At 40.9% G+C, this 72,089-nt stretch overlaps 1 protein-coding gene and 3 pseudogenes across 1 annotated transcript; all 4 read left to right on the forward strand.

Annotated features, from left to right (window-relative positions):
* The first annotated feature begins 15,489 nt into the window (after positions 1-15,489).
* Positions 15,490-16,534, forward strand: LOC110259060 (annotated as a pseudogene).
* A 1,700-nt stretch (positions 16,535-18,234) lies between these two features.
* On the forward strand, positions 18,235-19,279 carry LOC110259058 (annotated as a pseudogene).
* A 253-nt stretch (positions 19,280-19,532) lies between these two features.
* LOC110259059 (transcription initiation factor TFIID subunit 11-like) lies at positions 19,533-21,572 on the forward strand. Its single transcript, XM_021082354.1, has 2 exons — positions 19,533-20,691; positions 20,954-21,572. Exon 2 carries the CDS (start codon positions 21,008-21,010, stop codon positions 21,374-21,376), a length of 369 nt encoding a protein of 122 aa, XP_020938013.1. The 5' UTR covers positions 19,533-20,691; positions 20,954-21,007; the 3' UTR covers positions 21,377-21,572.
* Positions 21,573-54,210: 32,638 nt separating this feature from the next.
* On the forward strand, positions 54,211-55,460 carry LOC110259056 (annotated as a pseudogene).
* The last annotated feature ends 16,629 nt before the right edge of the window (positions 55,461-72,089 follow it).

The raw sequence follows: 72,089 nt of genomic DNA on the forward strand, positions 1-72,089 counted from the left end.
GAGATGAACTTATTTACAGAAAATAATAGACTCACACACATAAAAAACAAACTTATAGTTACCAAATGGGAAGGAGGGGATAAATTAAAAGATTTGGGGATTAGCAGATACAAATTACCTTGTTTAAAATAGATAAACAAGGTACTACTGTATAGCACAGGGAATTATATTCATTGTCTTCTGATAACCTATAATGGAAAACAATCTGAAACATAATTGCTGCCATACACCAGAAACTAACAAAACATTGTAAATCAACTATAGTTCAATAAAAATAAAGTACATTTTAAGGAGGAAAAAAAGTTTAAAAAATTTATTATCTTGAGACTCTGTGGGCCGGTCTTCCTTATGGGATGAACTGCTGGTATTCAGTCCCCTCCAGAAGTCCTGGCTGTCCCTGCTCATTCTGTGCATGGCCCTCTAGGGCCTGGAGTTATAGACCCCTTAAGTGGGACCTGGCTTCTAAGAAGTGGGCTGTGCTGAGAGGGGGTTGGGAACCACAGCTCTCCAAAGGATCAGCCTCAGAAGTTGCCTGGCTTCATTTCTGCCACATCCTATTGGACAAAACCAGCTGCTCATGCAACCAAGATTCAAGTAGATGAAAATAAGGCCCCACATCTCGATGGAGTGACTTTTCAGAGTTTGTGGCCATTGTGAATCTACTACACTGAATCAAGCCTAATGTCTGCTTAATACAACCTGGTAAATGAGAGGCTGCTGTAGGGTTGCCATGTAACCTCATCACCTCTGAAGTCATCTAGCATGGGTTTGATTCCTGCCCTCATTGGCCAACAGCTGTGTGACCTTGGAAGCAATTTGGTCTTGCTGTACCTTTCCTTCCATGGGATACAACAAGATGGCACAGTAGTACCTGCCCCAGCAGTACTTGTCCACATCAAAGAAGACCCATGTGAAGCACATGACCCTTGATTGGTGTTGACTGTGACTGCACCCACTACTTGGATGGGGAGAAATGCATATACTGGGAATACATAACAAAGGAGCTGGACCTTAGTTGTCAGTGTATTTCCCTGTGGAGTTGAAAGATGGAGTTGTCAGACGTTTGTTGGTGACTCTGTGGAAGTGGGCAGGATGGCAAGAGGTGGTGCAGGCAGTCCTAGACCAGACTTTGCTGATGGGCAAGGTGAGAGGGAGTTGGATCTGTGAGAGATGGAGGAGGTCAAGCAGTCTGCAGGTCTCAAGGCGGACTAGGGTATGTGTGGATTTCAGATGTCAAGGGGGAGTTCTTAATTCTTATTTATTTATTTATTTATTGACATATGGAAGTTCGTGGGTTAGGGGTTGAAAGGGAGCCACAGCTGCAGGCCTATGCCACAGCCATAACAATGAGGGATCCAAGCTGCAACTGCAACTTACAGCACAGCTCACAGCAATGCCTGATCCTTAACTGACCATCCCAGTACACCAAGATCAGAGCTCCTTAAGAGGCAAGAATTCTTATCTTTTGGAGGAATACAGTTCAAACCATATCTATTTTGATACTTAAAATATCTCTACAAGTTATGCAGTTGCCATAATTTCTATCACATTAACAGGACTGCTAGATTGGGAAGTTTTCCCAGGATAACAAAGCTAGTGTCATGGAGTTGGGTTATAAACCCAAGCCTTTCTGACCTCCAAGCTCCTGCTCCTTCTAGAAGTTTCTCAGTAGGGGCCTCTTGGCATTTTTTGGAGCAGGATATTTCTTTGTGCATGGCTGACATATACACCACAGACTCAGCATCCACAGCCCTGTCCACTATGTGACATTGAACACTGGTTTCTGGCTTATCCACAAATTCCACCCAGGTCCCCTGGGAGGTGATTCCCAGACTGTGCTCTGCTCAGCACTTGCCTACTGGCAGGATTATTTCTGCTGCCATGGTGGGGGATGGGGGGAGCCTCAGACCCTCCTTGGATGCTGATATGTAAGGGACATTGACTTTGGGTGTCCATGTCATTTGAACCAGAGGTCGGCAATGATTCCCTGAGCATGAATTGGTGAGCTACTCACTGTCCCACTTGGTCACACCTATGGAGTTTGTTTGCAGTGTTGTAGTTTCCAGATGTTCTTCTCACTCAGCCAAGGGTGGGCAGGGGTGTAGCAGGCAGTCACTGAAGTGCACAGACACCCCCTACCCTGCCTCATGTCCTGAGAGGTGTTTTCAGTCTTCCTTGAGAATTCAGCCTTTGCCATTGGAGAGGGACAGACTCACATGCAGGCACTTGGGGTCAGCTTTCCCAGCAGTGGGATCCAGGCTGCCTGCTGAAATAAGCTCATTGCTAGGAGTAGCTGGATAATATTACCCAGCAAGGAGGAACTCACCCACCCAAGGCAGAGGCTCTGCAAGAGAGTAAGCATTTTTCAGCCTTTGGCAAGAAGAATCCCCCTGCAGAGAATTGATTTCAGCCTCACAGCCAGAGAGAGCTTGAAGTTTCTGAATGCTTCTACCATGACCCAGCACTTGTTGATGGCTCTACAGTACAATAGGGTTTTAATATGATAAAAATTAGAAGTTATTGTCAGAAGTGGATTTCACTTCTTGTTTGTCTGCCTGGGTGACTGGTGGGTTTCGCAGAAGGGACCTGGGAACGTGTCCAAATAGTGTCACTCTGGTTCTTAGCAGTGCTGCTATGTCTTTGAAAAGTGTTCATGATTGGTTTGCAGATGCCATCTATGCTGTGTAACTTTTTCCAGAAATTAACTTTCATGACAACTGATAGGATTTCAGAATCAGAGCATTTTTCATAATTGCTTTTCTTTATGGTTTGGGAGGACTGATGTCAGTGTTTTTACAGCTGTTAGGTACCCAGTCAGGCATAGGGGGCACAGACCCTTATGCCCTGGGCATTCCCATTGGTGAGATTGTGAGAGGGCATGTCCATCTGCATCTGAGGTGTCAGATGAGAGCAATCCATGTGAAAGTCAAGCCACAATGTGATTTGCTTGAGTACCTAGTACCTGTCACCAGAGAAATTTCTATGGGGAATTATTTTATGTGTGATTTAATGAGAAAACACTGTGCTAACTACAGAAGATGAGGTTTATCCTCCTTCTCCTAAGTCCAAGTGACTTTGTCAAGTCATCTCAGTGTCCCATGCTTCTGAACCTCCCCTGTGTCTGTGGGCTTACACATTGTAATCCTCAAATATATTTTATAAATTGAGGAGCTGCTCCATGGACTTAAGAATTATTCCCTCTTCCATGAGAATTGACCTTTGAGCTCTCAACTCTAAATGTGGAAAGAAAGGCACCATCAAATTATACCTCTTACTAGCAGAGAGTTTCCAGAAATCTATGTAAGTCATTGGTGACACACTCTCCATGATACCCACCAGAACACAAAACTATTCAGGTGTGTTTCCTCACTCTAGTGCCTGGCATGATGTCTGCAGTGTATGAACCTAATTAGGTGATGAGTAAAAGCTTAGTGGATTGCCATTCCCATAGGTAAGTATAAGACTGCTTCTCCAGACCATAAACCTGGGGGAAATTCAAGTACCCCAGTTCTCCCACTCTGTTTATCATTTCTCTCCACATTGTGAGAAACATAAATGGACACTGATAGGAAGCTCTCCATCCTTTAATACTTTCTGACACACTTTATGAAAATATTTAATTGCTACATGGAAAACCTAAGTACTTGCTCATTTACTCTAGAAAATTCGTGTTTTGTTAATTGATATTTTTCTTCTCCAAAATTATGTTCCACATACAATTTACAATATCCTAGTCAGTAAATATATAGTTTCTATAGATTGTTTTTTTTGTTTGTTTGTTTTGTTGTTGTTGTTGTTTGCTTTTTAGGGTTGGACCTGTGGCACATGGAAGTTCCCAGGGTAGGGGTCAAATTGGAGCTGTAGCTGCTGGCCTATGCCACAGCCACAGCAATACAGGACCAGAGTCTCATCTGTGACCCACACTACAGCTCATGGCCATGCTGGATCCCTGACCCACCGATAGAGGTCAGGGATCAAACCCACAACCTCATGGATACTAGTTGGATTCTTTCCACTGTGCTACAGCAGGAAATCCTGTGGGTTAAAAATAAATAACAAAATAAAATTAAAAAAAAAAACTTACTCTCATTCCTGCTATGTCCAAATACATTAAGAGCTAACTGCAGCAGCTAAGATTGATCTGGAGGTATGAGTTCATGCCCTGGGTTAAGGCAGCGAGTTAAACAATTGAACTTTGTTGCAGTTGTGGTGTATGTTATAGCTGTTTCTCAGATTCAGTCCCTGGCCTAGGAACTTACATATGCTGTGGGTGCAGCCATACAAATTAAAGAAAAGAAAATACTTCTTGCATAGGTGTTCACTACCAAAAGATCTATCAAGCAAAATAAATGTTCATTTTCAAAGATTTATTTATGTATGTATGTATTTATTTATTTATTTTTGCTTGTTATCATTGCACCAGTGGCATGTGGAGGTTCCCAGGCTAGGGGATCTAATCAGAGCTGTTGCTGCTGGTCTATTGCCACAGCAACACCAGATCCAAGTTTTTTCTGTGACCTACACCATAGCTCAGGGCAATGCCAGATCCTTAACCCACTGAGCGAGGCCAGGGATCAAACCTGCAACCTCACGGTTCCTAGTCAGATTCATTTATGCTGTGCCACAATGGCCAAGAGCTTTATTTTTTAATTATCCAAAATGAAAATTCTATGCATATGGGAACAAAGTGCAGCAGCTCTATTGCATTCCCTTATTCTGAGGTGGGCTTGCCTAATAGATCAGAAAGGAATATAGTGTGCATAAAGTAAGTAACTTTAATAACTTACTTAACTTTACTACCATTTACTTAAGTTTAAATAAGTGTTAGACATAATTAAGAAAAGCGTTTTAGAAGTAACCACAAAGAAATATGTTACCTTTTTATTTTTCTTTGGATCCACAATATAACATCTAGGAATATACCCTAAAGAAATCATTATTAAAGGAGAAAAATTACTACTCACGTATGTCAACATGACCATTAAGAGCTGGTGAAAATTTTGAAACATTGATTCTTCAACAATAGAGAAAGGGGTAATTAAAATGGTGTTTCTCTTTGATTAATGTACAGTTTTTAACAGGTGTTTTAAAAATTGTGCAATGTAAGAACATTCTTAAGTAGTATTCTTAAATGAAGAAAATTTTGTATGCAAATTTTGTAGTATTATTCTGACTAATTTAATTATACCTAATTTTATTATATTATATTTTAAATTTATCTCAATAAGGAAAAATATCCTGAAATTATTTTTACCTCTAAGTTGGTAGTATGGTACCTATAGTTTGTGATGCTTTGTGTACTGAAAAAGGGATTTAACTGTGAGATGGGTGAGGATGAAGGGTGATTTCCTGATATTTAAGATTCATTTAAACATGAGAGTCTATAACTCTAAATGTTCTGGGAAAAAAATCTCACCTACAAACTTGTCTGACATAATTTCTTGGCCAGGACCCCAGGCAGCTGCTAGTTCCCCAAGAAAGAGGTTATAAGATTACAAATGCCAACTACAACTCAGCTTCCATGTTTCTTTGTTGATTTATAAATGATATCACTGGATAAGTCTTAAAAGTGCTACCATGAAAGAAAAAAAGTTAAGGATCCAGCATTGCCATGAGCTGTGGTATAGGTCACAGAGGTGGCACGGATCTGGCATTGCTATGGTTCTGGTGTAGGCCAGCAGAAACTGCTAAGATTAGGCCCCTAGCCTGGAACTGAAAGGATGAAAATGCAGCCTAACCATCCAAGACCCCAAGAAGGTAGTAAAGAGTCCTAACTCCAGCTTCCTAAAAAGCCCTAGATGCCCCCGAATTCCAGACCTTGCTCCCTGCCAGTAAATAGGTAGAAGGTCACACTTCTTGCTGTTCCAGGGCCTGCTCTCTGTATGAAACTACGTGAAAGGACGTAAAATAGGCCCTTGAGTGCGAGATCCTGGCCTAAGTAAGATAACAGGAAATGAGTTGACTAATCACTTATCTGGATTCTGTAAAACTGCTGGCACTATAGAAGAATTGATCACACATTGAAAGCCCTAGTGACCTATCTCAACTGCAATCTGTCACTCTGCCCAGGAGCCCACGCAAATGCGGACCTCTGGAACTGTAGAAAAAATGATTGGTCCACGGAGCGCAGGCTCTCGATGTTTTAAAATGATTGGTTTGTGAAGTGCGGGCTTTGTTGTGAACCCCATAAAAGCTGTCCCGATTCCGCACTCGTGGCCGCAGTCCTCTACCCCTGCGTGGTGTATGACTGTGGGCCCCAGCACGCTTGGAATAAAAATCCTCTTGCTGTTTGCATCAAGACCGCTTCTCATGAGTGATTTGGGGTGTCACCTCTTCCGAGTCTAGACGAGGGGGATTTTCCTTCTACTGGCTTTTTCATTTGGTGGGTTGGCCGGGAAACTCCGCGACCACCCCTCACACCCCAGAACCGACTTGGAGGTAAAGGGATCCCCTTTGGAACATGTGTGCCGGCCGGCGTCTCTGTTCTGAGTGTCTGTTTTCTGTGATGCATGCTTTCAGTTTGCAGATGTCCTCTCAGACCATAAGGACTGGAGGACTGTGATCAGCAGACGTGCTAGGAGGATCACAGGCTGCCAACCTGGGGGACGCCCCGGGAGGTGGGGAGAGCCAGGGATGCCTGGTGGTCTCCTACTGTCGGTCAGAGGACCGAGTTCTGTTTTTGAAGCAAAAGCTTCCCCCTCCATGGCCGTCGGACTCTTTTGCCTGCTTGTGGAAGACGTGGACGGGTCGCATGTGTCTGGATCTGTTTGTTTCTGTTTCGTGTGCCTTTGTCTTGTGCGTCCTTGTCTATAGTTTTAATATGGGACAGACGGTGATGACCCCCCCCCTTAGTTTGACTCTCGACCATTGGACTGAAGTTAAATCCAGGGCTCATAATTTGTCAGTTCAGGTTAAGAAGGGACCTTGGCAGACTTTCTGTGCCTCTGAATGGCCAACATTCAATGTTGGATGGTCATCAGTGGAGATCTTTAATTCTGAGATTATCCTGGCTGTTAAAGCAATTATTTTTCAGACTGAACCCGGCTCTCATCCTGATCAGGAGCCCTATATCCTTACGTGGCAAGATTTGGCAGAAGATCCTCCACCATAGGTTAAGCCATGGCTAAATAAATCAAGAAAACCAGGTCCCCAAGTTCTGGCTCTTGGAGAGAAAAACAAACACTCGGCTGAAAAAGTCAAGCCCTCTCCTCATATCTACCCCAAGATTGAGGAGCCGCTGATTTGGCCGGAACCCCAAGCTGTTCCCCCACCCCCACCCCCTTATCCGGCACAGGGTGCTGCGAGGGGACCCTCTGCCCCTCCTGGAGCTCCAGCGGTGGAGGGACCTGCTGCTGGGACTCGGAGCCAGAGGGGCGCCACCCCGGAGCGGACAGACAAGATCATGACATTACCGCTGCGCACCTATGGCCCTTCCATGCTGGGGGGTCAATTGCAGCCCCTCCAGTATTGGCCCTTTTCTTCTGCAGATCTCTATAATTGGAAAACTAACCATCCCCCTTTCTCGGAGGATCCCCAATGCCTCGTGGGGTTGGTGGAGTCCCTTATGTTCTCTCACCAGCCTACTTGGGATGATTGTCAACAGCTGCTGCAGACACTCTTCACAACCGAGGAGCGAGAGAGAATTCTGTTAGAGGCTAGAAAAAAATGTTCCTGGGGCCAACGGGCGACCCACGCAGTTGCAAAATGAGATTGACATGGGATTTCCCTTGACTCGCCCCAGTTGGGACTACAACACGGCTGAAGGTAGGGAGAGCTTGAAAATCTATCACCAGGCTCTGGTGGCGGGTCTCTGGGGCACCTCAAGATGGCCCACTAATTTGGCTAAGGTAAGAGAGGTGATGCAGGGACTGAACGAACCTCCCTTGGTATTTCTTGAGAGGCTCATGGAAGCCTTCAGGCGGTTCACCCCTTTTGATCCTACCTCAGAGGCCCAAAAAGCCTCAGTGGCCCTGGACTTCATAGGGCAGTCAGCTCTGGATATCAGAAAGAAACTTAGGAGACTGGAAGGGTTACAGGAGGCTGTTACATGATCTAGTGAAAGAGGCAGATAAGGTGTATTACAGAAGGGAGACAGAAGAGGAGAAGGAACCGAGAAAAGAAAAGGAGAGAGAAGAAAGGGAGGAAAGACGTGATAGACGGCAAGAGAAGAATTTGACTAAGATCTTGGCCGCAGTGGTTGAAGGGAAGAGAAGCAGGGAGAGAGAGAGAGATTTTAGGAAAATTAGGGCAGGCCCTAGACAGTCAGGGAACCTGGGCAATAGGACCCCACTCGACAAGGACCAGTGTGTGTATTGTAAAGAAAAAGGACACTGGGCAAGGGACTGCCCCAAGATGGGAAACAAAGGACCGAAGGTCCTAGCTCTGGAAGAAGATAAAGATTAGGGGAGACGGGGTTCGGACCCCCTCCCCGAGCCCAGAGTAACTTTGAAGGTGAAGGGGCAACCAATTGAGTTCCTGGTTGATATCAGAGCGGAGCATTCAGTACTGCTACAGCCATTAGGAAAACTGAAAGATAAAAAATCCTGGGTGATGGGTGCCACAGGGCAATGGCAGTATCCATGGACTACCCGAAGAACCGTTGACTTGGGAGTGGGATGGGTAACCCACTCGTTTCTGGTCATCCCTGAGTGCCCAATACCCCTCCTAGGTAGAGACTTACTGACCAAGATGGGAGCTCAAATTTCCTTTTTTTTTTTTTTTTTTTTTTTTTTTTTTTTTGTCCTTTATTGTTGTTGTTGCTATTTCTTGGGCCGCTCCCGCGGCATATGGAGGTTCCCAGGCTAGGGGTTGAATCGGAGCTGTAGCCACCGGCCTACGCCAGAGCCACAGCAACGCGGGATCCGAGCCGCGTCTGCAACGTACACCACAGCTCGCGGCAACGCCAGATCGTTAACCCACTGAGCAAGGGCAGGGACCGAACCCGCGACCTCATGGTTCCTAGTCGGATTCGTTAACCACTGCTCCATGACGGGAACTCCTCAAATTTCTTTTGAACAAGGAAAACCAGAAGTTTCTGCGAATCGCAAACCCATCACTGTGTTGACCCTCCAATTAGATGATGAATATTGACTATATTCTCCCCTAGTAAAGCCTGATCAAGATATACAGTCCTGGTTGGAGCAGTTTCCCCAAGCTGGGGCAGGAACCACAGGAATGGGTTTGGCAAAGCAAGTTCCCCCACAGGTTATTCAGCTGAAGGCCAGTGCTACACCAGTATCAGTCAGACAGTACCCCTTGAGTAGAGAGGCTCGAGAAGGAATTTGGCCGCATGTTCAAAGATTTTTTTTTTTTTAAAGCTTTACTATTTTTTTTTCTTTTTTGTCCTTTTGCTATTTCTTTGGGCCGCTCCTGCGGCATATGGAGGTTCCCAGGCTAGGGGTCGAATCGGAGCTGTAGCCGCCAGCCTACGCCAGAGCCACAGCAACGCAGGATCCGAGCCGTGTCTGCAACCTACACCACAGCTCACGGCAACTCCAGATCGTTAACCCACTGAGCAAGGGCAGGGACCGAACCCGCAACCTCATGGTTCCTAGTCGGATTCGTTAACCACTGCGCCACGACGGGAACTCCTGCATGTTCAAAGATTAATCCAACAGGGCATCCTAGTTCCTGTCCGATCCCCTTGGAATACTCCCCTGCTACCGGTTAGGAAGCCTGGGACCAATGATTATCGACCAGTACAGGACTTGAGAGAGGTCAATAAAAGGGTGCAGGACATACACCCAACGGTCCCGAATTCTTATAACCTCTTGAGCGCTCTCCCGCCTGAACGGAACTGGTACACAGTATTGGACTTAAAAGATGCCTTCTTCTGCCTGAGATTACACCCCACTAGCCAACCACTTTTTGCCTTTGAGTGGAGGGATCCAGGTACGGGAAGAACCGGACAGCTCACCTGGACCCGACTGCCCCAAGGGTTCAAAAACTCCCCGACCATCTTTGACGAAGCCCTACATAGAGATCTGGCCAACTTCAGGATCCAACACCCCCAGGTGACCCTCCTCCAGTACGTGGATGACCTGCTTCTAGCGGGAGCCACCAAACAGGACTGCTTAGAAGGTACGAAGGCACTACTACTGGAATTGTCTTACCTAGGCTACCGAGCCTCAGCTAAAAAGGCCCAGATTTGCAGGAGAGAGGTAACATACTTGGGGTAAAGTCTGCGGGACGGGCAGCGATGGCTGACGGAGGCACGGAAGAGAACTGTAGTCCAGATACTGGTCCCAACTACAGCCAAACAAGTGAGAGAGTTTTTGGGGACAGCTGGATTTTGCTGACTGTGGATCCCGGGGTTTGCGACCTTAGCAGCCCCACTCTACCCGCTAACCAAAGAAAAAGGGGAGTTCTCCTGCGCTCCTAAGCACCAGAAGGCATTTGATGCTATCAAAAAGGCCCTGCTGAGCGCACCTGCTCTGGCCCTCCCTGATGTAACTAAACCCTTTACCCTTTATGTGGATGAGCGTAAGGGGGTAGCCCAGGGAGTTTTAACCCAATCCCTAGGACCATGGAGGAGACCTGTTGACTACCTGTCAAAGAAGTTAGATCCTGTAGCCAGTGGTTGGCCCGTATGCCTGAAGGCTATCGCAGCCATGGCCATACTGGTCAAGGACGCTGACAAATTGACTTTGGGACAGAATATAACTATAATAGCCCCCCATGCGTTGGAGAACATCGTCCGGCAGCCCCCAGACAGATGGATGACCAACGCCTGCATGACCCACTATCAAAGCCTGCTTCTCACAGAGAGGATCACGTTCACTCCACCAGCCGCTCTCAACCCTGCCACTCTTCTGCCTGAAGAGACTGATGAACCAGTGACTCATGATTGCCAACAACTATTGATTGAGGAGACTGGGGTCCACAAGGACCTTACAGACATACCGCTGACTGGAGAAGTGCTGACCTGGTTCACTGATGGGAGCAGCTATGTGGTGGAAGGTAAGAGGATGGCTGGGGGGGCGGTAGTGGGTGGGACCCGCACAATCTGGGCCAGAAGCCTGCCGGAAGGGATTTCAGCACAAAAGGCTGAGCTCGTGGCCCTCATGCAAGCTTTGCGGCTGGCCGAAGGGAAATCCATAAACATTTATACGGACAGCAGGTATGCCTTTGTGACTGCGCAGGTGCACGGGGCCATCTATAAACAAAGGGGGTTGCTTACCTCAACAGGGAGGGAAGTCAAGAACAAAGAAGAAATTCTAAGCTTGTTGGAGGCCTTACATTTGCCAAAAAGGCTAGCCATTATACATTGCCTTGGGCATCAGAAAGCCAAAGATCTCATCTCGAAAGGAAACCAGATGGCCAACCAGGTCACCAAGCAGGCAGCCCAGGGTGTTAACCTTCTGCCTATAATGGAAACGTCCAAAGCCCCAGAACCCGGATGGCAGTACAGCCTAGAAGACTGGCAGGAGATAAAGAAGATAGACCGGTTCTCTAGGATCCCAGAGGGGACCTGCTATACCTCAGACGGGAAGGATATCCTACCCCACAAAGAAGGGTTAGAGTATGTCCAACAGATGCATCATCTAACCCACCTAGGAGCTAAACATCTGCAACAGTTGGTCAGAACATCCCCTTATCATGTTCTGAGACTACCGGGAGTGGCTGACTCGGTGGTCAAACATTGTGTGCCTTGCCAGCTGGTTAATGCTAATCCTTCCAGAATGCCTCCGGGAAAGAGACTAAGGGGAAGCCACCCAGGCGCTCACTGGGAAGTGGACTTCACTGAGGTAAAGCCAGCTAAATACGGAAACAAATATCTATTGGCTTTTGTAGACACCTTTTCAGGATGGGTAGAGGCTTATCCTTCTAAGAAGGAGACTTCAACCTTGGTGGCTAAGAAAGTATTGGAGGAAATTTTTCCAAGATTTGGAATACCTAAAGTAATAGGGTCAGACAATGGTCCAGCTTTTGTTGCCCAGGTAAGTCAGGGACTGGCCAAGACATTGGGGATTGATTGGAAATTGCATTGTGCATACAGACCCCAAAGCTCAGGAGAGGTAGAGAGGATGAATAGAACCATTAAAGAGACCCTCACCAAATTGACCACAGAGACTGGCATTAATGATTGGATAGCTCTCCTGCCTTTTGTGCTCTTCAGGGTTAGGAACACCCCTGGACAGTTTGGGCTGACCCCCTATGAATTGCTCTATGGGGCCCCCCCCATTGGTAGAAATTGCCTCTGTACATATTGCTGATGTGCTACTTTCCCAGCCTTTGTTCTCTAGGCTCAAGGCGCTCAAGTGGGTGAGGCAGCGAGCGTGGAAGCAGCTCTGGGAGGCCTACTCAGGAGAAGGAGACTTGCAAGTTCCACATTGCTTCCAAGTTGGAGATTCAGTCTATGTTAGATGCCACCGCGCAGGAAACCTCGAGACTCGGTGGAAGGGCCCTTATCTCATACTTTTGACCACACCAATGGCTGTGAAAGTTGAAGGAATCTCCACCTGGATCCATGCATCCCATGTCAAGCTGGCGCCACCTCCCCACTCGGGGTGGAGAGCTGAAAAGACTGAGAATCCCCTTAAGCTTCGCCTCCATCGCCTGGTTCCTTAGTCTAACAATAACTTTCCAGGCCAGTAGTAAATGCCTTATAGATGGCTCAAACCCCCATAGACCCTCATCCCTTACCTGACTGATTATTGACCCTGATACGGGTGTCACTGTTAATAGCACCGGAGGTGTCGCTCCTAGAGGCACCTGGTGGCCTGAACTGCATTTCTGCCTCTGATTGATTAACCCCGCTGCTAAAAGCACACCTCCCAACCTAGTCCGTAGTTATGGGTTCTATTGCTGCCCAGGCACAGAGAAAGGGAAATACTGTCGGGGGTTCTGGGGAATCCTTCTGTAGGAGATGGAGCTGCGTCACCTCCAATGATGGAGACTGGAAATGGCCAATCTCTCTCCAGGACCGGGTAAAATTCTCCTTTGTCAATTCCGGCCTGGGCAAGTACAAAGTGATGGAACTATATAAAGATAAGAGCTGTTCCCCATCAGACTTAGACTATCTAAAGATAAGTTTCACTGAAAAAGGGAAACAGGAAAATATTCAAAAGTGGATAAATGGTATGAGCTGGGGAATAGTTTTTTATAAATATGGAGGGGGAGCAGGGTCCACTTTAACCATTTGCCTTAGGATAGAGACGGGGACGGAACCCCCAGTGGCAGTGGGATCCAACAAAGTACTGGCTGAACAGGGGCCTCCGGCCCTGGAGCCACCACACAACTTGCTGGTGCCCCAATTAACCTCGCTGCGGCCTGACATAACACAGCTGCCTGACAACGGTACCACTGGATTGATTCCTACCAACATGCCTAGAAACTCCCCGGGTGTTCCTGTTAAGACAGGACAGAGACTCTTCAGGCTCATCCAGGGAGCTTTCCAAGCCATCACCTCCACGGACCCCGATGCCACTTCTTCTTGTTGGCTTTGTCTATCCTCAGGGCCTCCTTATTATGAGGGAATGGCTAGAGAAGGGAAATTCGATGTGACTAAAAAGCATAGAAATCAATGTACATGGGGGTCCCGAAATAAGCTTACCCTCACTGAAGTTTCCGGGAAGGGGACATGCATAGGAAAAGCTCCCCATCCCACCAACACCTTTGCAATAGTACTATGGTTTATGAGCAGGCCTCAGAAAATCAGTATTTAGTACCTGGTTATAACAGGTGGTGGGCATGCAATACTGGGTTAACTCCCTGTGTTTCTACCACAGTCTTTAACCAATCCAAAGATTTCTGTGTCATGGTCCAGCTCATCCCCCAGGTATACTACCATCCTGAGGAAGTAGTCATCGATGAGTATGACTATCGGCCTACCCGCTCAAAAAGAGAGCCTGTGACCCTCACCCTAGCCATTATACTTGGATTAGGGATGGCCGGTGTGGGGACAGGGACAGCTGCCCTGATCACAGGACCACAGCAGCTAGAAAAAGGACTTGGTGAGCTACATGCGGCCATGACAGAAGATCTCCGAGCCTTAGAGGAATCTGTTAGCAACCTAGAAGAAACCCTGACTTCTTGGTCTGAAGTGGTTCTACAGAACCAGAGGGGATTAGATCTGCTGTTTCTAAAAGAAGGTGGGTTATGTGCAGCCTTAAAAGAAGAATGTTGATTCTATGTGGATCACTCGAGAGCCATCAGAGACTTCATGAGCAAGCTTAGAGAAAGGTTAGAGAGACATCAAAGGGAAAGAGAGGCTGACAAGGGATGGTTTGAAGGATGGTTCAACAGGTGTCCTTGGATGACCACCCTGCTTTCTGCTCTGAAGGGAACCCTAGTGGTCCTGCTCCTTTGCTTACAGTTGGGCCTTCCTTAATTAATAGGTTTGTTGCCCTTGTTAGAGAATGAGTGAGCGCAGTTCAGATCATGGTGTTTAGGGAACAGTACCAAGGCCTTCAAAGCCAAGGAGAAACTGACCTGTAGCCTTACCAGTTCGAAGATTAGAATTATTAACAAGAGAAGAAGTGGGGATTAAAGATTAAAACGCAGCCTAACACTCCAAGACAACAAGAAGGTAGTAAATAGCACTAACTCCAGCTTCCTAAAAAGCCCTAGATGCCCCCGAATTCCAGACCTGATTCCCTGCAAGTAAATAGGTAGAAGGTGACACTTCTTGCTGTTCCAGGGCCTGCTCTCTGTATGCAACTAGGTGAAACGACGAAAAATAGGCCCTTGAGTGCCTGCTCTTGGCCTAAGTAAGATAACAGAAAATGAGCTGACTAATCGCTTAAGAGGATTCTGAGGCAGCTTTGGCGCTCTGCCTTCTCGGGGGCCCCTCTGGATCTGCCATGCCCGGGCAGCCCCCCACCGGGCCGCCCCTCGACCACACCCCACCCCCGCCACCGGGGAAAGTTGGGGGAACGCTCTACCTAGAGCCACCGAGCTTGGCCTGGGGGCTCCGGCCCCGCCCCGCCTCCCCACGTCTCCCCACCCCTCCCCGCCCCCTCCCCGAGTGTGTGGGAGGAGCCCACCCCTTGTGGGCTGAGGCGGTCAGGTGACGCCCCCGGGTGGGTGGGGCCGGGGCCCCGGCGCCCTATATAAGGCGGCGGCAGCCCTCCCTGGAGGCAGCGGGAGCCCGCGTCGCACAGCACCGCGTCGCACAGCACCGCGCCTGAGGGCGCTTCTCCGTGGCTGACCCTGAAGAGGAGGAGGCCCAAGTGCCAGAGCTTTCTCCCCTAGAAGGTCGGGACTCTCCAGCAGTGTGTGGGTTGGTTGGGTTGGGTTGGAGGTGCAGCGTTTGGGCCGAGGGGGTTCCTCTTCTCCCCTGGCTGGAGAAGTCTACCCTCCGGGGGCCGCGTTCTTGGCCACTGCGAGGCGCACCGTGTGGGGAGGGACAGCGCGTCCTGTGGGGGGCGTGCACGGCGGCAGTGGGGGCGTGCGTGTGCGCGGGAAGCCAGCAGCCAGACTTGAGCATCTCCCTCTTCTGACCTTTGTGGCTGGTCAGACGCGCCCAGGCCAGGGATCCCCGGCCCCCGCCCGATCTTGCGGGCTGGCAGGCATGGACAAGGCCAGCGCGTCGAGCTGGGACCAAGGGGGCGACCCAGGTCTGGCGGCAGAGACGGCAGCCGGGCCCTCGGGCCCCCGGGCGGCCCGCGGCGGTGAGCGGCCCGCGGACCGCCCGCAGGAGCTGATGCGCGCCCCTGAAGAGGAGGCGGACACAGGCCGCGGGCCTCCTGCAGCCAAAAGGCTGAAAAGGGACACCGAGGGCCAGAGACCGAGGAACCCCCGAGTGGATGAAGAGGAGGCCCAGAAGATGCGAACCCTCGTGGCTTCCATGAGCCAGGAGCAGCTGGACCGTTACGAAGTGTATCGCAGGTCAGCCTTCCCCAGGGCAACCATGAAACGTCTGATCCAGAGCGTGGCTGGCTCGGCGGTGGGCCAGAACGTCGTCATTGCCATGTCCGGAGTGGCCAAGGTCTTCGTCGGGGAGGTCGTGGAAGAGGCCCTGGACGTGTGTGAGAAGTGGGGGGAGACACCCCCGCTCCAACCCAAGCATCTGAGGGAGGCTGTGCGCAGGTTACGCTCCCGGGGCCGAATGCCCAGCACCAAGCACAAGAAGATCTTGTTCTTCTAGGCCCGGGGCCCGGGGAGGGACGGTGGTCCAGAGGCCCTAAGGGCCTCGCCCGCTGTCTCGCCTCTGTCTCAGCCCAAGGTGGGTGTGGGTAGACCCAGGAGGGATTCCTCCTCCGCCCTCCCCAAGACGCACCCTGCTACCCTTCTGCCCACACAACCAGGCTTCTGGGTCTGGTTCCCCCAGGCCAGCCCGGAAATGCGCATGCAATGGGAAATGGCTCAAGGAAGCAGGGGAGCGCCCGAGCGCCCGAGCGCCGGCCCGGGCACGTCTACTCCGGAGTCTACTCTGCTCGACCCTGATGCCTAAGGCGCCTCAAAGGGAATGTGCCTATGGATAGAGCTGATTTCCCTGGCGATAAGGACGCAGTGACACAGGGGCTCTTGGCAGGTCGCCGGTCTTCCGGGTGCTGCCGAAAGATAAAACAGTATACACTTGGAAAACCTGCATGGGAGTTCCCGTCATGGCTCAGTGGCTAAGGACTCCGCCTTGGAAGCATGAGGTTGCGGGTTCGATCCCTTGCCCCGCTCGCTCAGCGGCTTAAGGACCCGGCGTTGCCGCGAGCTGTGTTGTAGGTCCCAGACTCGGCTGGGATCTGGCAGAGCTGGGGCTCTGGAGTAGGTCGGTGGCTACAGCTCCCATTCGACCCCGAGCCTGGGACCCACAGGGAATGGCAAAAAAAAAAAAAAAAAAAAAAAAAAAAAAAAAAAAAAAAAACCCAAAAAACAAAACAAAACAAAAAAACCCAAAAATCCAAAACACCAAAAAAAAAAAAAAAAACACCAAAATGAAAAAACTCGCTAAAAAAAAAACAAAGGTTCAAAGGTGTACCAAAGTGGTTTAGAAAGACATGGGGAGGGGATGGGGGAGGAACAGATCCACAAGATCCAAGGCAAGGCTCCCAGTGGGACCTGGAATGGGTCAAGAGGTGGCGAGTTATTCCTGAGGAGGTGAGGAGGGGATTGGCTCCCTCTCTGATCTTGGACGTCCCCGCCTCCGCAGCGGTGTGGGGTGATTCCGGTGGGTGGACGGTGGGGTGGGACGGCCTGAGAGCAGGAGCCCTGGGAGACGTGGCCCTTCCAGGTTGCCTTCGGTCAAGCCACAAGGGTCTTGCAGGGACCCGGCGGAGAAAGAGAAGGGGGGGCAGGCATTGCCAAGCATTGCCTTCAGGCAATGGCCCGCCTACGGATCTCCCGGGTGGGGGGGGGGAGGGAGGGAAAGGATGTGCTGGCTGGCACATGCCTGAGGCCCCAGGTCCTCGGGCAGCCAGCCCCACTGCCCACGGGGAGCGAGGCTGCCGGCTTTCTGGGGGCCCCTCCCCAGGCCCGGACGTCCTGAGAGCACCCGAGGAGGAGAGGAGCTGTGGACCGGCACCAGCGGGATCTTTGGCCGGCTGGCCGCCGCCATGGTTTCTGAGGCAGCTTTGGCGCTCTGCCTTCTCGGGGGCCCCTCTGGATCTGCCATGCCCGGGCAGCCCCCCACCGGGCCGCCCCTCGACCACACCCCACCCCCGCCACCGGGGAAAGTTGGGGGAACGCTCTACCTAGAGCCACCGAGCTTGGCCTGGGGGCTCCGGCCCCGCCCCGCCTCCCCACGTCTCCCCACCCCTCCCCGCCCCCTCCCCGAGTGTGTGGGAGGAGCCCACCCCTTGTGGGCTGAGGCGGTCAGGTGACGCCCCCGGGTGGGTGGGGCCGGGGCCCCGGCGCCCTATATAAGGCGGCGGCAGCCCTCCCTGGAGGCAGCGGGAGCCCGCGTCGCACAGCACCGCGTCGCACAGCACCGCGCCTGAGGGCGCTTCTCCGTGGCTGACCCTGAAGAGGAGGAGGCCCAAGTGCCAGAGCTTTCTCCCCTAGAAGGTCGGGACTCTCCAGCAGTGTGTGGGTTGGTTGGGTTGGGTTGGAGGTGCAGCGTTTGGGCCGAGGGGGTTCCTCTTCTCCCCTGGCTGGAGAAGTCTACCCTCCGGGGGCCGCGTTCTTGGCCACTGCGAGGCGCACCGTGTGGGGAGGGACAGCGCGTCCTGTGGGGGGCGTGCACGGCGGCAGTGGGGGCGTGCGTGTGCGCGGGAAGCCAGCAGCCAGACTTGAGCATCTCCCTCTTCTGACCTTTGTGGCTGGTCAGACGCGCCCAGGCCAGGGATCCCCGGCCCCCGCCCGATCTTGCGGGCTGGCAGGCATGGACAAGGCCAGCGCGTCGAGCTGGGACCAAGGGGGCGACCCAGGTCTGGCGGCAGAGACGGCAGCCGGGCCCTCGGGCCCCCGGGCGGCCCGCGGCGGTGAGCGGCCCGCGGACCGCCCGCAGGAGCTGATGCGCGCCCCTGAAGAGGAGGCGGACACAGGCCGCGGGCCTCCTGCAGCCAAAAGGCTGAAAAGGGACACCGAGGGCCAGAGACCGAGGAACCCCCGAGTGGATGAAGAGGAGGCCCAGAAGATGCGAACCCTCGTGGCTTCCATGAGCCAGGAGCAGCTGGACCGTTACGAAGTGTATCGCAGGTCAGCCTTCCCCAGGGCAACCATGAAACGTCTGATCCAGAGCGTGGCTGGCTCGGCGGTGGGCCAGAACGTCGTCATTGCCATGTCCGGAGTGGCCAAGGTCTTCGTCGGGGAGGTCGTGGAAGAGGCCCTGGACGTGTGTGAGAAGTGGGGGGAGACACCCCCGCTCCAACCCAAGCATCTGAGGGAGGCTGTGCGCAGGTTACGCTCCCGGGGCCGAATGCCCAGCACCAAGCACAAGAAGATCTTGTTCTTCTAGGCCCGGGGCCCGGGGAGGGACGGTGGTCCAGAGGCCCTAAGGGCCTCGCCCGCTGTCTCGCCTCTGTCTCAGCCCAAGGTGGGTGTGGGTAGACCCAGGAGGGATTCCTCCTCCGCCCTCCCCAAGACGCACCCTGCTACCCTTCTGCCCACACAACCAGGCTTCTGGGTCTGGTTCCCCCAGGCCAGCCCGGAAATGCGCATGCAATGGGAAATGGCTCAAGGAAGCAGGGGAGCGCCCGAGCGCCCGAGCGCCGGCCCGGGCACGTCTACTCCGGAGTCTACTCTGCTCGACCCTGATGCCTAAGGCGCCTCAAAGGGAATGTGCCTATGGATAGAGCTGATTTCCCTGGCGATAAGGACGCAGTGACACAGGGGCTCTTGGCAGGTCGCCGGTCTTCCGGGTGCTGCCGAAAGATAAAACAGTATACACTTGGAAAACCTGCATGGGAGTTCCCGTCATGGCTCAGTGGCTAAGGACTCCGCCTTGGAAGCATGAGGTTGCGGGTTCGATCCCTTGCCCCGCTCGCTCAGCGGCTTAAGGACCCGGCGTTGCCGCGAGCTGTGTTGTAGGTCCCAGACTCGGCTGGGATCTGGCAGAGCTGGGGCTCTGGCGTAGGTCGGTGGCTACAGCTCCCATTCGACCCCGAGCCTGGGACCCACAGGGAATGGCAAAAAAAAAAAAAAAAAAAAAAAAAAAAAAAAAAAAAAAAAAAACCCAAAAAACAAAACAAAACAAAAAAACCCAAAAATCCAAAACACCAAAAAAAAAAAAAAAAAACACCAAAATGAAAAAACTCGCTAAAAAAAAAACAAAGGTTCAAAGGTGTACCAAAGTGGTTTAGAAAGACATGGGGAGGGGATGGGGGAGGAACAGATCCACAAGATCCAAGGCAAGGCTCCCAGTGGGACCTGGAATGGGTCAAGAGGTGGCGAGTTATTCCTGAGGAGGTGAGGAGGGGATTGGCTCCCTCTCTGATCTTGGACGTCCCCGCCTCCGCAGCGGTGTGGGGTGATTCCGGTGGGTGGACGGTGGGGTGGGACGGCCTGAGAGCAGGAGCCCTGGGAGACGTGGCCCTTCCAGGTTGCCTTCGGTCAAGCCACAAGGGTCTTGCAGGGACCCGGCGGAGAAAGAGAAGGGGGGGCAGGCATTGCCAAGCATTGCCTTCAGGCAATGGCCCGCCTACGGATCTCCCGGGTGGGGGGGGGGAGGGAGGGAAAGGATGTGCTGGCTGGCACATGCCTGAGGCCCCAGGTCCTCGGGCAGCCAGCCCCACTGCCCACGGGGAGCGAGGCTGCCGGCTTTCTGGGGGCCCCTCCCCAGGCCCGGACGTCCTGAGAGCACCCGAGGAGGAGAGGAGCTGTGGACCGGCACCAGCGGGATCTTTGGCCGGCTGGCCGCCGCCATGGTTTCTGAGGCAGCTTTGGCGCTCTGCCTTCTCGGGGGCCCCTCTGGATCTGCCATGCCCGGGCAGCCCCCCACCGGGCCGCCCCTCGACCACACCCCACCCCCGCCACCGGGGAAAGTTGGGGGAACGCTCTACCTAGAGCCACCGAGCTTGGCCTGGGGGCTCCGGCCCCGCCCCGCCTCCCCACGTCTCCCCACCCCTCCCCGCCCCCTCCCCGAGTGTGTGGGAGGAGCCCACCCCTTGTGGGCTGAGGCGGTCAGGTGACGCCCCCGGGTGGGTGGGGCCGGGGCCCCGGCGCCCTATATAAGGCGGCGGCAGCCCTCCCTGGAGGCAGCGGGAGCCCGCGTCGCACAGCACCGCGTCGCACAGCACCGCGCCTGAGGGCGCTTCTCCGTGGCTGACCCTGAAGAGGAGGAGGCCCAAGTGCCAGAGCTTTCTCCCCTAGAAGGTCGGGACTCTCCAGCAGTGTGTGGGTTGGTTGGGTTGGGTTGGAGGTGCAGCGTTTGGGCCGAGGGGGTTCCTCTTCTCCCCTGGCTGGAGAAGTCTACCCTCCGGGGGCCGCGTTCTTGGCCACTGCGAGGCGCACCGTGTGGGGAGGGACAGCGCGTCCTGTGGGGGGCGTGCACGGCGGCAGTGGGGGCGTGCGTGTGCGCGGGAAGCCAGCAGCCAGACTTGAGCATCTCCCTCTTCTGACCTTTGTGGCTGGTCAGACGCGCCCAGGCCAGGGATCCCCGGCCCCCGCCCGATCTTGCGGGCTGGCAGGCATGGACAAGGCCAGCGCGTCGAGCTGGGACCAAGGGGGCGACCCAGGTCTGGCGGCAGAGACGGCAGCCGGGCCCTCGGGCCCCCGGGCGGCCCGCGGCGGTGAGCGGCCCGCGGACCGCCCGCAGGAGCTGATGCGCGCCCCTGAAGAGGAGGCGGACACAGGCCGCGGGCCTCCTGCAGCCAAAAGGCTGAAAAGGGACACCGAGGGCCAGAGACCGAGGAACCCCCGAGTGGATGAAGAGGAGGCCCAGAAGATGCGAACCCTCGTGGCTTTCGTGCGCTGGCGGAGTAGGAACTATACCAAATATTTCACAGTTTATCTTTCTCCTATGAAAGTATTAATCTTCTCATCATGGTGGTCTTGGTAAATGGCGTGTTCTTTTGTGTGAAGTGGGTCTAAAGGACAACTCCATCGTGTGAGCCAGACTGTTCCTCTACTTCACCCCAATTCACTCCAGTTGCTTTATAACCAATCGCAACACAGAAGGCCCTCCAAATATATACAATTTTCATTTCTCATGTATAATTCAATAAATCTGTAGAGCAAATGACAATACTGTCACAATTTTAATGACTCAGTGTTTTCCAATACAAATGTTTTCCTAGTTAGAAGAAGGAGGTGATAGAAAGGGGAATGGAGTGATACTTTTGGTGAAAAAATTGTTTTCATAGTGATTAATATAATGATTATAGTACTATATGTTTTTTGCAGTACTTACAGAACTTTCACTAAAAAGGATGTATTGTGTCCTGTGAAGATTTTTTCTTATGTAAAATTGTGAAACATCAAATTCTTACATTGAATCATCAGACAAATTGAAAATGTACCAGATGACAGGATACTGTATCAAATAGCACCCAAAACACTCAAACAGTTTAATTCTCAATGAAATATACCAGGTCTATGTGAATGTAAAAGAAGTTTTGTTAAGCAGATATAGCTTCTCCCTTTGTGGATAAGAATTCTCAATTCTCTTAATAGGTAGTATTTTTCTCAATCAAATGTTATTAAAAATACTAAGTGTAGGATGTACCAGACTAGCTTATTGAAAAATACCTTTAACATATAAATATGCAAGAATAAACAGAGTTCTGATAATGTGTAGTAATAAAGGAGACTAAGACTTATGAGATATCAATGCATATTTTAATTTAATTTAATTTTTTTAGGGATATAGCTGTGGAAGTTTCCATTCTAGAGGTTCAATAGGATCTGAAACTGGCAGCCTATGGCATAGCCACAGCAGCATGGAATTCAAGCCATGCCTTAAACATACACCACAGCTCAGAACCATGCCAGAACCTTAACCCACTGAGCTAGGCCAGGGATCGAACCTCTGTCCTCATGGATACTAGTCAGGTTCATTGTTGCTGAGCCACAATGGGAATGTCTCAATGTGTAGTTTAAATCAAATGCAATTTCATTTCATGCTAAATAGTACAAGAGTAAAACAAAACAAAACACCAAAAAAATAGAGGCATGATTTTTATCCAAACACATACTATATTTTAGAATACAAATTTGGGATATCAAGTCATGAGGAAAAATAATTACACATCTATAAAAATGACCATCTTCAAAAATGATTACATTTCAATCCCTACTTAACCCCTTACATTAAAGTGTAGATGGTTCAAAAATTTAAATATAAAACAAAAAAATACTTAAAATTTTAATTGTTCAAAAAATGAGGTATAATATTTTGGTAACATAGAAATAGGGAAATTCTGGATGTTCATGCTGTGGCACAGGTGGTTAATGATTCAGATTGTCTCTGTTGTCAGTTTGATTCCCAGCCGTGGCAGAGTGTGTTAAGGATCTGGCATTGTAGCAGCTATGGCTTAGATAGCAGATGCAGCTCAGTATTGATCCCTGTGCCAGGAGTGTCCCTATACCACAAGTGTGACTGAAAAAGGAGAAGGAAACAAGAAATGTGGAAATTTTTTCTAAGCAAGACATAAAAAGCATAAAATATTGATAGATTTAATTACATAATATTTTTACATGACCAAAAATATTGTGCACAGTATAGAAACAACAAAATCAAATAATGAGCTAGAATAAAATAATAATTCCACAGGCATGATAAATGGAATAACTTCCTTAGTATATTATTAAATAATAAAAAAATCAATACAGAGTAGTTCCCACTGTGGCTCAGTGTTAAGGAAACTGAATAGAATCCCTGACCATGATGGTTTGATCCCTGACCTGACTTAGTGGGTTAACGATCCAGCATTATCATGAGCTGTGGTGTAGGTCACAGACATAGCTTGGATCCAGCATTGCTATAGGCCAGCAGCTGCAGGTCCAATTTGACACATAGCCTAGGAACTTTTATATGCTGTGAATGCAGCTGTAAAATAATAAATAAATAAAATCCTTATGGAAAAAGTCCAGCAATCAAAACACATAAAATTTATTAATAGACAATTCATGAAAAGGAGTAGAAATCATTTTTAAAATGTAAATAAATTATCAAAGTCAGTTTTATTTGTGTATAATTAAAGTATAAAAATGAAGCAAAATTTCTTTTACCAGACTGTCATGTACCAACAATGTTTATAAAGCACTGGTTGTTGGCAATGTGGTAAAAAATTTTTTTTTCCAGAATGAGGGGAGTAATGAGTTTGGTTCAAGGACACAGAGGGCAATAAATAAGAACATCAACATTTTATGGCTGCACCTGCAGCATGTGGAAGTTTGGGGGCTAGGGGTTGAATCAGATATGCAGCTTCATGCCTGTGCCACAGCATCTACAACACCAGATATAAACCACATCTGCAACCCATTACACACCTTGCAGCAATGCCAGATCCTTAACTCACTGAGCAAGGCCATGGATGGAGCCTTCATTCTCACAGACACCATGTCCGGTTCTTAACCTGATGAGCCACAACAGAAACTCCATCATTTTAAATACATATACGAATTTACTCAACAGTTTCATTTATAGTACTCATTCTTAGAAAATTTCATACAGATTTAACTGCAGAATTACACCAAATTTCATACAGATTTAACTGCAGAATTACCTGTCACAGTAAAAGATTTGGGAAAAAAAAACAAGAAAAAAATCTGTATACCTCAATTTTAGTGTATCTTATAATAGTTAAGCAATATAAGGAAACATAATGAGCTAGGACTATATAGACTGATATATAAAGAACTTCAGGAGGCCAAGAAGTAAAATTCAAAATATACACACAAAGACATAAGTAAAAACACATATGTGAACATATATGCAGCTTATTTTTATAAACATTATTTTTGTAAATATTGTTTTGTAAACATTATTTTTGTAAGTATTATTACTTGAAAAATTTTAGAATCACACTGACTGCATCTGGAACAATGGGACAATCTGGTTTTGGAGAGGGAAAATATTTATTCTACATATTCCATTTTGCATGGATTCTATTTTAAGTATTTACTGTTATTCATTATATTTTCATTGTTTTATTTTAAAGCATAAAACACACTAAAATGTCATAGGTAATACAAATAAGAGAAGAGAATATATAATATTAAATATTTAAACTAGTACAATAAAAAGAATGAAGAGAAAAGTAAATGTAAAAGTAAATAAAAAGAATGAAGAGAAAAATAAAACTAAGAAGGAAAAAATATAAAAAATAAATGCATAAAGTGAAAATTAGTAAAAATTTATTGACTAAGGCATCACATACTATTTATTGATTCCCTAATGGAAATGCATATAATTTTTCTAGGTAAAGTGTTAAACTAGGTATTATAGTGCTTATAGAAGTGCTTTCCTTATGTGAGGGAAACTGTTAAAATAGCACAAACATATGCTTCATAATTTAATTATAATCATCATAAATACTTTAGAGAAAAGGAAGTTTTGCATCATATTGGTGAAGACCTTTAAATTCCAAGAAGATTGGGCAAAATGCAAAATTACTTTTTTCATGCAAGATAAAGCAATTATTGGTTGCATTATATCATAGGACTTTTTTTTTCTCTAAAGCTCCTTCATAGCACTAGTCAACTAAGAATTTCTTAGACTATAGAATAAAGGGTTCAGGATAGGGGATATGACTGTACAAACACACTCAATGATTTGCCAATGGAGAACATCTTAGCAGGTCTTGCATACATGAAAATAGAGGGAACAAATAAACAGACAACCACAGTGATGTGGGAACCACAGGTCTGGAGGAATTTCCTCTTCCCTATCTGATTCAGGTACTTTAGAGAGTGCAAGATGACTACATAGTAGATAAGCAAGAGCAAAAATGAAATAGAACAGATCAGCCCCTCATTGACCACCACTAAGATGCCAGTGACATAGGTATCAGTGCAGGTGAGTTTCAATAAGGGGAAAATGTCACACATAAACTCATCAATGACATTGGGACCACAGAAGAGAAGCCAATAAATAGTGCTCAGTTGAATTTCTGAGTGCAGAAATTCAACACACCCTTTGCCTCATGATAACCAAATAATACAAGGGCTTACAGATAGTCACATAGCATTCATAGGCTACCATCAACAGAAGGATGATCTTGGACCCACCAAAAAGTGCTCAGTAAAGAGCTGGGTCATTCAGGATTGTAAGTATACAGTATTTTCCACAAAAAAAAGAAGTGTGAAATCAATCTAGAGCTAACAGAAGAATAATATGCTACATCCATAAATGATAAACTAGCAAGAAAAAAATTATATTGGTGAGTTCAGGGACTTACAGTTACAGTCATAACAAAGTGTAGGTTGACCACAATGGTCAAAAGTGTAGAAGAGCAAGATTATAACAAAAAGGATTTTCTGCTCCTTTGCATTCTGCATTAGGCCCAGGAGGATGAAGTTCTTTGGTTCCATCTAGTCTGTACAGGAACTGACTTCATATAAGTAGTTTACCTACAAAACAATGGGGGCCATTTTTAAAGTGTTGTAAGTTTCATCTTTTACTTATCAATTAAATTATAAGAATGTGTATGAAGTATATGTGTCCAAAATATCAAAGACATTGTGATTAATAAGTTGAATAAGGAATAGTTCCCTGTCCTCAGTAATATGATAAAAGACAAGAGATCAGAACATTCTAGACTGGTATGGTAAGTGTGGCTATAAGGATATTCATAAAATGCTAAAGTCACAATGTAAGGATATATCCATCAAACTGGAAACTAAGAAGGCCTTCCAGAGGAAGCCAGGATGTAATTGAGTTTTAAAGGAAAAATGGAGAACAAGAGAAGATGAGAATGGAATTCCATGAAAAATTCACCATTTATGAAATCAAAAATACGTGTTACTGAAGACCCATATAAGATAATTTACACATCCTATGTGAGTAGATCAAACTCTGAATAGAACAATATGTCCTGAATTGTCTGAAACCACACTGAGAATTCTTTCCTAGGGTCTTGTGTTGGATATATATTCCTCCTTTTCCCAATGAATAAATGCTGAATCCCTTTTGTTTTATGCCTCAGCCTCTATCTTTCCACTTATTTTCAACCTTGTAGAGGCAACATCTCCAACTTGGACATCTATAATAGTATATCAATTTAGTGTGTATAAAAATAAATTTAAAAATTTCCAAAATAAAAATGGAGTTCCCCATTTAACTAAATGGTACCACTTTCCATGAAATTGCTCAGACAAAAAAAAAAAAAACATGCAAACACAAAACAATTAACCAAGTTTTTGTTCTCTTAGTACTTAATGATAAGTTTATCACATCTCCTTGTCTTTTCTTTCAAAATACATCAAAAATTTGATCATACTCCTAGTTGCATTTCCCTCCTGCCCACCCCAATAGCTTCCTGCCATGTCTCTTCACTTCAATTCTGGCCTCTAACATTGAGTTCTCCTGGAGCAGCCCAGATGATTCTCTTTAAAGCATGTTATTTAAAGAAGCACTACACTTAAAATTCCTACCATGGATCCAACTACAAACTCACCTTTAAATTTATAGTAATGAGGAGTTCCTGTCATGGCTCAGTGGTTAATGAATCCGACTAGGAACCATGAGGTTGCGGGTTCGATCCCTGCCCTTGCTCAGTGGGTTAACGGTCCGGCATTGCCGTGAGCTGTGGCGTAGATCGCAGACACGGCTCGGATCCTGCGTTGCTGTGGCTCTGGCGTAGGCTGGGGGCTACAGCTCTGATTCAACCCCTAGCCTGGGAACCTCCATATGCTGTGGGAGCAGCCCTAGAAAAGGCAAAAAAAAAGACCAAAAAAAAAAAATAAAAAAAAAAATAAATTTATAGTAATGAGAATTTCTAATCCCTATTTCATAGTTGAAGAAACTTAATGCATAGAACATCTCATTAATTTTCCCAAGATCATACATTTCTAAGTGGTAACACTAAAACTGAATCTAAATTTGACAATTTAAAGTAATTTAATTTCTTACCAAATAAAGAAAGTCACACATCAGAAGCATGATTTCCACTACTTACTCTTAGTCTTACCTGTGGAGGCTTGTTCACAATCTGAATGAGTTTTTACCTTGCTCATAGGGATATGGAATTCTTCTATCCAGTTTGACAACAGAGGGAAAAAGGCTGCATTATTACTTAAGTAAATAGTGTAATTTATTTGCATGTCTGTTCATTTACTTCATGGATTTTTCTGATTACTCAGAAGATGGTTTTTACTTGTACCATATCTTATTTAAAAGAAATTAGGTAAATGAGTGCAAACCATTACTTTTGGAATGGATTAGCAATGAGATCCTGCTGTGTAGCACTGAGAACTATGTCTAGTCCCTTATGATGGAGCATGATGATGGGAGAAAATAGAATGTATACATGTATGTGTAACTGGGTCACCATGTTGTACAGTAGAAAAAAATTGTATTGGGGAAATAAAAATTTAAAAAATAAAATATAATTATCCACAAAAAAAGAAATTTCATGGGGCACACACACACAAAAAAGTACAAAAAACTTAGCATGTTAATGGATTATTTATCCAAAAGACAAGTAAATCATGTTTACATAGTAAGATAGCAACCAGTCATTTCCCAAGAAAATATGTCTCTAGTAACTTATCATCTTACTAACTTCAAAACAGAAAAATACCATTCAATTGTGCAGTCCTTCTCACTCTATCATGTTGATGGAGGCAGCAGAGTTGACTTGATATTTTGAGAGAAATTCTTTTGCTATTCTTTTCTACATGCTTTACTTTAAACCTAACAAAAGACCTCCTGAAAGTTTTATATCAGTTCTTAAAAGGATATCATCTTTTTCCTGATATTGGCAAAGGTCACTGGACATTTTACAACTTCTAATCATATTTATCATTGAGGTAGTACTGGAAATGTGTGCAAGACTGAGTCATGCTTAATAAATTCACTGAGATTTTCCAGAAAATTTTAAAAGCACACATACATGTAAAAACACTACTAGGTTAAATCACATAATTAGGGTGAGAAAGAAGTAATGCAGAGAAAAAAATGCTTTTGAACCATGGTGAAATCATTGTCAGTCAAGAATAAAATACCAGACCAGTCATTTTGTTCCAGTTAAATGAATTAATAAGACATTTCCCAACCTGCCACAGCAAGTGTTTCTTTCCTTTTATTTGATACTAAATTTATCCTGCCTTCATGTTTGGTTAGATAGGCAAAATTTTATCAGCAATTTATAAGTAATAACTAATATCTTAATCTATTAATTATTATTTTTAAAAAATTTGGTACATGTTCAGTGGCAGAAACTGTGTTATGAGTGAGAACATAGCAATTAATAAATGGGAGGATAGATGGGGGAGGGGAAGGGAATCATATAAAAGTTCCTTTTTGCATGGATCTCACATTCTTATAGTAAAACAGTAAAGAAAAAATTTTAATTAGGTAGTTGTATACTTATTCACTGCTTATAAGATAACAAGTAGAGTTCTGTTATAGAAATTAGAGGAAGACTTCTACTCTGGATAATGTAATCAGAGAAGACCTTTCTTAAAATGTGATGATTAGGCTGATACAAAAGATAGGAAATGGCTACTATTAAAAGCACTGTTATAGACAGTAAAATGAAGTAAAATTTTATGAGTTAAATAAAATTATCTCACTTTAGAGATGATATCTATATGAGTAAATTCTAAAAGTTCAAAGGAATTTCTTTTAGTAATGTGTTAACAGAAAAAGTAGTAAAAGTGTGCACTCTTGTTTTGTTCCTGATTTTTTAATAGGAAATATTTCACCATTTCAAAATAGAGATTAATGTGAACTGTGGAGCCATTATGTATGAGCTTTATTATATTCAGGTAATTACTTCTGTACCCAATTTTGGAGATACTTTCATCATTAAAGAATGATGAATGTCTATGCCATCAATGAACAATACAAAGAGGAAATTAAGAAAAATATTCCACTATAACAGTACCAAAAATAATAATCACAACATTGTAAATCAACTACATTAATAAAAATATTTTAAAAACAAAATAATTAAGAGTAAACTAAAGCAAGAGGCAATAGTCTTCTACAGGAAAACTACAACATATCACTGAAAGATGTTACAGAAGCCATACTTAAATAAAAAGACCTTCATGAGCTGGAATACTTAATTATTTTATTTTATTTTTTAAAAATTTTTATTATTTTTTTAGAGTCACAGCTGCAGTATATGAGAGTCCTTTTGTTAGGTGTTCAATTGGAGGTGCAACTGCCAGCCTACACCATAGCCACAGCAATACAGGTTCCAAGCCATGTCTGTGACTTACACCACAGCTCACACCAGATCCTTAACCAACTGATCTAGGCCAGGGAAACTGCTGGTATCCTCATGCTGGTTCATAACCCACTGAGCAAAAATGGAAACTCTCTGGAACACCCAATAATATTAAGATGTCAACATTATCTAAGATGATCTACATATTCAATCAAATCCTATCAAAATTCAAAAAAGAGGTTTTTTGCAGAAATAGAAAAATCCATACTAAAATTCATATTAAATCTCAAGGGAATCCAAATAGACAATCCATATTGAAAAAGAAAAACAAATGTGGGGATTGCCATTCCTGAAACTGAAATATACTGTAAAACTATGGAATCTCAGCAGTATGGTTTTGGCCTAGAGGCAGGAATACAGCAAGGAGCGAACAACATGGCAGAGTAGAAAGTCCCTTCCTCCCATGAAGAGACCAAACTTACAACTATATACAGAGCAATTACTGTTGTGAATGACCAAAGACTGGCAAAAAAGTTCAACACAATTTGTAACACTACTATTACAAAACTACAACACAAATATAAAGAAGGGACTACAACAAAACAAGGAGCTGGTGATAATAGAGTCAAGACTCCTACCCCCAAGTGGGGGAAACACAAACAGTAGGATAATAAAAATTGCAGGGATTCTTCACAAAATGGGAGGGGTCTGAGCCCCACTGTGAGATACCTAGCCAAGCAATCCTGCACCTGTAAGATGAAGACCCAAAATAAATTGCCTTTGAAGACCAGAGTTACTGACTTTTGAAGGAGCCATTAGATGGCTATGGGAAGTGGGCAAAGCAGTCAGTTGAAAAAGGCTTGGGTTAGAATCACACGCTAATATTACAGAGCCTCCCAGAGAAGCAGGGAGCAACTGAGACTCACTCTGGGGATGTTGATGCAGGCATCAGCCCTTTGCGGGAGCTATCCTAGGATGACTTTGTGCTGTAAAGCTCCATTTTGGAAACCTCCTTCCAGCTTTGTAGTGATAGAACCCAGCCCTGCCCACCAGTATGTGTGCACCATCCCTAGGAAACCCTAGACCAGGCAGCTAGCAGGGCAAGAACTCAAACCCACTGAGCAACAGCTTGGCTACTGGAGGAAGTCCTCAGGCCCCAGCCACTCATGACCACTTTTACCCACCCTGGGTGGGCACCAGATCCAGGATCCCTTGGTCCCTCACCCCACCCATGGGCAGGCCAACACCATACTCTGGGACAGCTCAGCATGCCATCAGAGACCTACCAAGTGTGTGGATAAGAATTTGCAGTTCTCTAAACATACAAATTCTTCCTCAATCAATCTTATGCAAAATACCAACTAAATGCAGATTTCACAATACTAGCCTATTGAAATTTAATTTCAAAACATGGATATGAAAAAAACTAATAGATCTAATACCCAATAGTAAAGGAGTCCTAGGCTTATGAGATAGCAAATTGTATTTTTTTTATTTATTTATTTATTTATTTATTTATTTATCTTTTTGGCATTTCTTGGGCCACTCCCGTGGCATATGGAGGATCCCAGGCTAGGGGTCAAATCAGAGCTGTAGCTACTGGCCTATACCAGAGCCACAGTAACATGGGAACTGAGCACATCTGCAATTTCTATACCACAGCTCACAGAAATGCCAGATCCTTAACCAACTGAGCAAGGCCAGGGATCAAACCCACAACCTCATGGTTCCTAGTTGGATTCGTTAACCATTGAGCCATGATGGGAACTCCAGCAAAGTGTATTTTAATTCAAATGTAATTATAAACTTTGTTAAATGGCACATGAATAAAGAGATACATGGAAGATGACAGAGGTCTTAACTGGCTCCAAACATATGCCATGCATTAAAACATAAAGTTGGCATATCAAGGCAATGGGGAAAAATAACCATGCATCTATAAAATATCAATCTAGAAAAACAATTAAAATATAACCAGTTCTTAACTCCTTGCATCAAAATGAACTGTAGTTGATTCAAATTTTTAAAATACAAAATATAAAGAAACAAAAAGATGTTAAAATTGAATGTTGAAAACTTGGGGAATAATATATTGATAACATTTAAAAAGGGACAAAATTAACTTCTTTGCAGAACAGATACTGATTCACAGACTTTGAAACACTTATGGTTTCCAAATGAGACAAGTTGGTGGGTGGGGGGATGGGCTGGAGGGTTAGGATGGAAATGCTGTAACACTGATTTGTGATGATCATTGTACATCTATAAATGTAATAAAATTCATTGAGTAATAAAAATAAAAAATAAGGAATTTGGCAGAAAGTGACAAGGTCAAGAGTGTTAATAGTAGGGATCTTTTGTTTGGAAATTGCAACTAATATGATATACAAAGTCATCAGAAAAAATATATGCTGCTTTCACCCATCTACAATGCTCACCATGAACCACCCTTAAGAAAACAGACATTCCCAGCAAATGCTCTTTCATCTTGGCACTGCTAGAGAATGAATGAACCTAAAAGTGCTTCCCATTTCTCACAGAACCTAGGGATTTTACCCCTTTCAGACAGCAGATGGCTTTGAAGACAACTATATAATCATCCAGTTATTAAGTAAATTTCAATCGATCATGAAGAATTTTCTATTTTTTCAGTGTTTCTAGAGATCTTTAGTGTAATCACAATATCTAATTATGCTATCCAACATTATTTTTCTCATTCTGAAGAAGAAGAAAATCTCTTCTCAATTGGTAGATGTTGCTTTTAAAGTGTTCAACAGCAGGGAACAATGACAGAATAAAGAAGATGAAAAATGGAATGCCCCTTTTCTGGAAGCAAGCCAGGATTCTTGGAAGTTAAATAATACCCAAAGAGGTAAGTGGCCATGGGGGAGGGAACAAGGTGCTTACTGTAAGGAGGAAGGGCAATGCATAAAAAGATTGCTCTAGGTTAAAGAGATAAGAAGGAAAACAATAAAAGAAAGATAGGAGCATCTTCTATGTTATAGATAAAGGACCACTTTGATGAGGAATGATGAGGCACAAGGGCTCCCTGGGACTTGAGGCACCTAATTCCAATTTCCTTTTAGGTGCCCCCAGGAACTTTGATATTGAGGGAATATTTGATTAATTTTCTGATAGATACAGATGCAACATAGTCCATGGTAAACACCAAGGTGGCACAGAAATCATCTCAATCCATGCCAGTCACAGAAGTTTCTGACATGTACTAATTTTTTCTTTGTTATAATTTTTAAAATGCCAAATGGGGAACTAACTCTGAAACACAGTTTCTCTTTTTAATGCTTATTTTTTCCTATTTATTGATATGCAACTTACATTAATATATATTTTACTATGTGATATATATATATATATATATATATATATATATATATATATATATATATATATATATAGTCTTTTTGCCATTTCTTGGGCTGCTCCCATGGCATATGGAGTTTCCCAGGCTATGGGTGGAATCGGAGTTGTAGCCACTGGCCTATGCCAGAGCCACAGCAATGCAGGATCTGAGCCATGTCTGCAACCTACACCACAGCTCACAGCAACACTGGATCCTTAACCCACTGAGCAAGGCCATGGGTCAAACTTACAACCTCATGGTTCCTAGGCAGATTTGTTAACCACTGCACCACAATGGGAACTCCAGTATTTTATATTAAAGTATAGTTGATTTACAATGTTGTGCCAATTTCTGCTATAGAAGAAAGTGACCCACATTATTTTTTCCCATCATAGTCTATCCCAAGCAACTGGGTAGAGTACCCTGTGCTATCCAGTAGGACCTCATCACTTATCCTTTCTAAATGTAATAGTTTGCATCTACTAACTCCAAATTTCCCTTCCATCCCACTCCTTCCCCCCTTCCCATTGACAACCAGAAGTCTCTTCTTTATGTTTGTGAGTTTGTTTCTCTTTTGAAGGTAGGTTCATTTGTGCCATATTTTAGACCACATATAAATGATGTAATATGTTATTTGTCCCTCTTTTTTCTGACTCACTTCTGTTAGTATGCAAATCTTGAGTTGCATCCATGTTGCTGCAAATGGTATTCATTCTTTTATGTGGCTGAGTAGTATCCCATTGTATATATGGACCACATCTTCTTGATGCATTTGTCTGTCAATGGACATTTAGGTTGTTTGCATATACTGGCTATTGTGAAGTACAGTGTCTTTTGTATGCCAGAATGTCCAACATTTCTTTTGGGTTGAGATTGGCTTTGAATTAGATGCTCAAGTTGCTTTTTTTGCCAGATAAGCTTGACCTCAGTGACCCACAAAAGCACTCATTAAGCCTACAGATTATGCTCATGGAAACCACAGAAAAGGAGACAGAATTCTTCCTCCCACTCCAAGGTCTATAAAAAGGTAATGCAAGATGTGTGGACTGGAAGCATCCCAGGGAAGGTCAAAAACACATGCATAATTCAAATTCCATCAGAAAGAGTAACAGGGACACCTAATCTAAAACAGTATCCTGGAGAGTCCCCCCATGGCTCATCAGAAATGAATCTAACTAGTATCCATGAAGATACAGGTTCAATCCCTGGCCTCCCTTAGTGGCCTAAGGATCCAGCATTGCTCTGAGCTGTGGTGTAGGTCACAGATGCATCTCATAACCCACATTGCTATGGCTGTGGTGTAGACAAGCAGCTACAGGTCAGATTTGACCCCTAGTCTGGGAACCTTCACATGCTGCAGGTGCAGCCCTAAAAACACATAAAAATAAAAAGAAATAAAAATAAACAGGATGCTGAGGCAAGAGGATCACTTCTCACCCAGATTGACTTGTCAAAATATCAGCCTGTCCATTCAGAAAAGGACAGAGAGGGACAAAGATTGGAGTTTCACTTGGATCACACTGCACTGGAAATGCAGTACACAATGAATTGTTCTGATCCCTGAGGTTGCCTTGGACACAGTGTGCAGCACATTCACAATAGAGAGATACTACCTTACAATGGATTCAAAAATGTATAATGGTCCTAAGCTATGAAAATCCAGTGAGTCACCCTGAATTGTATGATCTGTGCTAAAAGAATACCCACCCAACCCCCAACCCTGATGAGGACCCAACACAGAGGAACCTGCTTCACTGAGGACTAGAGAAAGGGCTTTACTCAAATGCCTCAAGGTACAGGAGATTTCAGATACTGGTTATTGTTTGTGAATACTTTTTCAGGATGAGTGGAGTCATAACATACCCATACAGAAAAAGCCTTAAAAGAGGTTCAAGCCCTCCTTGGGGGAATTATTCCCAGATTTGATAATGGGAATATTTTGGTCTTGAGTACCTTTCAAAGTGATAATGGGCCTGCTATTGTCTTAAGTATAACCTAACAATATTGCAAATTATTTGGATTAATTTGTAAATTAATCTTCATCCTGGAGACCACAATCAACAGGAAAAATGGAGAAAATGAATCATACAATTAAAAGAAACATTACTGAAATAGATGAAGGGACTAACTTAACCTGGGATAAGTTTTGGGCAGTTGCCTGCTCTGGATCAAAATGTTTCCCAGAAGCAGCTTAAATTAAGCTCATTTGAAATATTGTATGGTAAGTCATTCCAGATGTTTGTCTAGGGCAGGAATATTATAGATGCTTTGAAATACCTAGCTGTTGCCAATTATGTTAAAACTCTGGGCAGTCTACTGACCTCTGTTCATGAGTTTGCCTCCCACATGTCTGCCTACCCAACTGAAGCTGCCTTACATCCCACCTGTCCTGGAGACTGAGTCCTCATTAAAACCTGGAGAGAACAAAGGTTTGAACACCAACTGACTGCAAGGTGGGCAGGACCTGATGTGGTATTATTACCATGCACTCATCTGTCAAGTTAGCTGGGTAAAGGTTAGCAGGCTCCTCACACTCAGATTAAAGCAGCACCACTGTCATCAAAATACAGCCCAACTCCTGAGAGGAATGGGAAGCAATGGGTTTGTGAATCCTTAGAAGACTTAAGGTCCCTCTTTAAAATATATAAGGATTGAGATTGTAGTTCCATTATAGCTGGAAAAGGGTGATCTCTTTTGTTTAATTTCATACAAATGAATAATGCGAGAATACAGTGTAAACATGGCAGAGCCAGAAATGTAAAAATAATGGGAATGTGTTGGGAAGTGGAACCAAAAACCCAATTCAATAAAGTACTAAGGGTTTTCCTCAGGTTCAAGTAGTTGTTGGTGAAGAAGGAAAGAAGATTGCAATAAAGAGTCTAAGGAATATTCCCTGTCCAGGACCAATACATTCCATTTCAAATCACCCACTCATCAACCCCATTCAACAAATAGCCAGAGTGGCCATCACCTATATTCCTCCACAAGATTGTGGAATGGACATTGAAAATTGAGAATTGTAATACAGAACAACATAGAGTAGATCTCTTAATTTAACATTTGCATTTTATTGCTTTTGCTTCAGGTTAGGAATGTTGGAGAGAAAGACAAATATCATATGATATTACTTACATGTGGAATCTACAAAAATGATACAAATGAACTTATTTACAAAACAGAAACAGAATCATAGACTTTGAAAAAAAATATGGTTGCTGAAGGGGAAAGGTGGGGAGGCACAAATTAGGAGTTTGGGATTAATATATACACACTGCCATATATCAAATAGATCATCAACAAGGACTTACTATATAGCACAGGGAACTCTACTTAATATTCTGTAATAACATATAGGAACAAAAATAATGAAAAATAATGAAAAATAATGAATATATATGTATATATGTGTATAATGAATCATTTTGCTATACACTTGAAATTAATACAATAATGTACAGCCAATATAAAATAAAAATTAAAAAATGTTGCCTACAGCCTGAAATGTACAAGTTAGCCATTTCTTGAGGCTCTGAATTTTTTTTTTTGCTTTTTTTTTAAGATTTTTATTATTTTTATTATAATTAATTTACAATGTTCTGTTAATTTCTGGTGTACGTTAAAGTGATCCAATCATACATTCTTTTTTTATACATAATTTTTTTATTTTTATTTTCCCACCATACAGCAAGGGGGTCAGGTTATCCTTACATGTATACATTACAATTACATTTTTTCCCCCACCCTTTTTTCTGTTGCAACATGAGTATCTAGACAAAGTTCTCAATGCTATTCAGCAGGATCTCCTTGTATATCTATTCTAAGTTGTGTCTGATAAGTCCAAGCTCCTGATCCCTCCCACTCCCTCCCCCTCCCATCAGGCAGCCACAAGTCTTTTCTCCATGTCCATGATTTTCTTTTCTGAGGAGATGTTCATTTGTGCTGGATGTTAGATTGCAGTTATAAGTGATATCATATGGTATTTGTCTTTGTCTTTCTGGCTAATTTCACTCAGGATGAGATTCTCTAGTTCCATCCATGTTGCTGCAAAAGGCATTATGTCATTCTTTTTTATGGCTGAGTAGTATTCCATTGTGTATATATACCACCTCTTCTGAATCCAATCATCTGTCGATGGACATTTGGGTTGTTTCCATGTCCTGGCTATTGTGAATAGTGCTGCAATGAACATGCGGGTGCATGTGTCTCTTTTAAGGAGAGATTTGTCCGGATAGATGCCCAAGAGTGGGATTGTGGGGTCATATGGAAGTTCTATGTATAGATTTCTAAGGTATCTCCAAACTGTTCTCCATAGTGGCTGTACCAGTTTACATTCCCACCAACAGTGCAGGAGGGTTCCCTTTTCTCCACAGCCCCTCCAGCACTTGTTATTTGTGAATTTATTAATGATGGCCCTTCTGACTGGTGTGAGGTGGTATCTCATGGTAGTTTTGATTTGCATTTCTCTTATAATCAGAGATGTGGAGCATTTTTTCATGTGTTTGCTGGCCATCTGTATATTTTCCTTGGAGAAATGTCTATTCAGGTCTTTTGCCCATTTTTTCATTCATTGATTGGCTTTTTTGCTGTTGGGTTGTATAAGTTGTTTATATATTCTAGAGATAAAGCCCTTGTCAGTTGCAATATTTGAAACTGTTTTCTCCCATTCTGTAAGTTGTCTTTTTGTTTTCTTTTGGGTTTCCTTTGCTGTGCAAAAGCTTTTCAGGTTGATGAGGTCCCATGGGTTTATTTTTGCTCTAATTTCTATTGCTTTGGGAGAATGATCTGAGAAAATACTCATGAGGTTGATGTCAGAGAGTGTTTTGCCTATGTTTTCTTCTAGGAGTTTGATGGTGTCCTGTCATATATTTAAGTCTTTCAGCCATTTTGAATTTATTTTTGTGCATGGTGTGAGGGTGTGTTCTAGTTTCATTGCTTTGCATGCATCTGTCCAGGTTTCCCAGCAATGCTTGCTGAATAGACTTTCTTCTTCCCGTTTTATGTTCTTGCCTCCCTTGTCAAAGATTAGTTGACCATAGGTGTCAGGGTTTATTTCTGGGTTCTCTATTCTGTTCCATTGGTCCGTGTGTCTGTTTTGATACCAGTACCACACCGTTTTGATGACTGTGGCTTTGTAGTATTTCTTGAAGTCTGGGATAGTTATGCTTCCTGTTTGGTTTTTGTTTCTCAGGATTGCTTTGGCGATTCTGGGTCTTTTGTGGTTCCATATAAATGTTTGGATAGTTTGTTCTAGTTCTGTTAAAAATGTCATGGGTAATTTGATAGGGATTGCATTGAATCTGTAGATTGCTTTGGGTAGTATGGCCATTTTTACAATATTGATTTTTCCAATCCAGGAGCATGGAATATCTTTCCATTTCTTTACATCTTCTTTGATTTCTTTGATTAAAGTTTTATAGTTCTCGGCATATAGGTCCTTTACCTCCTTGGTCAGGTGTATTCCGAGGTATTTGATTTTGTGAGGTGCAATTTTAAAAGGTATCATATTTTTGTATTCCTTTCTAATGTTTCATTGCTGGTATATAGAAATGCAACTGACTTCTGAATGTTAATATTATATCCTGCTACTTTGGTGAATTTATTAATCAGTTCAAGGAGTTTTGGGGTTGAGTCCTTAGGGTTTTCTCTGTATAGTTTCATGTCATCTGCATTCAGTGACAGTTTTATCTCTTCTCTTCCTATATGGATGCCTTTTATTTCTTTGGTTTGTCAAATTGCTGTGGCTAGCACTTCCAAAACTATGTTGAAGAGCAGTGGGGAGAGTGGGCATCCCTGTCTTGTTCCAGATTTGAGTGAGAAGGCTTTCAGTTTTTCCCCATTGAGGATTATATTTGCTGTGGGTTTATCATAAATGGCTTTGATTATACTTAGGAATGTTCCCTCTATACCCACTTTGGCGAGGGTCTTGATCATGAATGGATGTTGGACTTTGTCAAATGCTTTTTCTGCATCTATTGAGATGATCATATGATTTTTGACTTTTCTTTTGTTAATGTGGTGTATGATGCTGATTGATTTGCGTATGTTGAACCATCGTTGTGAACCTGGGATGAACCCAACCTGGTCATGGTGTATAATTTTTTTGGTATGTTGTTGGATTCGGTTGGCTAAGATGTTGTTGAGAATTTTTGCATCTATATTCATCAATGATATTGGGCGATAGTTTTCTTTTTTGGTGGTATCTCTGTCTGGTTTTGGAATGAGGGTGATGGTGGCCTCATAGAATGTCTTTGGGAGTATTCCTTCTTCTTCAACCTTTTGAAAGAGTTTAAGGAGGATGGGCACCAATTCCTCTTTATATGTTTGATAAAATTCACCTGTGAAGCCATCTGGTCCTGGACGTTTATTTGTAGGGAGTGATTTTATGACCTCTTCAATTTCATTTCTAGTGATCAGTCTGTTCAGTTGGTCTGTTTCTACTTGATTCAGTTTTGGCAGGCTGTAGGATTCTAGAAAATTGTCCATTTCTTCCAGATTGTCAAACTTGTTGCCGTATAGTTGTTCATAGTATTCTCTTATGGTTTTTTGTATTTCTGCTGTATCTGTTGTGATTTCTCCTTTTTCATTTATAATTTTGGTGATTTGGGTTCTTTCTCTCCTCTTTTTAGTGAGTCTGGTCAGGGGTTTGTCAATTTTGTTCACCTTTTCAAAGAACCAGCTCTTGGTTTTATTCATTTTCTCTATTGTTTTTTGAGTCTCTATTTTATTGATTTCTTCTTTGATCTTTATAATTTCCTTCCTTCTGCTGACTTTAGGACTTTTTTATTCTTCTTTTTCTAATTCGTTTAGGTGGAGGGTTAAGTTGTCAATTTGGGATCTTTCTTCTGTTTTGAGAAAGGCCTGTATTGCTATGAATTTCCCTCTGAGCACTGCTTTCGCAGCATCCCATAGATTTTGAGAGGTTGTGTCTTCATTATCATTTGTTTCAAGGTAGTTTTTAATTGCCTTCTTGATTTCCTCATTGACCCATTGGTTTTTTAGTAGCATGTTGTTTAGTCTCCATGTAGTAGGTTTTTCTCTTTCCTTTTCCCATGGTTGGTTTCTAATTTCATGGCATTGTGGTCAGAGAAGATACTTGAGATAATTTCTATGCTCCAAATGTATTGAGATTCGCTTTGTGTCCCAATATGTGGTCGATTCTTGAGAATGTTCCATGAGCATTTGAGAAGAATGTGTATTCTGCTTTTTTTGGATGTAGTGTCCTGAAGATATCAATGAAGTCTAACTTTTCTATTGTTTCCTTTAGGATCTCTGTTGCTTTATTGGTTTTCTGTCTAGAGGATATGTCCATTGATGTGAGGGGGGTATTAATGTCTCCTACTATGATTGTATTCTCATCAATATCTCCCTTTATGTCTGTTAATATTTGATGTATGTATCTGGGTGCTCCTATATTTGGGGCATATATGTTGATGATAGTAACATCCTCTCCTTGGATGGATCCCTTAATCATTAAGTAGTGTCCTTCTTTGTCTTTCTTTATGTCTTTTGTTTTAAAGTCTATTTTGTCTGATATGAGCATTGCAACTCCTGCTTTTCTGTCATGTCTATTGGCGTGAAATATTTTTCCCCACCCTTTCACTTTCAATCTATATGTATCTTTTGTCCTAAGGTGAGCTTCTTGTAGGCAGCATATTGAAGGTTTTTGCCTTTTTATCCACTCAGCCACTCTGTGTCTTTTGATTGGGGCATTCAGTCCATTGACATTTAAGGTGATAATTGATAGATGATTATTTATTGCCATTTGAACATCGTGTTCCAGTTGATTCTATGGTTCTCCATTCTTCCTTTCTTTCTTTCTTTTTTTTTTTTTTGGTTGGATGGTCTCCTGTTGTTATCTGCTTGAGTGTATTTTTTTTCATATTTTGCAAATGCAATATTTGGTTTTGGCTTGTGGTTGCCCTGTTTTTTAAGTATTCTAACCCCTTCCTATAAATGTATAATTGTGTGTTTTATCCTGATGGTCCTGTAAGTTCAAACACTTCATTACTATATTAAAATTAAGAAGAGAAACATACAAACAAACAAACAAAAAGGGTCTATTTATTTCCTAACATCCCTTGTCCACATTTTATGGTTTTGATGACTCAAAAATATGGAATGCTTCACAAATTTGCGTATCATCCTTGCACAGGGGCCATGCTAATCTTCTCTGTATCTTTACAATTTTAGTATATGTGCTGCCAAAGCGAGCACAAGGCTCTGAATTTTAAGAGTATAACAGTTTTCCAATCATATATAGATAAAAACTTGCAGAACAGAGAATAACATTTGTCTTGTTGGAGGTTTATAGGAACATCATGACATGACGTAAGTGGACAGCTGCAAGAAAAAAATGTTGAGACACCAAGAAATTTGCAACAATGATCTCCACATCATTCATTTAATATAAAAAAAGCCTGAATTCTGACTTGAGTTAAATAGACTTCTAAGATACTAGTTCATTATTTTCTTGGTCTGCTGACTTCCCCTAAACAGTCACTATACCTGGCCCCAACATCACATCCCCCAAATTATTGGCCTGCTGTGTGTTGAGCAGAATGAGTTTGGACTGCATAACAATAGAACTATTCTGTGTCTTGATTGTGCTTTTGGTTACACAGCTATATGCATTTGTTAAAGTTCTCAGGGAACTTTAAAAGTACATTTTAATTTACATGTAAATTTACAATGTACTATATGCTAGTTAAAAATACTTTTAAAATACTCTCAATTAACAAAAGCATCATTATGATATTATGCTTGGCCATTCCCCTCATCCAGTCTAAAGCATGCATTTCATCATCATTTACCAACCAATTTCCCTTGACAATTCCATTTCCAAGGTCAGCCTGCATGTTTAGAAATAATCAGAGTTAGATATGACAGGAGGTCTTTGTTGCTGCCCAGAGTCATTTGTTTGATCAGACACTCTCATGCTCTCAGTCAAAACAGACTATAGAGAGGGACACATAGAAAATGTTCAATAATTTTAGAGCAAAATACACGCCATTTTTTATGCAACATATGTTAGAATATTTTCACAATGCTGTAAAATTGTGCTGTGTTTCAAAAAAATTAAAACACATCAAGATGGGAGAACAACTCATTCTTCTTTACAAGGACATTTATAAATAATTAGCAAACTTTGTCTTAATTACAAAATTTAGAGGAGTTTATTATTGTGATTGCATGAAGGTTCAAATGAAATTTTGATACACAGACAGATATTGTACTGATACAGATATTATTAATCATAACCTCTTGGAACAGTTTTCCCAACTTTGAGATACTATTTTAAATGATGGCAAAAGGGGTCATATTCTTTGTAAGCCAACTTGTAAAGAAAATATGCAAAACCTGCAGGTTTAACAATGCTTTATGATGTAAAAATCATATAGGAACAGCACCAAAGTTGATAACATAATGCAACATTGTTTAAATGTAAGATATTTGTGTGAAGACTACTCTCTAATATCTGGCTGTAGAATATCATAATTATGAAAGCCACAACTACAGAAACAGAAAGTCTTTTCTTTGAAATTTCAGTAGGTCATTCTAAGACATTGCTTATTATTCTCCCATTGTTACACAGAGTATATTAAACTCCTGCAAAGTCCTAATGAAATGTGTCTGTACTCACAGCTGTCTATAGTTATGAGTCCAAATATACGCACAGCAAAACAAACAAACAAACAAACAAACAAACAAAAAACACCTTTGGAACACCCAAAGTGGTCAGTCATACTACCCTCATTAAAATATCAAAACCTGGAGTTCCCGTCATGGCGCAGTGGTTAACGAATCTGACTAGGAACCAGAAGGTTGTGGGTTCGATCCCTGCCTTTGTTCAGTGGGTTAATGATCCGGCATTGCTGTGAGCTGTGGTGTAGGTCACAGATGCGGCACGGATCCTGCATTGCTGTGGCTCTGGCGTAGGCTGGTGGCTACAGCTCCGATTCCACCCCTAGCCTGGGAACCTCCATATGCCACAAGAGTGGCCCAAGAAATGGTAAAAAGACAAAAAAAAAAAATCAAAACCTGCATTGCTGAGAAACATTTCTTCCTACAAAAGAACTTCTGCCTCAGCAGAAAAGACACTAAAAATGAAATATCCACAACCAAATATTGTAAAATATTAACACTGTAACTATTTCATCTTTTAAAATCACATTCAAGCCTTTACCATAAAACATTTATTTACTTGACACAGCAACATTTCTGGTTGATAAGAATACTACTGTGCTCTTAAAGTAATAATATCAGGGAGTTCCTGTTGTGGCTCAGTGGTTAGTGAATCCAAGTAGGAACCATGAGGTTGTGGGTTCAATCCTTGGCCTTGCTCAGTGGGTTAAGGATCCGACATTGCTGTGAGCTCTGGTGTAGAGCTGGTATCTGTAGCTCCGATTCGACCCCTAGCTTGGGAACCTCCATATGCCATGGGAGTGGCCAGGCACAGCTTGGATCCCATGTTGCTGTGGCTCTGGTGTTGGCTGGCAGCTGTAGCTCTGATTCGACCACTAGCCTGGGAACTTCCATATGCCATGGGAGTGGCCAAAGAAATGGCAAAAGACAAAAAAATTAAAGTAATAACATCACAGGGCCAGGTTTCTTATATCTTCTTGCTTTTCAAGTTATAACATCTGCATCCTTCCAAGAATGAAAGGAAGGGCAAACACTTCTTGAACATCCACATGCATCTCTTTAACCAAACTTGAGCCATCTCCTCACACCAGCTGGAAAGAAGGCTGAGAAATGGAATATTTCAAATATCCAAACTACGCAGTTAATTTTTTTCTTTGTTTCAGATTTTACTTTTGTTTACAACCATTTAACATGAAAGAAAACCATTATTTGCTTATGAGTCTTATGAAAACAGGCCACACTCTGGATTTGACCAATGATCCATAGTATGCCAACTCATGAAGCAGAGAGTAAATTGTGTGGAGATAGATGATTTCACCTCTTAAGAAAGTTACTTTTTTTAGGATGGTCAGAAAAGGTCCCAAACTTGTGGCTCTTAGGACTTTTCAGCCTCTTACTCTCTCTGACACAGGAATCAAGAATATTGTACCATACTCTGAGGAGACCCACCGTGGTTCTTGGATTATTTAGTGATGATGGATGTCATGTACAGTTAAATTTGTTTGGAGATAAAAGATTTACACTTGTATATCCTCAGCATGTCTACAACATCTTCTACATCTTTTTATGTGAATCTCTGTATTAGTTTTCTCTTCTGTTTTAATAAATTACCACAAATTGAGTGACTTAAACCAGAACACACTTATTAACTTATAGCACCTTAGGTCACAGGTCCAAAATATGTCTCACTGACAAAAATCAGTGTTGACAAGGCTGTATTTCTTCTTGTGTGCTTTAGTGGGGATCCAGTTATTCTTGTTTAATTACATTATTGGTAAGGTTCAGTTCCTTGAGGTTCTAACATTGAAGATGTTGTTTCCTTGCTGGCTGCAGGAAAAAGTCATTCTCAAGTTCTGGAGATGATGACAGTTCTTGAGAATGAAATTGGGAGGATGACTCTAACTGACAGAAGCTCATTTTCTTTATAAGGTCAGTTCAAAGGCTTAACTATTTTAAACTCTATAAAAAGAGTTAAGTCATGGAAGAGAGGCAAGCACATTAATGCAATACAATTGGATGGATTGGATAATTTAAAATAAAATTTCTATCATATTTCTATATTTTTAAATTAATAGATAAGTTGAAATGTGCAAATTGGCATAGGATTGTTTTGGGTACAGTGATGAAAAAGCAAAATAATTCAAAGTAAATTAATATGGGGCCAAAATTACTAAGTAGATTATGGAGATATCTGCCAAGTAAATGGGTTGAGACCAGTAGAAAATTCTGGTATAACATGCACTTAGTAACAGAACTAAGGGCCTGAAAGTTTTCTCTTGGTATTGCAATTAGAGTAATTCTACAGGAGTATACAATGGGTTTAATAAATATGCTCCCAATTTTTTTGTTCTCTGAAAGCTCTATATTTTGTCAGGATCCTGAGATAGGGGATAGCAATATTAATCTGCCCATTCCCTCATTTGGTCCCTCCTTCAAACATTCATTACTAAACTTCTTTTGGATACTTTCCATGTCATAGAATCAAAGAATGCAAAACATATACAAGGGTGAAGAAATAGGCAGTAATTTGGGTAAATAATATTGTATATTTTCAATAATTTAATCCAAAAATCTTAACAGATTCAATTATGGTTTTTAATGAAAAAATGTGATGCAATTTGATGTTTATTCATAAGACAGGGTTATTATTTAGGCCTAGAGAATTAAAGATAATTTGCCTAATTAAAGACAGTAAATTGTGGATTAGCATTTAACAGTGTATCAAGGATTTCCTGCTGTGGCTCAGTGAGTTAAGAAACTGACTAGTATCCATGAGGATGTGGATGGATCCCTGGCATTTCTCAGTGGGTTAAGAATCTGGTGTTGCCATGAGCTGTGGGGTAGGTTTCAGGTGTGGCTCAGATCTGACATTGCTGTGGTTGTGGCATTGGTTGGCAACTGCAACTCTGATTCCACCCCTGGCCTGAGAACTTCCATATGCCATGGGTGGGGCCCTAAAAAGACACCAAAATATATTTTTTAGGTATCTTAAAATACATTAAAACAAATGTATATAGTGATGAGCTTCTTAAACAGAGAGTGTAAAGATATAAAATGCTTCTCTGATACTGTGTGGCAAACAGCTAAATTACCAATGAATAAACTAATCACATTATTTTCTAAGTAATAATTTTCTGAGTGCTGCAATCACATCCTTGTTCCCAAGACAGTATATCATAGGATTAAATATTAGAGTCATGATGGTATAAAACAGAGAGAGCAGTTTATCAATTCCTGCAGAATGACTGGATTTGGGCCTGAAGTAGGTAATTGTAGCAGATCCAAAAAATGAGAACAACCAGCAGGTGAGAAGAACATGTAGAGAAGTCTCTGGCTTGACCTCTGGCTGTGGGAAACCTCAGAATAGTGGAAATAATTTTGCTATAAGAGCCAAGAATCAACACAAAAGGGACAGCACCAAACAACAGAGCCACTACATAGACAGACAGCGCATGCACAGAAGTGTCTCTACAGGCTAGCTTCAGAATGGGGGAAATATCACAGAAGAGGTGATTAATTTGGTTAGAATGACAGAAATGGAAAAAGAATATCTGGCACATTTGCCCTACCTGCACCAGGATTCCACTGATCCAGGAGCCAACAGCCAGTTGGATGCACATCTTGTGGTTCATGACTACAGGATAGTGCAGAGGGTTACAGATGGCCACATAGTGGTCATAGGCCATCACAACCAGGAGGAAACATTCAGTGGCTCCCAGTATAAGGAAGAAGCACATTTGAGTGGCACGGGCCAGCATAGTAATGCTTCTATCCTGGGTTCAAATGTTGACTAGAATCCTTGGGAGTGTGACAGACACATAGCAGATTTCCAAAGAGGAAAATCTTGTCAGAAAAAAATACATGGTTTCTGGAGTGTAGTGTCAAGCCTAGTTATTATTATGAGGATATTTTCAATTAAGATAATGATGTAAATGATGGAGAACCCTACAAAGAGTATCCCTTGGAGGTTTGGAAGATCAGAAAATTGCAGGAGTACAAATTGTATCACTGTGGACACATGGTCTTCTGCTTCCATCTCTTCATATTTCATCTATGGGAATGATTTAATTTGCTGTACTGTTAATCCACTTTCATTGGCTCTTGTTTTCTTATGTAAAACAGGATTATATTCCTTCCAGTTTATCTGCTTTCCTATAAAAGCAAAACCTATAACTCATAAGAGGTCTAAAAGTGTGAAGTATTTTTTTCATTATTATTAAATGTGTTTTAAGGAAAAAACCCCTCTAGGTTCCACTTTCTATTAGAGATTATCATATTTCTTTGTTTCTAAAGATACAATTATAATTTTGCTACCCATCTAAATACTTAAAATGAAAAATTTGAATTGATGTTCAACTATATCAGTGATTTTTTTCTTCCAGTTGACATTTTTTTCTCACTTCTCAATTCTATTTGACATGATCATCAATTCAAAATTAATTTTATTGCATAAGTAAATATTTTGTAAGCCATGTAAGATAACTTCAGGGATAAGTATATTTAATTTTTTAAAGTTATTGCAATGTCATGTTCAGTTATGACTTTCTATTTAATCTATTCTATTATAAACAAAATCAGTGAGCTGACCACTCAATACTTGGGATGATATTTAAATTTTATAACTGTGTTTTCCAATATAAGGTCTATCAAATCAACACTCATCACTTTTATTCAGGTTTTTCAGTCAAGAGGAAAGAAACTCTAAGGTGGTCTTCCAATCAAGGGACACTCATGAGGTCAGAGGCTGGAGCACCTAGAATTTTTTTTTTGTTCAGGATATCAGTTCTAACCAGAATGTTCACTTTTTCATGCTTATGCTATGAAAGAGACATCAGCCACAACTCATCTCTGAGAACTTCCCAAATTACTTGCTTCCTCAATAATTGCTATTATTATGCTAAATACATTTAATCCATTCATTTTTTTTCTTTTTTGCACACATATGTGTGTTAGTTGAGGCATGTGAATATCTTAGGTTGAGATTGCCCAGCTTTATGTTGTACTTTTCTTTTTGTTCTATGTAGATTATATGCCTCTTTTGATATTCTATACATCTTTTTCTGCAATGTGTAGCATATTTTTTCCACAAAAATATATTTACTAAATGCTTGAATAAATTAAAAGTGAATCAACTTGATTGCTTCTTTGCAATAGTCCTTAAGGTGTAAGTGAAGGTTCCTACACAGAATTCAGACTGACCTCCTCATTCCCTTGGTACTCTTCAAGCATACCTTCTGTGGCGTGTGTGTGAGGGTGTTTTGGGGTGGGGGATAGAAATTATACTCTTTTCACTCCTTCTGGTGGAAGTAGCAAATTATTTCTTGTTTTCAGTTTGTTATACATAATTTTCATAGTGTTAACTGATTTAAAAGTTCACAGAGACTAAGTTGTTACAAAGAAGAGACACCCATATCCATGTTCTACAGCTGTTAGATGAAGACAATTGTCCAGATTTCAGCTATGAAAATATCAACACATATGGGGCAGAAGCAATGGCTCATCTAAAACTTGTGAATCCTGGACTTCCCAATGTGGTGCATCAGAGACAAATCCAACTAGGAACCATGAGGTTGTGGGTTCATTCCCTGGCCTTGCTCAGTGGGTTAAGGATCTGGTGTTGCCCTGAGCTGTGGTGTAGGTTGCAGACATGGATTGGATCTGGCATTGTTGTGGCTCTGGCATAGGCCAGCAGCTGTAGCTCTGATTGGACCCCTAGCCTGGGAAGCTCCATATGCCATGGGTGAAGCCCTAAAAATACAAAAAGACAAAAAAAACTAATAAAAGTAAAAATGAAACTTGTGAATACTGAGGATTTTCTGTGAGTTATAAAAGGAAAGTTAAATAGTAATTTCTTTCACCATTTACAATATTTCAGATTCCACATTAAGCTACAAAAGTTATGTAAACCTTGATTAATTAGACCACAGTTTTCTCAAAGAAAATGTGATTGTAGGAAATGCTGAAACTGTCTTTTAAATGGTCAGAACCTAATGGCTGATAGGTGGTATTACTAAATAAAAATTTCATGTGTCTGAGACTACATGACCATAACTTTTTGTTTTTGTTAGTTTATCTCATCCTGATACCTTTAGTCATGTTTTATTCACTTATTCAATTAAATGTAAAGTGTACTGCATCGACATTGATTACAATTGTTGAATAAATCATCAATCTTTTTGGACCAGCATGCATAATGCACCTACATTTGATGGGCTAACCATTGTCTTCAGAGACTGTCACCTGCTTTATTCCTTTTGTCTATCTACTCTTTATGTAAGGTCTTCTCTCATTTTTTTGTCCTCCCTCTAAATGTTTCCTCACTCTTCAAGCAGGGTAGTGCACTTGAAAAGCATACTGAAAATCAGGTACATAAAATAGCCAGAGAAACTAAGAACAACCGAACTTGCATCCAAGAATATAGTGTCCACATTTACTGAAAACACTTTTAACTACAACTCATTATTTGTCAAGTGGAACAATATTTTATGACCATTACATGCAATTATTAGTGTAAAACCCTTTGCAAATTAAGAAATAAATTTTCAAAACCTACCTATATGTACTTACCTTCAAAATTCAATCTCAGATACAAAGATTTCCACAAGTCCTGCAACATATTTGCTGGTTTCTGACTTTTGGGAACATTTACTTCTTCTATTTTTAAAACTCAGAAAGAAAAACATGAAATAATTCAGGTAAGTGCACCCACTTTTGTTTTTACCCAAATAATTTGTGCTTATTTTTCTGGTCTTTCCTGTTTTTATTTTGTTTTGTTTTTTGGTTTTTATTTTTATTTTTTGTCTTTTTCTGGGGCCACACCTGTGGAATGTGGAGATTCCCAGTCTAGTGTTCTAATCAGAGCTGCAGCTGCCAGCCTATGCCAGGGCCACAGCAATGCAGGACCTGAACCATGTCTGTGACCTACACCACAGTTCATGGCAATGCCAGATCATTAACCCACTGAGTGAGGCCAGGAATTGAACCCACAACCTCATGCTTCCTAGTTGAATTTCTTAACCACTGAGCCATGACAGGATCTCCTGGTCTTTCCACTTTAATAATGATTTTTTTTTGGTATAAGAGCTGTATCACAATGCATTTATTGCTATTTAGAGCAATTTCATCAAATCAAATCAAAGATAAGTAATAACCTATATGTTTTTAATGCAGTGCAGAAGATGTTTTTCTTTAGGAGACATCGCCAAAGATAAAAGTGAAAACCACCTATTATTTATTTAGAATTTTCAGATTCATTTACCACCTAAAAATTTTAAACAAAAATTTATTCCCTTGGTATTATAATAATGCAAACCCATTTTAATAAAGTTAATCCAGTATCTTATTTTTAGTTATATACAATTAAACTTTGATGAGATACACCCAGATTTAATATATATATATATATAAATATTAAATATATGGTTACCATATAGTCATCAGTTAATAAATATTAGCACCTAAGATGATGATAAATATGAAGAAGAGGGCAGTAATTGTTGGTATATTGGTCCATCATATTACAAAATAATTTGTAATTTCTCATTTGGTAATATAATGCTGAGAATCATACTGTCAAAATCTGTCTGAATCAGAGTTTGAAATTAAATAACAATTACATCAAAGGATTTCTCTTTTAAATTCTCCAAAATAAGTTTCTTTGGTAGATGCAAAATATATACAGATGTATGTAAAATTATATTGTTTTTATTGGACAAAAATGATTCATGCTCAACTGTTTGCATTGACAATCAAGATAATGCTTACCCTTATGGATTGAGCTACAAGAGAGAAAATGAGATTTTTTTTTTGACAATTAGGTAATTTGCATTTATTTGAAACAGAGGTTAACCAGTGTCTATAATATGTTCTATCATCATAACAAATATGTTCTTTAAATAGGAACTATTCTTTACCTTGGAGAGTAGCTCCTTCCCAAGCCACTTCCTAACTGAACTAAACTTTTCTGCATGCCACTCAAGAAGTTTAATACAACAACATATCATCCATATAACTCAATACAACAACATATCATCCATATAACTCCATCTCTAAATTCTCTACCTCTTTTAGTGGATTTTGTGTTTATTAAGATATAGAAGCCTTGCAAAATCAGAAATTTATGATTATATATTACCTACAGCACAGACTAAGATGTTCTAAAATGATTCAATTGTGCAGTGTCTTAAATGAAGTAGAAGCTTATTTTTCAGTCATTATAAATTCAGAAGTAGGGAATCTAGGGCTGTGGGAGCAGTTATGCCATCTCAAATGCAAATCTTCCATCTCCACATCCACACTAGTCTGGCAGTCCTCATAACCTCCCAGACTAAGAATGGGGGCCATGGATAAAGGGAAGCACTCCCTTCTTTTTTAGATGTACAGACTAAAAATGGAATGTAGGATTTCAGTCCCTCACCTCAACTTTAGTTACGAGATCACACCAAGCTGGAAGAGAGCTTGGGAATATTTCTCACTGCACTGCCACATGACCAGACAAGACCGCCTATGTCTATCCTCAACTCTCCTCAGTTGTCACAACTTAAAATTCCAAGTAGTTCCTTTATTGAGTTCCCAACCACAGGTATCCTCAGGTTAATTGTGGCTCTTCTCATCTTGGTGAGTATGCAGTGATAGAATAATTTTTCTGTAACATCTACAAACAAACTCACACAGACAAACACTCACATAATACAATGGAGAGGAATATTAGATTTAACCATAGGAAGCAGGAATAGATTCATACATGTATAAAAAAGAATGGGTAGAGACATGGTGCTACTTATATTAGAAATGTTATGCCCATACTTTGACAGCTATCACTAATAAAGGGTTATCCCTTTATGTACAAATTTTGAGTTATATTATTTTGTGATTTATTTTATTTTAATTCTAGCCACTAAATATATATGTGTAGGACAGCATTATTGTGGTTTTAATTTGTATTCTAATAATGGCTAATAGTGGTGAGCATCTTTTATGCAATTATTTGACCTCTTTATATCCCTTTAAGTAAAAAAAAATTTTTAAGTGTTTGGTCCATTTGCTAAATAGGTTGGTTCTTTTCTCACTGTTGATTTTGAAACTCTCAAGAAGAAGCTGCCTTGAGGCATAATTTCTTCCTCAGGGAGACCTCAGTTTTGCTTGTAAGAGCTTCAGCTGATTGTTGAGGACTACATTATATAGGGTGATCTCCTTTATTTAAAACTTATTGAGGAATTCCCATCGTGGTGCAGTGGATGACTCCAACTAGGAACCGTGAGGTTGAGGGTTTGATCTCTGGTCTTGCTCACTGGGCTAAGGATCCAGCATTGCTGTGAGCTGTGATGTAGATCACAGACATGGCTCGGATCTGGCATTGCTCTAGCTGTGGTATAGGCTGGCAGCTGTAGTTCCAATTAGACCCCTAGCCTGGGAATCTCCATATCCCATGAATGCAGCCCAAAACAAACAAACAAAACCTTATTGATTTTAGGTGTTAATAACTTATACAGAATATCTCAAAACACATCCTAGATTATCATTTGATAGCTGGGCACTATATCCTGGACATATTGACATAAAACTAGCTGCCAGAGAACATCCTTTGTCAACTTGATAACCATATTCATCTCCTTAGCTGACTGATCTCCAAATAGTAGCAAAAACAAAGACATAAATCCACTTAACATGATATCAATATTCAACATGCAGCCAAAGAATAATTATCATTTTGCCAAAAGAGTTACAAAGTCATGGGGTAATGTTGTCTCTGGTTCTTGATATTTTGATATATTTATAATCAAATGAAGAAGAAATACCCATAACAGTTATAGATTACAGTCCTTGTTTTCTGCAAGTTCTTATTAGAAATATCTAGTATTGATAATGCTCTTCTTCCAACATCTAATCCTTATTCCCTTTGCCCCCAGAAAGAACTTCTGCTGGTCATGGCTGTGTTTGGTGTGTGATGCAAAACTTCATTCCTGAAGGATCTGGGCCATTAGTGTATTTGCCTCAATTGACTTGGTATAGTTTTACATTGAATTTTATAACAGAACACACACATATACATATATATGTATGTATTGCATATTCTATTGTCTAGAACAATGAAAACAATATAGTGTTGGTGGAGGGGTAGCCACTATACCAATGGAATTTAAGACAGTTTAAAAATTGCCCCACACAAACATGAATGCTTTTTGACAAAGTTTCAAAACCATTTGGCTGAAATAATATAGCGTCTCAAAAGTGGTGTTGAAAAATTGGACACGCAAAACAATCCAAAAAAATTGTGAAAAACTGAACCTCTATATAAACCTCAAACCTTGTACAAAAATTAATTCAATATTAATCCTGTAATGTTGATGTGATGATAATATTAGTTAAATGAAGTTCATTATATACTTTTACTATATTCCAAGGGATTTAACCATATTCTTCTGTCTACTTTTGCATATGTTTGAAATTTTACATATTTAGAAAAAGAGCTACACTTCTGCTTTTTTCTTTACAGACTAATTATTTGTCCATTTAATCATCTACCATCCTTCACTTATACTTCACAGTTCCCTGAAATCTCAGTAGTGATATTTACTTCCACAAACACTCTGATTTTATACATTCTTCCACTTATGGTCCATTCTGAATTTCGGCACAAGAGAATTTTATGTATAAGAAACAGATTAGGAACCAGTATAAAGGTCAGGGGAGTGTCTAAATTGTAAATGTCAAGAGAATACCTACAAGCATAGTCTGTGCACTAATTAAAACACTACAGAATATGTAACTAAAGACATTTGATTATTGGAGTCTGCAAAAACAAATAAATAAAGCACAAGAAAGACAAAGTGAAAGAATGTAGAGTAAGAGGTCACTACAAAGGCATGTTATGGCCAGAAATGTTTTTGGGTTACTTTCCAAAATATTTGAATGTCAATTATAATGAGTTAGTTCAGTTAAAAAGTGACATGGAAGAGGACTAATCCCCGTAAGACAGAAAAAAAAAATATTTAAGGGGCACTACTTGTTTTGAAGGAAAAAATGTTTTAGAAAGTTATTGGCAACTCTTAAATTCAAATAGTTTAAAACAGAATGTCAAGAGAAAAACATACAAAATCTATGTCAATGAAAGAAATAATTTCATTCCAGTCTGTGAAGGTAAGCATGAATTTTTCATCAAAAGTGTGATTTACATTTTAGATTTTTTTTTTAGAAAATTACATCTTTAATATCAAACTTCAGAAAGTCCAAATATTTACAGTATATTAACAGAATAATGTATTAAACTTAATAAGTTAAACTCTATTTCAGACAACATCTACATTTTTCTGTCAGAAAAATGAGTGAGATAAATGATTACAAGACTTTGAAATGTATTGTTAGAATGTAACAAAAATATTATTGAGGCAGTTTTGAAAAAAACCTAATACAATAATACTTACTGGAGAAGGCAGTAATTGGTCATTTTAAAAATAAGTTTTGAATACCATAGGTAGCGGGAGTGGAGAGCAGATCCCAGAGAGCCCAGAGTAGCCCCACTGATGCCACTGGCCTAGTTACCATCACACCATGGAGGAGCTGAAGCTACTGCAGCCAGCCCCAGTCACCATCACAGCAATGTTGAGCAGTGAAGCTGAGACCCAGCAGCTGCCTGCTGCTCCCTTCCCACCCCAGGCCGCCCCCACCCTCAGGGAGAGGTGGCCAGGCCTGGGTGGCCTCACATCAGTGGTGTCTGCTGATGGGGAGAAGAATGTCATCAAAATGAAGGTTCAATATAAGAAACATATATGGTTTCATCAACAGGAATTACACCAAGGAAAATGTATTTGTGTACCAGACTGCCATAAAGATTAACCCCAGGAAGTGCCATGGCAGTGTAGGAGATGGAGAGACTGTGGAGTTTGAAGTTGTTGAAGGAGAAAAGGGTGCAGAGGCAGCAAACATACAGGTCCTGGTTGAGTTCCAGTGAAAGGGAGCAAATATGCAGCAAACCATAGCCATTACAGATGCTATCCACATCACAGGTGTCCTCCATGCAATCGCAAGCAGAATTGACAGAATAGGGAGAGTGGGGGAAATAATGGGGGATCAGACAGTGCTCCTCAAGGCCAGGACCAACAGTGCTGGCCCTACTGGCTCTACCAGGCCTACCGCAGGCAAAGGTTTCCACCTTACTACATGCAGCAACCAGATGGGCAGAGACCACAGTATTCCAACCCTCCTGTGCAAGGAGAAGTGATGGAGGGTGCTGACAACCAGGGTGCAGGAGATCAAGGGAGAGAGTGGGACAGAATATGCATCAGGGATATAGACCATGATTCCACAAGGGTTCTCCACACCAAAGACAACCCAGAGATGATGTCAACAAAGAAGGTAAGTGGACTTGGAGAATAGACTTGTGGTTTCCAAGGGGGAGGGGGAAGGAGTGGGGTGGATTGGGAGTTTGGGGTTAATAGATGCAAACTATTGCCTTTGGAATGGATTAGCAATGAGATCCTGCTGTGTAGCACTGGGAACTATGTCTAGTCATTTATGATGGAGAATGATAATGTAGAACATATACATATATGTGTAACTGGGTCACCACACTGTACAGTAGAAAAAAAAGTGTATTGGGGAAATAACAATTGAAAAAAATAATTTAAGGAAAATCAAGGAAATGAGACCCAGGGTCAGCAGTCACTTCAATGTCCTTACCACCGCAACTTCAATTACAGGTACAGATGCCCAGGAACCCTAAATCATGAGATGGCAAAGAGACAAGAGCAGAGGAACCACCAGCTGAGTATTCATCTTCTCTCAAGGCTGAAGCTGAGTAAATGCTAACTTACTGTCTCTACCATCATCTGGTTTAGCTATCAAACAAGAAGAAATAAATATGAAATTCTAGCAGTAAGAAATGAACAAAAGATTGGAGCCAAAGACACTAAGTGTTGGCTTTTTGCCTGCTGACAAGATAACTAGAACTATATGTATTATCTATGCAGCATGGGGTTTTTATTATTTTTACCTAAAGATGTCTTTTTGGTAATGGCAAACATGTTTATGTGTCTGTTTGCTGTTTTTTTTTTTTTTTTTAGGTCTGGTTTTTCTAAAGACACCTTTGAAAGTTTTAAAATTGTTTTATGTCTGGTCAAGTTGAGATTTTTAAGAACCTGATTTTTTATTTGTAATAAAAATTTGTAGCTTGATTTTTTTCAAAAAAAGTCAATAAATTGAAAACACCTGTTAATAAAGGTCTTAAATAATTGTAAAAAAATAAAAAAAATTAAGTTTTGCCCATGACCATCAATGAAATGAATTATTTCCAAAGTAACACTATCTTGAAAAGGAATCTAGCAATTTAAGGTATTTAAAAAAATTCATGGGAATAAAACTTTTCGGATTCAAAAAATACTACAAAATCTGATTACACATATAACTAAGTGTCTTTTTCCCTATCCAAGGGAATTTAGAGCCCTAAGTTCATTACTTAAATAAAACTGTGTCCCTGAGTAAAGAACTCAACTGCAGCAAAAAGCCTCAATTAAAAGAACAAAAGAATCAAGTCCTCCTTTACTGTTCACCTTGAAGGGCTTCTGGAAAAGAGGACTGTGAGTAGTATTAATTTTGAAGTAGTGTATATTAATTTTATTTGTTCTCTAGGTACAATGAAAGGATACATATATAGGATCAAATTATAGTATTAATCTCATCTCCAATGTTAGGGATGAATTTAGTTTATTTAAACAACAGGAGACCACATTTTACTAATCACTAAAGTGAATATTTTTATTTATTTAGCTTTTATTTTTAGGGCTCCACCTGGAGCATATGGAATTTCCCAGGCTAAGGGTCGAATTGGAGCTGTAGCTACTGGCCTACACCATGGCCATAGCAGTGCTGGATCCTTAACCCACTGAGGAAGGACTGGGATAGATCCCATGTCCTCATGGATACTAGTCAGGTTCCATACCACTGAGCCACAATGGGAACTCAGAGTTAAATATTTTAGTACAAAAATTTGCTGAAGAATTCTTAGCTTGTGGCCTTTATCCCACTTCCTTCCCCCTTCCTTTCCTCCCTTCTTCACCCCCATCCCCATTCCCCATCCTCTCTCTTCTTTCTGTGGCTTACATTTCATCTGGTCTCTGATTCTCATATTGCTTAAATATCATTTCAGAAAATAAAATGCTGACAGCCTTGGTGATTGATGTGGCAAATAATGTTTTCTTTGTTGTGGAACATATTAATTTCATTAAAACATTTTTTTGGAAATTAAATATAAAATCATTTAACAGAAGTAGAATCTGTCCATCAGAGATTGAAGCATGTAGAGGAATCAGAATAGGATTTGTGGTCAGAAACTGTTGAGTTTGTGCACTTTTTCTTGGTAACCCAATTCTTTCACATTTTCTGGGTTATTAAAATATTTAGGGATAATATATTAACCCAACACAGTTTTAATATATAATATCTGTCAGTTTTCCAGACAAATATAGCTTTTGAAATTGTAATAAAGCCATTCATGAATGGTATTCCTGGAAAAACTGAAAAAAATTCCAAATTCAAAGGGAGGATCCTCAATATTTTTATATTAAGGAAATACTTTATGCTACTATAATATTGAGGAGGAAATTAGAAATTGGATAGAAATTGCTTAATAATCCTATTTCCTACATTTCAAAGCCTTTATCATGTAATTACTATTTAATATTCACAAGGCATGTGGAAATTTAAAAAAGTACTGGGAGTCCCACTGTGGCACAGTGGAAATAAATCTGACTAGTATCCATGAGGTTTGATCCCTGGCCTTGCTCAGTGGGCTGAGGATCTGAGGTTGCTGTGAGCTAGTGAGCTGTGATATAGGTCACAGATGCAGCTGAGATCCTGCATTGCTGTGGCTGTGGAGTAGGCTGGCAACTGTAGCTCAGATTTGATCCCTAGCCTGGGAAATTCCATATGCTGTGGGTGTGGCCTATTAAAAACCAAAAAAAAATAAATACTTATTATTAATTTCTATTCACAGCTTGCCTCAAATCCTGTTAGAGTAAATTAGTGACTCAGTTTTAGATTATTAATTTCTAATTTGTTTTTCAATTATTTGTTTTCTTTGTTCTGCTTTGTTTTTCAAAAACACTCACCTGTCAGAACATTGGAGACAAATTAGGACAGGACATCAGAGTTCCCTTGTGCTCCAGTGGGTTAAGATCTGGGATTGTCACTGCTATGGCTTGGGTCACTGCTATGGCATTTGTTCAGTTGCTGGAGCATGAAATTCTGTAAGCCATGGGTGAAGCCAAAAAAAAGCAAAACAAACAAACAACCACACTGGGGTGTGTTTGGAGGTCAGGGTAGAGGCCTGGATGGGCGATTGGTGTTCAGGAGCCTTCTTGTGTGGTATAAAATATGTCCTTTGCTTATAGAGGTTTGTGGAAACTTTGGAAAGGTGCAGCTTTCAGAATGCAGTTGAAGCTGAAGGAAGAAAATATTTTCTTCATTTTATTCTTTATACTGGAAGAATTAATAGCAGTCATAAGTTACTCTGATCACATGGTAGTCACCATCCACATCTCAAATCAGTCATTTAGTTCTTCATACATGTTGAGCATATTCATAAACATTTGCCTGAAAAATTTTAACACAAACTTTTTGAAAAAAATATCATCAGCAGTAGAATTGGTATGAATTTATTTACATGAAATGCTATTATAAAAATAGACTATAATTTCAGTACAAAAAGTCTAAGTAAGATCCTCAACTCTGCCTAAGTCAGAAACATTAAAGTCCATCTTTGAGTTCTTTGTTAGGAAAGAAAATCCATAAACCACTTGTATATTTTTAAAATAGTGGTATAAGAACAGGCAGTTTGAGAGGGTTTTTTTTATTATAATGAAGGATTCATGTATCATTAATGCAAGATGTGAAGCCATAGCTACAAGTATAATAAATAGTCTCCAGCGGAATTCAGTCTCTGGTGGACACATTCTTATAACTAGAAAATTGGTAGTGTTACAATTTGTTTTATAATGTGTTTGATATAGGAGTTCTCTACTGTGCTCAAAATATTTTAGTATCCATATTTGAAAATTTTACACTTTCCTCCCTGATTACGTCCTTGATGCATTACCGTTTTATATCTAGAAATAGTCCAGTCCTTTGGAATGTTGTATCAATTTCTTTTTTTTTTAAATTTAATTTTCCCTCTGTACAGCAAGGGGGTCAGGTTATCCTTACATGTATACATTACAATTACATTTTTTCCCCCACCCTTTGTTCTGTTGCAACATGAGTATCTAGACAAAGTTCTAAATACTATTCAGCAGGATCTCCTTGTATATCTATTCTAAGTTGTGTCTGATAAGTCCAAGCTCCTGATCCCTCCCACTCCCTCCCCCTCCCATCAGGCAGCCACAAGTCTTTTCTCCATGTCCATGATTTTCTTTTCTGACGAGATGTTCATTTGTTCTGGATGTTAGATTGCAGTTATAAGTGATATCATATGGTATTTGTCTTTGTCTTTCTGGCTAATTTCACTCAGGATGAGATTCTCTAGTTCCATCCATGTTGCTGCAAAAGGCATTATGTCATTCTTTTTTATGGCTGAGTAGTATTCCATTGTGTATATATACCACCTCTTCTGAATCCAATCATCTGTCGATGGACATTTGGGTTGTTTCCATGTCCTGGCTATTGTGAATAGTGCTGCAATGAACATGCGGGTGCATGTGTCTCTTTTAAGGAGAGTTTTGTCCGGATAGATGCCCAAGAGTGGGATTGTGGGGTCATATGGAAGTTCTATGTATAGATTTCTAAGGTATCTCCAAACTGTTCTCCATAGTGGCTGTACCAGTTTACATTCCCACCAACAGTGCAGGAGGGTTCCCTTTTCTCCACAGCCCCTCCAGCACTTGTTATTTGTGAATTTATTAATGATGGCCCTTCTGACTGGTGTGAGGTGGTATCTCATGGTAGTTTTGATTTGCATTTCTCTTATAATCAGAGATGTGGAGCATTTTTTCATGTGTTTGCTGGCCATCTGTATATTTTCCTTGGAGAAATGTCTATTCAGGTCTTTTGCCCATTTTTTCATTCATTGATTGGCTTTTTTGCTGTTGGGTTGTATAAGTTGTTTATATATTCTAGAGATAAAGCCCTTGTCAGTTGCAATATTTGAAACTGTTTTCTCCCATTCTGTAAGTTGTCTTTTTGTTTTCTTTTGGGTTTCCTTTGCTGTGCAAAAGCTTTTCAGGTTGATGAGGTCCCATGGGTTTATTTTTGCTCTAATTTCTATTGCTTTGGGAGAATGATCTGAGAAAATACTCATGAGGTTGATGTCAGAGAGTGTTTTGCCTATGTTTTCTTCTAGGAGTTTGATGGTGTCCTGTCATATATTTAAGTCTTTCAGCCATTTTGAATTTATTTTTGTGCATGGTGTGAGGGTGTGTTCTAGTTTCATTGCTTTGCATGCATCTGTCCAGGTTTCCCAGCAATGCTTGCTGAATAGACTTTCTTTTTCCCATTTTATGTTCTTGCCTCCCTTGTCAAAGATTAGTTGACCATAGGTGTCAGGGTTTATTTCTGGGTTCTCTATTCTGTTCCATTGGTCTGTCTGTCTGTTTTGATACCAGTACCACACTGTTTTTATGACTGGCTTTGTAGTATTTCTTGAAGTCTGGGAGAGTTATGCCTCCTGTTTGGTTTTTGTTTCAATTAAACTTTCAAATCTGAGTATTCTGGTAAAATTAATTTGATTTGTTTAAATGAAAGTGTAAAACCCCATAAGCATTTGTTAGAAATAAATATTCCATTTGCATTAGTAAAAATTATTTTTAAACTTAGAGGTCTGATTTTTCTCTGATTCTTTGTAATATTCCATAAGTGCAAGCAACATGCTTGTTCAGATATCCATTAAAAAACATTGTTTCTTAGCATAAGTGTGGCTTATTTAAGATCTTGAAAAAAGCCTCCCCAAAACATTTTTCCGTTAGATGACAGTTGGTCTATTCTTTAAAGGAAAATTTTTTTAACTGTTTAAGTTTTGCTATTTTATAGCACTTTGGGGGAAAAAATTCTATTTTGTAACATGAGCCTACATCTATTTGTAGTATTCAATTTAGTGAAACAAGAACCATTATATTGGTATAGAGTGCCCGGTGCATATTTTTTTTCTGTAATTTTCTGGGCAATTTCCTTTCTAGTCCTAAGATTTTTTGCAATTAGCATATTTAATTTGTCAAATTTAGGTTCACATTCAAAGTTGGAAGGTGGAAAAGTTGATGAAACAATTGTTTTTTTATGTTTTTCAGGTAGTTATTGTTTTTTTGAGGACTATAATTGGAGATGGAGATAAAATTAAAATTCAGAAGTATTCAAAGAGATAGCAGGAAAGCCAGGAGTGTGTTCCAAAGAAAAGATGATATTAAGGAAAGCATTTGAACCTCCAATTTATAGAAGATAAAGTATAAATTCAGTTGTTTAATATTCTGATTTATGTGGCTACTGAAATACCCACATACACACACACACATACTTAAATGAAATACTGAGATATTTTACATTTTTATACTAAGTCTTTGAGATCTTGTGTGATTTTTGTCCTTTCAGCACATCTCTGTTTGGACTAGCCACATTGTCAAGGCTCATACCCACCTGTAGCCTGTGGCTACCATCCTGGGTAGCATGGCTCTGATTGTCCTGACTCACCTTTCAGATCAGCTTATCATTTCTCCAAGAGCCTTTCTCTGACTCCTCAGGCTGTAGTTTCCTGGGATACTCAGTCTTATTTATAGACTCATATTCCTTTCCTTAGGAACAATGATCATAGTTGTAAATTCACCTTTAATTAGTGAGATTGTTGATGTGTGTCTATGCAACTAGATGTAGGCATAAGTGTTTCCTGTTGCCTTTTGTATTTACACACAACTGGTGCTCCATAAATAGTATTTGGAATGAATTGTGCTAACCACTATTATAAGGTCACTTGACCAGAGTTACACATTTAATTTTAGAATCAGGCACTAAATTCTTTCTAATTCATTTTGCTGGCATGAGAGTATATAAAAACATCACCAATATGAGAAGTGGTTTTAATTGTAATTTGTTTGCTTGTAACGGTGTTTTCCTAGTCAATAGTTCTGTAAGCAATCATTTTAAACTATAAGCATATTTTAAGTTGATTTAACAGATTTGATAAAAGAAGTTTAAAAATTTGAATTCTTTTAATTTAAATTCTCTGTGTACATTTATTCTGAAAATTATAAGACTGGCTTAAATTATTATAAAATAAATTTTTTAAATGAAAGAATGAAAATGTTTGGATTAATATGGTAGTCTGTTCTTCTTTTTAAAGAATGCTTACTCTGCATTTGATGGGATGATTAAATCGTGTGGTCCAACTATCTAATTATTTAAAAGCCAATGAATTATATTTTGGCTGTATTTTAGATAATTTCAGGTTGTAACATAGTCTTGAGTATAAAAGGGAAATTAAACATTGTGCATTGCATAGGTAAGTTTACATTTTTGTGTGTATTTTGCAAGTAGAAGAATGAGATCCTGTTAAAGAGTTGTCTAGGATTTCATTTGTAGCCGATATTTGAAGGATGCTCAGCATTTATCCAAAGAGAGGGAGGGGTATTTCTATCAAAGGAATAGCACATAACACAGGTATAGGGTTTGTGATAGTCACACTAAACAATCAGAAGTCAGTAATTCAACCTGTAGCCACAACGCAGTGTGTTGTGGTGGGAGGGGGTGGGAGGCAGGTCCATGAAGTGAGTCTGGAAGGACAGTGTGAAAGTAGCAAAAAATGGTCCCCACGTGGCCCTCTGAGGGGTGTGAACCCATCCTGAGCAGCAGCAAGAAGGGCAGTTGGGGGAAGACCCAGAAAGTGTGAGCCCCAAGGGGCAGTCACAGCAGGAGGGATGGGGGGAGGGGCACTTACATCAATGTGTTCATTTATCAAGACAAAACCAATAAGGAAACAGTTGTCTTAAATGACACTTTAGACAAGTTGATCTTAACAAATATCTACAGGATATTCCATCTAAAAACAAGAAAGCACATTCTTTTCAAGTGCACACAGACAATTCTCCAGGATGGATCACATCCTAAGACACAAAACAAATGCCAACAAATTTAAGAGGATAGATATTATATCAAGTTTTTTTTTTTTTCTGACCCCAATGATATGAAAATAGAGGTCAATTGCAGGAAGAAAAATGGGAAAAACAGATGAAAAGTAAGCAACATGCTGCTAAAAAAACCAATGTGTCAATGAATAAACAATGGGGGGGGGGTCTGAAAATACCTCAGGAAAAGTTAAAAATTAAAACACGACATTCCAAAATATTTGGGACACAGCAAAAGCAGTTCTAAGAGGGAAGTTTATAGCAATACAGGACTAACCCAAGAAACAAGAAAAATCTGAATCTTACCTACCATATAAAGAAATGTGAAAAAAAACAAGCCCAAAGTCAGATAAGGGAGAAACAAATAATAATAAAGAGTAAATTAATGAAATACAGACCCCCCAAAATAAAAAAACCAATATTTTCTGAAAAAACATAATAAGCTTTTAGCCAGCTCATTAGGAAAAAGACAGAGCCCAAATTTTTTAAAAATTTGTGATTAATTTCTTAAAAATTGTGATTAGCAAAGCTCAACTTCACTAATTACCAAAGAAATGCAAATCCAAAACACAATATGAGATATCTCTTCACATTTGTCAGAATGGCTATCACCAAAAAGACCACAAATAAAAAATGTTGGTTAGGATGAAAAAGAAACATTTGTACACTGTTAGTAGGAGTGTTTAAGTTTGTAAAGCCGCTACGGAAAGCAGTATGAAGGTTCCTCAAAAAATTAAAAAAGGAAATAATGTATAATCCAGCAACTTCATTGCTGGGTATATATCTAAAGAAAATTAAAACACATATTAGGAAGGATAAATGCACCCCAATGTTCATATGAACATTATGTACTATAGCCAAGATATGGAAACAACCTAAATGTCCATTAACGGATGAATGGATAAAGACGTGATATGTATATACAATGGAATACCAGTCATTCACAAAAAAGAATGACATTTTCAAAAATTCTGGTGGACTTGGAACATATTATGATTGGTGAAGTAAGTTATGCAGAGAAAGACAAATGCTGTATGATATCATTGATGCATGGAATTGAAAAAATAAAACAGTCATGAATATAACAAAACAGAAACATACTCACAGTTATAAGGAACAACCTAGTGGTTACCATTGGGGAGAGGGAAGAGAGGAGGAGCTAGATGGGGTAGAGGATCAAGAGGTACAAACTGCAATATATAAAATAAATAAGCTATAAGGATATACTGTATAGCACAGGGAATATACCAGTATGTTATAATAACTTTAAATGGAATATAATCTATAAAATTATTGAATCACTACGTTGTACACCTGAAACTCATATACTATTATAAATCAACTATATATCTCAAAGGTTAAAATGTTGCAAAATTTTTTTTATTTTTCATTTATTATTTATTTATTTATTTTGTCTGTCTTTTCTAGGGTCTCACCTGCAGCATATGGAAGTTCCTATGCTAGGGGTCTAATTGGAGCTGTGGGCTACACTACAGCCCCAGCAACACCAGATACAAGCTGTGTCTGTGACCTATAACACCAGATCCTTAACCCACTGAGCAAGGCTGGAGATCAAACCTGCAACCTCATGGTACCTAGTCAAATTGTGAATTGTTTTTGCTGTGTCATGATGGGAACTCCAGTATAGGCTACATAATTTCTTTCTTTCTTTTTTTTTTTATTCTCTGGCATTTAGGGCCTTGATCTGGAGAGACACCCCACAAGGGTCTAGCTAATTCCTAGAGATAGAAAACAACACCCTTCAAGTGTACCTTTGATGTAAAACCCAACAAATCCATAGACAACATTCCCAACTGTCTCCTTGAAAATACAGACACATAGCCAATATTCCCTCTTCCCTAAATCACCCCAAGGAAGGATATTAGACAACTAGGCATCATCCTTATGATGATCACACCAAATTATTCAAACTAGCCAATCTTTAGGTTACTTGGTGTACCTACATTTTTTCACCCATTCTGATGGCCATCTAAAACCCCTGGAAAAGAGAAATTCACCAAGGCATCCTAAGAGTGCTGGACATAGGTAGTTGGCCACAAACCTAACAACTGGATTGATTTTTAGAAACTTTTTCAAATGATTGAGACCAAGGAAGAAATACAATTTGACTCATGAGCAAAAGCATGAGTTGTCAAAGTAATTAGTATACGGTCCTGGTCCAGCATCTTGAGTTAACTTTCTACTTAGCTGTCATTTTTTTTTCTCTTCCTGTCCTGGTGACGTTGGTCTTAGAATAAGAAAAAATAATTGTAATTCATTCAGGAGGAGGCCTCAAAACCAAATCTCTATCAAAAACTAAGGTGTAAGAAATTATGACCTATCTTTTATATTAGCATTCCATAGATTTAGCAAACTTAAAAATACTATTTATAGTTTCTAGAAACCATGTGTTTTTCTTAAAAAAAATGGAAAATGTCTTAATGGGCACAAAACATATATATTAATAATCCTAAATATTTTTAGCTTCACTGTAAATGGAACTCTATGTTCAGTAATTAATATTCCAGTATCTTACTTGGAAATGACTTAGATTTTTAATGATTTTTCATCTTTTGACTTAATCTGGCAAAACTCAAGTTACCAACATCTGGAAAGACTATTTAGGCAGATATTTCCAAAATATAATTATAGAGTTTAACCTAAAAGCTTTTAATTCATTTACCTCTACTTTATTTAATTAAAAGATTCATGATACCAAGTTATTTTTCTTGCTAACAAACAATAAGACCTTACTTGCTTTCTAATAAACCTAGGTGCTATAAAAGTATTATATATAATGTTGATAACTAAAAAAATGCCTGTAATAATTAAACCAAAGAGATAACATCTTTAATACCTGATATTAATTCAATACTGAATATTTGCCAGATTATGTAACCCAAAAATTCATTCTGGCCAGTTTCTTTTATATTGCTGAGTATTTATATAAATGCTTAATTTCCTATAATCCAATTTGATAAAGCTTTTACAAATTAACTCTGGGAATAACAAACATCTACAACACGCAGATATACAAACACACAAATAGATACAGACACCATATAATTTCTTGTTTTTTTTTAAGCATGCTTGTACTATGGTTTTAATAGACATACATGAACTAGTCAATATAGACAGATTTATAATTCCATACAGTCAGGATGACACACAGGGACGCTGTAAACAGGGATGCGGGACCAGAGAATGGGTGTGCAATGTGGGCGGGGGTAAGGCCCTGGCCACACCCTGAGCTCTCTAGGCTGGACTCTTGCACAGGGGGTGGTGAGGCAGGGGCTCTTGCTGGGACAGGAGGCCAACTCATAGCCCAGGAACCAAGCAGAGGGACTGGCCCTGCAGTGAAGCTCAGGGGCTGGAGGCTCAGAGGAAAACCCTCCACACTCTCCATCCTCCTCTGCACTGCCAGCTGCAGCTCCATGGCCTTAAAATAGGACTCTGGGTTAGGGCTCTTCCAGGAGCACCTGGGGCCATTAGTGCGGCTCTATGGCGATTCCCAGGCCCTTGGCTGGGTACCTTGATCCCAGGCCCAATGCCCACTCCAACCTGGATCCAGATCAAATAAGGTATGCTCAGCCACACCCAGGTCAGTGGGGGCATTTAGGTTTGCACCTGGCCAGAGGCCAGGCTGCTCTGGCTCCGTGGCACTCCAGTTCTCAGGCGCAGCCACTCAGTCTGGGTCCATCCAGCTCAGCTGGAACAAGGGCTATGGGAGTGCTACTTTTGAGCTGCAGGTCACCATCTGTGCCTCCCATGCCCCGTCCCTTCTGCTGTTCCAGAGGGAGCAAACAAGTATCACCTGCACCATCCCAAGGGAAATTGCAACTCATCCATTTTCTTCCCCCCGGCACTTTTCTCCAACATCTTTTTGCTTTGTTTTATCTCATTTTGGAGGGCTGAGTGGGGTCCAGGAAAGCAAATATGAAACTAAGCCAGAGGTGGGGAGCAGGGGGCCATGGAGGCACCAGGTCCTCAGCTGTACCCCCTGCTGCTGCCAGGCACCCTGCCCACCACTGGCCCTCATGGCCCAACTGAGTGGTCAGCTATTGTACTGGCATAACTTGAGGCCTGAGACTGGCCCTGAATGCTGCCTGTAGCCAAATGAATGACGAGTGCTGTTTGGCTTTAAGAGGCAGGCTGGCTAGGCTCGAGTTGCACATGTCCTGGTAGATGCTGTACAGCAAGATGGGTGTGCCATAAGAGCAGGCTCCTGGTGACATGGCCGAGTTAGGTGAGGAGCCAGTGAGGTTGTTGATGTTGAGGCCCAAGTTGGGCATGCTGGGCATGGCAGCAGGGCCCATGCTTGAGGGCATGGTCATGGAGGAGATGTGTCTGTGTTTTAGTGAACATTAATGGAAACATATTGAGTAATAAGTCTAGTAATTACCAAAGGACAGGATAACATTTTACATAATAGAATGATTATGACTCGAGTCATTCTTCACTGCATGCTGAAATTTTCATGTGAATTATTTCTTCAAATGATAGCCTGATTTTTCTATATAATATTGTTATATTAACTTCCAATAACTTAAAAGTGAAAAGGAATTCCGTGAATTAATTTAAAAAGATTACCATATTTTTTTTAGTGCATTGGGCTTTTAATTGTGTGTGTTAGAGACTTTTCAGCTCTGTCACAATTAAAGGAATAAGGTAGAATTCTAAATAGGATAGTTTGTAAAAGCATGAGTCTCGAAAATAAACCAACACTGTAACAAATAACAGGAGGCCTGGATAAAATGCCTTTGCTTTGAAACTATCTTTCTTCTTCTGTTGCATAGGGAGATCATAAGGGCCAAAACCACTTCATTCTGCTCTCTGTTCCAATCCTGTAACATAGCTCCATCAGAGTTTTTTAGGAAAATCTCCCTAATCTTAGTGGTTGCAAAAGAATATGGTCAGAGCACTAGCATCTTCCTTACAAGCCATGCTGCTCTTAACTGCAGCAGGATGCCCAACAGAAACTGAGACTTCTTGAGCCCTTCCCATAGCCATGGGCCCTTCACCTCTTTTGGAAATGGCCCTGGAGTGTGAGGCCTTTTCTCTTCTGTATGACCCTTGTAATTCTCATTCTTGTCACATGTCATTTGTGGGGCATCACAAGATTGGTATTGTGATGGCTTTTCACTATATTCACTTTTTTAGCCTTAAGTAAGATTGTGGTGTAGCAAAAAAATAGGTTAATGTTTTCAAAAAATGTATCTTGTACACTATATCTTTATAATTAATCATCTGATCAATGTTAAACTTCATAAATAAGATAGTTAAATCAGATTTTATAATGATGTTTTACTCATAATTGATTTCGGCAACTTCATTAGTTCAAAGAACTGGATTATGTTAATTACTTAGATCTAATCTTTTGTTAAAATGAATTAATTTTTTGTTTTTGTCTTTCCAGAAGGATTTGAGTTTTGAGAGCCTCCATTTGTGGTTGGTTTTTGCCTCTAGATAGCACCATATAGTCATGAGTATGGTTGAAATTATTGTGGATCTGGAGTTCAGAAAGACCATGAAAACTACATGAAAATATTAATAAAAGTTGGAGACATCCTAGTCATGCTTAGCGAAGATCAGGTAGCTTGCTTTGTCCTCTTACCTAAAGGCATGGGAGACAAACACATTTAGTGCAAGATGGAAAATGTCCCATCAGTGAAAGGTGCATTGTAATTTTCACAGCAGAAGCACTCTCTGCATGTCTACCTGCACAGAAAAACACTGTAGTGACCCTAACTGTTTACAGGAAAGGCCCTTACTAGGGGTCAAAGAGCCTGGTCTCTCCACTCAACTGAGCTGAGACTGCCTGATGCTTGCCCTGCAGCACCCCCTCAGCATCCTCACCAGAGGGTCCACTGAATGTGGCAATCTGCCAGCTGCTCTATCAGGCATGTTTTAACTCTGCAACATATAAAAAGGAAATCCTGTTTGGGGTTTGGTTTGGACTAATTAACTCCATTACAAATTTTTAAATCTTCTTTTAGTACAATGCAGACTCATTTGAAAGTATTTTCCATCTATTTGCCATCTTTGGTTTGGAATGATTAGATATAACAAATGTATGAAATATTAATTTATTCAGAAAATAGGTGGTCCTTGTACTTTAAAACTTTCCAAATGTACACCTAAAAATATCTTTTATGTTCATATTAACCTGAGTCTGAAATGTTTAAAGCCCCTAGTGGTTTGTAAGAGGAAGACATTGTCCTAGGGGATGGTACATCATGTGGTCATATTTTAGTTTGTATGTTTGAGGGTCTTCTGATTCATGGCATGTGATTTTCAGCTCAGAGGATTTCACCATCACCATACACTGTGTTTGGTAGCAAGTGGTTTGTCAGTTATTAAAAAGACATATAAAACATTCACCAAAATACATTCTTGGGAAAATGTTGTTACTTTGGATGCTTCCAGAATCGAGATTCCCACATTAATAGTCTTTTTTGTTTTCCTTTAAAGATACATTTTTAAATATTTAAAATGTTTTCAAGTTGACATTTTAATGAATATTTGTTATATGCTGTTATACTACATACAATACAATGATGTGTTGGTTTATATAACATAAATTAAAGATATAATTCAACTTGATCAAACTATGTACTGAGATATTTTTTTCTAAGAACAGAGGAGTTTGCTGAGTGAGCAAAACTTCTTATCACTTTGTGACTAATTACATGTATTTATGAAATATCAATCTGGGAGTAGAATTAGAATCTATGTTTCATTACCACCATGGAAGATCATGAAGTTGATTCATTTGTACAGTCATTAAAACATGTTTTTGCTAATATAACACTTTAACCAAACAACTGAACCTGTGTGAGACATGTCTTTTAGGGAGCCAGTGGTAGGTATGGATGGGAATAATACCCCTAGAAACTATCAGAGCACAAATATAACCTGCAGAGTCATTCCATGTGCATTGAAATTTCCTGAAGTGCAAGTATTTATGATTCTTTCTATACTATTCTATAGTCAATATTTAAATAAAAGTAGTTTGGTAGCATTTAAATACAAATGATTATGTGGTGATCACTGGCAATTATTCTGTTAAAACAAATCTGTAACTGTAATGTGATCACATTTCCAGGATTAAGCTATTCTATTACTTTTTTCCCTCTAAATTGTTAATACAAATTATGTAAACTGGATTAAACACTTGGGAAAGTAAAAATATCCTTGCTGTTTCATTTGTTCCACTTCTGCAACCAAGTGAGAATGACAATGGCAAACCTGATTCCGTGGGACTCCATGAGTAACTGCCAGAACTTTCTGATTGTGACTTGCTTAGGATTTAATGGACTATATAATTATCAAGAGTTAAGTAAATTTTCAGTAAGATATTCAATGGATTTATTCATTTCTTGATTTGATCTTTCTGGTGTTCCTATGTTGCACCAGACACTATTAGCTGCATTTATGGAAACATGAAAAGAAGGGGCAGGTCAAACAAAAAGTGAATTTTTATTTTTTTATTTTTCTTTTTAGGGCTGTATCTGCAGCATATGGAAGTTCCCAGTCTAGGGGTGGAATCATAGCTGCAGCTGCAGGCCTACACCACAACCATGGCAATGCCAGATATGAGCCACATCCTGACCTACATTGCAGCTTGTGGCAATGTCAGGTCCTTAACCCACTGAATGAGGCCAGGGTCATGAATACTAGCCGGGTCCTTAACCCACTGAGCCACAATGGGAGCTCCAAAAATGAATGTATTAATTGTAGGAATTGGGAATTTATTAATTATAGTACATTTTTGGCATCATTTTTCATATAGAGGGACAGGAAACACAAAAGTCCTTTATTTAGGCTGAAAAGAGCTTGGTCATTCCAAGACCAGAAGTAAACTTCAGTTGCAAGGTAGCTGAAGCTCCTTGGCTAGGCTGCATAACACAGCTGATGGAATGTACAGTAGGAGTGTATTTAGCAGAAAAGTAAGAAAGGGGAAGAGCCTAGATTAAAAAAAAATCCCATTATACCTCTGAAACATTTACAGGTGAGCCAATCTGTTTACACTCTCCTCAGGATAACATGGGGTGGAGATGGGAAGAGGGCACTGTAGTGTTGATGCAGTCAGGTCAGCATAGGGCTGATTGTTGAAGCTGAGTGTCAGGTGTGGGGTTCATTATGCTACTGATCTTTTGTCTGTACATTGCAGGCATTAGGGGCACCAACCCTCTGCACAGTGGAAAACCCACTGTCACTGACAGTTGGTCGTCTATATCCTTGGCTCCTCCGTGAATTGTGTCATACTTACTGCATAGGGTTTACTCTTGAAAAAACTGTGTGTAAATGGCCCAAATAGTTTAAGGGTCAGCTGTACTCAAATGTTCTTATAATAAAAAGAAAAGGGTCATCAGCTACCAAGAGCAACTTATAAAAGTGAGTCAGTAGATATGAGTTTCTAAAAAATAAGAACTTTAGAGTAATGTTCATAGAATAACAAGTTTTGAAAAGTATTATTTGTCATATTGTAATGGAATATATGGAGAAAAAGAACAAGTTTGCTTTTCTGTTAAAATAGGTTTCTGTTTAGAAAATATTATTTCATTAACTGTAGGGAATAAAAACATGAAAGAATGTTAGCACAAAAAACCTAAAAAAAATACACCTGCAGGAGTTTGCTGGTGGCCCAGCAGATTAAGGATCCAGCATTGTCATAACCATGGTGTGGATTTGTTCCATGGCCTGGGAATTCCCATATGCCAAGGGTGCAGCCAATAAACAAAAATGAAAAACAAAAAACAAAAGAAAAAATCCCATAACATGCAAATCCTTTACCAAATGTATTTTATAGCAGTGAAATTGCTCATATAATTAGCTACTTTAATGCATTTATAACTTTTCCTCAGGTTCATCACAAATTTTTATTCAACTTAAAGTTGTATTTCTTTTTCTTTGGTATAAGACATTCTAAAAATAAGGATATGCTCTTAAATTTCAGGGCAAGCCCTTCACAAGTGTTAATGGAAAAACTACACCAACTGAAGGAAAAGTGGGCTTCCTTTATCCATCACCCACCAAAACATTCTGTAATACAGACATGTGTTTTTCCCCACACTGAGCAATTCTTCAGTTCTTGGCAGACAACCAGACAGGTGTTCTGTGATCTGACACAACTCTGAAACTAATTAGAATTGACAGAGCCCTAAAGGTTACAGGCTTAACCCACAAGATTGTCTCCTCCTCCTCCACCTTCTGATAGTGTGTGGTTGATTCCCTGATACCTGACCAGAATCCCAAAGGGCTTACCATAATCACCCTCTAGCATAAACTCACACATAGTTGGAAGGTGCATTTATGGATAATAAAAGACAGTCT

Source organism: Sus scrofa, unplaced genomic scaffold (assembly GCF_000003025.6).
Source record: "Sus scrofa isolate TJ Tabasco breed Duroc unplaced genomic scaffold, Sscrofa11.1 Contig702, whole genome shotgun sequence".
NCBI lineage: Eukaryota > Metazoa > Chordata > Mammalia > Artiodactyla > Suidae > Sus > Sus scrofa.

Bases quoted from the DNA above. Each gene is read 5' to 3' on its own strand.
- LOC110259059 (XM_021082354.1), top strand. From the start codon at position 21,008: ATGGACAAGGCCAGCGCGTCGAGCTGGGACCAAGGGGGCGACCCAGGT.